The sequence below is a fragment of the Stenella coeruleoalba genome (genome assembly GCF_951394435.1).
Source record: "Stenella coeruleoalba genome assembly, chromosome: 7".
Classification (NCBI taxonomy): domain Eukaryota; kingdom Metazoa; phylum Chordata; class Mammalia; order Artiodactyla; family Delphinidae; genus Stenella; species Stenella coeruleoalba.
The window spans coordinates 15,836,313-15,897,260 of NC_137153.1; the positions used below are offsets into that span (position 1 = coordinate 15,836,313).

Genomic DNA, 60,948 nt, shown 5'->3' on the forward strand with positions numbered 1-60,948 from the left:
GCCACCAAAGTGTGACCCTCCTATGAGCAAACTCTTGTGCAAGCAAATGAGATCCTCCTGAAGACCAGAAGGAGCGAGCCAGTCACAGGGCCTGTCCCCTCGGCGCTGGGCCAGGAGCCTCTCTGGGGGTGTTATTTTCGCTTCCCGTTTGCGAGTTCTCAGAGGGCACTTGTCTTGGTGACAATGGGGCGTGGAGGACCCTGGGAAGCTCCATCTGACCAGGAGGGGAGGGTGGGAGTGGGCGCCTCTCACTGACTGCCCAGGTGGGAGCACCCTCAGCGGTGGTCAGGCCGCGGCAGGAACATGGGCTCGCTGAGCCCCATCCCTCCTCCACACCTGTGACAGGGCCACCGGGCCCGGTTGTCAGGGGCGACATCTGCAATCTCAGCCTTGACGGCTGGGAGCCACAGCACTGTGTCCTGCACTGAGCCCCGGTCCCCTCTAGGAAGCGTCTCCGCCCACACTTCTAGGTGACAAGAGTGGCAAAGGCCTCCCCTGCGGGGGCCACCTTGCCTCATTCTTGGAGCAGGTCCCAGGAGTACACAGAAAAGCCACCTTCACCCCTTGGAAGTCAAACAGAAGCCAATCCTTCCTGTGCCAGCAGCCCCAAACCTTCCTGAAATCTGATGAAAGCTATAAACGATCTTTGCTCAAGACCTGTCCATTCCACAAAAGCTTGCATGCAAGTTCAAGGAGGTCATAGGCTCCATGAAACTCAGCAGGGGTCCATGATCTCCAAGACTTAGGTCGCCAGCTGCAGCAACAGGTGCAGAGACACACCTGCTGTGGGGAGAGGGTCTCCATCCAGGGCCCTGCACCCCTCCTTTTTCCCTGCCACCAAGCACACGGCAGGACCACCGGATCCCTGGGCGTCTTCTGCCAGGCTTGGGACTCAGGAGAGCCCAGGAGGCAGGTTAGTCTCTACTCGGCCCTGCTCAGCAAAGCCCAGATACAGACAAGGCGCAGATCTGTACTTTGGCACTGAGATATTATGCCTCTCAGGCAGCCATGTGCTGGAGCCAGCTCACGCTGGTTTGTAAGGGCCAATTGTTAAATTTGGGGGGTATTTGTGAGCTGTTTGTTAAGTACATTGTTATTCAAAATTAAAATGTACAAAATTAAAATTACATAAAATATAATTAAAAACGGAGGTAATACACACTCAAACCTCATCACTTCCTAGATACTTTACTCTTGTCTCTGCTCCTGAAGGTACTTATATCAGTAGTATCTGTAGGGTGGACACAGTATAACTGTGTGCTACCTCGCCTCTTTCCAGCCTCCCAGCTTTGCGTTCAGCCAAGTCATGCTGGCGGCTTGAAATCAGCTACGGCGAAAGTGTTTACACCACAGGAATAGGCAAGGGCTATACATCTGGGCTTGATCTGTTACGCTGATTTTCCCAACTTAAGACAGTGATGGAGAAAATGTTGATAATGTTGATTTCATTTAAAACTATTTGTAGCTGTGAATAGCACCCCCCAAAATGGGGAAAATTTTTAAAGTAATAAAAAACTATTTTCCAATTTAGTAAAGAAGGGGGTCACCACACAGTTCCGACACGTCTTTGTGGTTTCAGTCTGATCTTACTTCTTGGCATAAATGAAAATATCAGTGAAGTTCATGTGCATCGATGGCAACCATAGCTTGACTTTGGATACAAGGTTTGGCAAAAGTCCACAAAAGCATTCTGTGGAGAATCAGTGGGCTATATGGTATTTATAAGAAAGGGTATTGTATATATTAATGTTTGTAAATTTTGCATCACACATCCTTCATACCAGTAAAACTGATGATTAACTTATACGTGTGAATGTGTATGTTTGCTTCCCGGAAAGCTGGTGGTTCAGCATGTGACAGTACATCCCTGCTGTCAGTCCCGAAGACTCCTATCTTAACCTGACACATCCCTGACAGGTGCCAGGGAGTCTGCCAGACTGACCGACAGACAGACAGACAGACGGACACCACAAAATAGAAATGGCTCTCATTAGGAAAAGGAGACTTCAGCCTTTCCCATAAAGCCGCCCAAATAAAATCATAAAATGGCTCATTACTTTTGGTCCTATCTTCAAATGGAATACTTTTTTATTTTTTAATATCTATTTATTTTATTTGGCTGTGCCAGGTCTTAGTTGCGGCACGTGGGATCTTCGTTGCTGTGTTCAGGATCTTCGTTGCAGCATGTGGGATCCTTGGTTGTGGCATGTAGACTCTTAATTGCGGCATGCATGTGGGATCTAGTTCCCGACCAGGGATTAAACCCGGGCCCCCTGCATTGGGAGCACGGAGTCTTAACCACTGGACCACCAGGCAAGTCCCCAAGTGCAATACTTTTTTTAAAAAAATGAATTTATTTTTGAAAAGTCCCATTCACTTTAGAAATGGTAGGAATAAAAAGAATCTTACCATGAAATAATTTTATATAATCTCTGTAACAATAGAGGCTAGAATAACTGTAAAAACAGACAGTTGAAACAGGCTATTTGTCTAACTATAATAGGCTCACAGCTGGATATCTCACAATAGGTTGGTCTATGCTTTGTACACAGAAAGGGAGCTAATTCTTATTGAGTACCCTCACCACGCAGCAGGCTCTTTCCAGAACACTGTCCTGTTTTTGTTTACTTATTTATTTATTTCCTGATGTTTCCAAAAAGATTTGGGGCCACTTATAAAAATAAATATGAAATAACAGGAGAGAAAAGTAGACAAAGAAATCAGACCAAAGGGTAAGTTAGGGCAGGAAAACAAATTTGACAGTAAGGCAGGTACACAGAAATACAGACCCTGAGATGGGGCTCCCCAGCTGCTAATATGGTTAGATGGAAATTCGGCTCTAAGTGTCCTGGAGTCTGAAGCAGCGGGTGGGAAATGACCCGTTGGAAGAGCTGGTGTCTCCCGGGTCTGGAGTCTGAGAGGAATTCTCCCGAGGCTCCTTTTAGGGGGGTGCTGAGTGCCGTGGTGGGCGGCGGTCTCAGCGTTGCAGCAATGATGCCACAGTGAAGGGCCTGCCTTGTTTCTTACAGGAGCCTTTAGTATGAGCCAAGCACAGTGTGTCCTTGCCAAGCTGGGTGCACGGGCCTGATTCAGGAACGTGGTTCCCTGAACAGCCCAGGCACTGAGATCCAGACACACAGCTCTCGGCCCAATAAGCTCGACACAGGGGGAGCACCCAAGGCACCTAGGTTCGTGTTTCTCAATCTTATTAAACCCATTTCCTCTTTTGAGAAACCAAATCACACTCTCCCTTTTCAAGATTTCAAGATAAATGTTGTGCGTACAAATAAATCTAAGAAGTTACAAACGTGAAATGTGCCTTTTCAAATTACAAGGACTCCTCTTACACGGAGAATTGATTCTTCCATGAAGCACTGAATAGAATCTAGATGGAAATATTGTCTCCTCCTCAGCTTCAATTCACCAAAGAATTAGGGCTTTGGAGTTTAATTCTTATAACACTGTGATGTGCTATTATCAACAAATAAAGAAATGAGACTTCAGGGTATAAGTCCCCTACTGAGATAGGTGAGGCTGCCAGTATAGTGTGAGGTCAAACAGTTGTTATTTCAGGAAGACATTTGGTGACATGCCTGAGGTGCAACAGCCAGGAAGTGGCAGGACTGAACCTTGAACTTGGGCCCTCCATTCCACAAGCCCAGGCATCCAACCTCTCAGCTGTAGGACCCCTCGGCCACGGCTGCTTTGTCTCCCTCCTATGCCCAAGTCCCTTCCCCTGCCTTGTACATACAGCACACTGAGATAAAATTAAATTATCCTTCCTAACCATCGGACTTGGTGAGTCCAAATATTTTGGGGTGGACAGATCCTTTTGGGAATCTCATGAAAGCCATAAATGCTCTTTGTAGAAGAATTCACGCATCCACAAAGTTCAGGGAGCTCACAGGTCCCGTGAAACTTAAGAGGGGTCTGTGGTCTCGAGGTCAGAACTCCTGACTTAATCCATTAAACACAGAGCATCTCATATCCGTGCAGACATGTGAATATATTCGACCATCCCCTGCAGCTGAGCGATCCTGAGAGGGTGAGCCTCTTTAAATTCTGTACCCTCGGAGCCCCACTTGCCTCACCCTGGTCCTGGCGCAGCAGCCCAGGTAACAAGGTGTGCAAAGAGGTCAGCAGAGAGTGGCCTTGACAAGGCACCCGAGATAATCTCTTTCTACCCCCATGGTTTTAGGAAGCATCAGGCCTTTGGTGAGGGGGCATGCACAAGCCACACAGTGGCCCATGGGGAGCTGAGGGGCCATGGCGGAGCCTCCATGCTCCAATCATCTTGTTCAATTTAGTTCTCTCTTCTGTACCTGGAGCTGGGTGCGACTGTTTCCCCTTTACAGAGAGCTAGGTCATTTGCTCAACCCTCCCAGATCCCCCATAAGTGGCAGAGCCAGGTTCCAGTGCAGGATTGGCTGACCCCAAGGTCCAGCACCTTCCTCTGGTCCACTCTGCCTTGCAGGAGCAGAACATGCTGAAGACCTAGTGACACCCATCTCCTTCTGCAAGGGCCCCCATTAAAGCCCCGGTGTGGCCATGGTCCCGGAGTCCACTGTGACTAAGGGTGATCGTGAAATCTCACATGCTTTTCCCCCTTCCAGCTTTCTTCCTCATGTCTTAAGTTTATTTGCCTTCAAGAACGTGTCCTTGTTTCTGTCCCTCAAGAACCACTCCACAGGGAATCCACCCTGTGCTGGGCACGTTCTGGGTGCTGGGACTCAGAGGGAAGGGAGGAAGGGCCTGGTCCCTGTCCTGGAGGAGCCCAGGTCCAGAGGGGCAGCACACCAGCAAGCAAATAGCCCTAAGCATGTGCTGGAGGCCATGGGGACACAGGGATGGGTCTGGGCACTGGTGACAGAAGAGAAGACATTGGTCTTCTGATCCTGAGAATCAGGACAAGCGGGACTTGCCTGGATGAGGGGTGGGGGGCCCAGCAGGAGTGTGGACCTGTGGAGGAGGTCCAGGAGCAGGGAGGGAGCAGGGGACATGACAGGGAAGGTAATCTCCGCTCTTTAATTTTGGTCTTCATCTAAGTGATGTGATTTTCATCTAAACGCTCTCACCCCACAGCTTCATAATTCTTTCTTCTTTCTCATCTGCTTCCGCAGCGTTTCTCTAATCCGGCTGAGATATTACCTTCAAACAAGGGCACACCTGCTCTGCCGGGCCTGTGGGGTGTGCGTGCGTGCGTGTGTTTGTGTGTGTGTGTGTGTGTGTGTGTGTTGGGAAGGTCAGGCTTCTCTGTCTCCCTGGTACCTTTCCAAACACCTGCCCCTTACAAGCAAGGATGCTGCCCCTAGTGGTCTCATCTGGATACTGCAGATTCTAGGGCAGTGCGGGAGCTGGCTCTTCGAGAGTCCCAGTTCCGCTCTGTATCCCTCTGGAGATGCTCCGCTCACGGGAGAGCGTCGGCCAGCACAGCTCACTGCTGCTTGGCTGACCACAGATTCTGTGGGGATGGCTGAGCTCAGGATGGCAGAGTTCAGCGGGTATTCCATGCTGGGTCTGGGCCCTCCCTGGCCTCCATGCTCGGCCTCCTACTTCCTCACTGGTGAGGGGCCAGTTGTGGGTAGCTGGGCATGTGCTGGGGGCCCAGGAGCCTGAACCAGCGCAGTGAGCTCTGCTAGGAGAAAGAGGTGGGGTGTCGGCCCTAAGTCCCCTGACACAGAGTGAGGGCTCAAAAAATGTGTGCTGCATGAAAAAATAAATGAATCATGAGAAATACCATGAAGAGAGGGAAATAAGGAGCTTTCTGGGAATAAGGTGGGGAGCTCCAAGGCGATAGAGACTTCTATCCAAGAGGAGAGAGACTTCCCATACATCCTTCACCCAGCTTCCCCTAATGTTGGCTTCTTTCCTAACCATGGTACATCTGACAGAACTAAGAAAGGCACAATGATAGTCATTAGACTCCAGACTTTATTTAGACTTCACCTAGTTTTCACTGATGACTTTGAGGTTGTTGTTGGTCCGGAATCCAATCCAGCCCGGATATGAATTCTGGATTTAGTTGTCATGTCTCCTGCCTCTCCTCTGATGTGTGACGGTTTCCCCATCTTTACTCATTTGTCATGACCTTGACAATCTAGAAGGTCAAATAGTCTGTAGACTGTCCCTCAATTTGGGTTTGTCTGACGTTTTCTTATGAATAGACTGGGATTATGGGTTTGGGGGAAGAATAGCACACAGGTGAAGTACTTTCCTCCTTGCAGACAAAGTTACGCAATAAATACAATATGACTTATCCCTGGAGATGTTAACTTTGTGGCCAGGATTCTCCACTATAGTGTTACTGTTTTTCGCTTTCCATACACTCTACTAAGTCCAATTCTCACTTAAGCTGAGGGGAATCAAGCTCCCTTCCAGGAGGGAGGACTATCAACATATATTATATGGAATTCTCTATAACTACGGAAACGCGGTGATAACTCTTTAGTTCATTGGTAATGTGGGCAGTTGAGGCTAAACACAGCGGTGAACACAGTTAGGAAATGACTAGAAAAGTTGTCAAAATCCTAGAATGTTTAAAATCCTTTCAAAATATGTTGTCAACCGTTCTTTCCTTTTCACAGTTGGCCAAATAGATCTCTTAGCCCAAAAGGCCATCGTTAAACCTATTCCATCACCCTACCCCCACATGTCTGAAAAATGGAAAACCTTATTTAAAAAAAAAAAACCCAAAATGAAACAAAAGCAACAGCCAGTTGTTGACCTTGAGCCAGACGCTCCCATGCGTCACCGCTGGCCTCCATCAGCTCTGCACTGTGGTACCTTTACTCTCGCTTATAGGGAGGCTCTTGCCTGGAGCCCACAGCTGCCGTGAGTGCCCACGTATCTCGCCACCACCCGGCCCAGCCTCCTCCTCTCTTTCCTCTGTGGCACATTTACCACCTTTTCCAGCTTAGAAAGCCTGAGAAACAGAATCTACCCTGGATGGATGAACTTTTATAAATCAAACATCTCTCTAAAACAGAAATGAACAAACAACAGGGCAATCTGTTCATAGCTGCGGCTCGGATCCTAAGAATGTCTTCTCTCTCCGCCCATAACCCCCATAGCAATGTTCCTGCCCGGTCTCCCACCCACAGGCCTCCGGGCACTGTTGGCACTGTTTGAGGAAATGAGACGGTCGGGAAGGCAGAAGATGCATCTTACCTTGGCAATGCTCAGCGGCCGCTCACCATAGCTCTTCAGATCCCCGCGCCTTGTGGGGCAGTGTCCTTCCAGCTACAGCCAGCAGCTCGGAAGCAATCCCAAAACAGGAGTCCATCCCAGGTGTCTCAATCTGTTCAGTAGCTCGTAGCTTCCTGCTGACGATGGCAATCACCCGGCCGAGGTGGCAGGCTCCCCGGTCTGTGGTCACAGCTGCCCCCAAGGAGCCCCGCCCCTCCCGCCAAGCCCTTCAAAAGCTTCCGTGGGCTCACTGGGTCCAGGAAAAGCCTGTGAGGAAGGACCACAAGCAGCTGGTCTTTCTCTGGGCCTGGGCCGCATCGGTAACAATGTCCCTCGGCCACTGGGAAATTTTCTCATGGGGTTTTGATTGAACAACACAGATGTTGTTTTTCCTGCAGCAAAGCCTGGCAGAGTTAGTAACCTCCAAGCTAACTCGGCAAGGTACTTCGCTCTGCTTTGCAGTGTTTGTCTTCAAGGCAAGAAGGAGCCTGGGCTCTGCTGCCTTGTGCCGTCTGGGTGGGCAGGGTGGCCATTCTCCCAGGCTTGCTGTTTTTTTCTTGTCTTCCAGATAGTCCTGACAATACCTAGCTCATGGGATACTAAGAGCACAAACGACAGAATGAGTGAGAGGCGGCACAGAATCAGCTAATTCCCTCGTTTCTAGCACCCTAGCCAGTCCTTGATTTTGATCTCAGAGCCTCTTCAATTGTGCTATTTCACTCAGCTGTGAAAACTCAGAGGAACCGAGAATGATGCAGGTGATGGGGAAGGGCCCTAACACCCAGAGTGGTGAGGTGCTGTCCTGTACCACATTGGCGGAGGGACCGATGGGACCAAGAAGGTTGCTGAGATGACCTCTGGAGACTTTGCTGGTCCAGCCAGACATGGTGAGCCACTGGACACCTGCTTTCTGACGCACAGACAAAAGGGAGCCAATGGGTGGTTTCCTCTCCTGCCTTTATGTCTGGGAACCTCAGTGAGGGTGCGGCAGGGATAGAATTTAGACAGGTCTTCTTCTACTCCTGCCCTGGGACCACAGTCCAGAATTTCAGCTTCCTTATGGAGTTTCTCTCCTTGGATTTTAGGACAAAGACAGTAATTCTCTGCGAGTTCCCGGTAGGAAAGAGCTTTTTGACAGATGTTCATGGCATCAGCAGCAGAAACATGGAGTTCGTGGGTTCTAAGGCTCCTTGGAAACAGTCTGCTTCATTTCTTCCAAAAGGTTTTTTGTGAGAATAAATGGATTAATGTATAAAAAGTCTCTATTACAGTACTTAGCACGTAGTGAGCTCCAAATAACTGGTAGCTGATGTGACTATGCCTAATCTAAGTCCCAAATCTGATCCTTTAAAAAAAACTTCTTTGTCTTCTTCTATCCTTGAGAGCAAAGGGCCCAGAACAGGGCCCAGAACCAGCTGTGCTCACTGAATCACAGGTGTTATTATTTTTGTATTCACTTCCTGACACCCGAGAGTTGGACCTAAACATTTAAACACAAGTTCAAGGACTCCCAAGCTTATGCTTTAAAAGTTACTGTTTGAGATGAAATGATTCAGTCTTGTTATTTCAATTCAGTTAACACAACAGACTTTGGTGATCGTTCGCTCTAAGCACACACCAGAGGCTAGGGATACAGATATAATAGGCACGGCTCTCCTCTGAGGGACTCAGTCTAAGGAGCCTGGGAAGGGGTCTGGTAGACAGACAAGTATCATGGGATGTGGTAAGTGCAGCCATAAACGCCTCAACAAGGCACATTATTAGAACAGAGGCAGGAACAATAACTCCATCAGGGATTATTGGGGGATGTTACCAAGGGGACGGCCTTGAACATGGTTTATCACTAAGGATCCTGCAAATTCTCAGAGGCAGACACCTGGGTTGAGTCTTTTACTAACCAAGGGTCCAGTGACGCTGCCTGAATTACATCTAATTTTTTTTTTTTAATCTGTGGGTTTTGAAGAACTTTTATAGACTTGGACCCAAGGATACAGAGAGTACAGCAGGGAGCAGGAAATCTACCTTTCTAAAGAGAAAATCCATTTCCTCAAACTCAGACTGATCTATTCAAGGTGAGGGTGAGAGGGGATGTGAGAAGTTTGCAGGGCAGGGAGTTCAGGTAAGCTGGTTTTTACATGATCTGGGAAAAAAAAAACCCTTCACCTTTCTGTCCACCCCCAACAGACAGGGGTCGGAAAAAAACCCGAAAATGTATTCCAGCAGCCACTCAGAAAAGAACAAGGAAATGACCTTGCTCTTGAGTTTCAGTTGTTTAAGCAGAAGTGAAAGTTACTTTCTGCTACTTTCATCCTGACAGAGTCACAGAATCCATGCAAAAGGCAGGGGGAGGTAGGGGGCAAGGCAGGGCAGAAGGTGGGCAGCAGTGAGATGTGTTAGGTGAGGCTAGGGGTGTCCTTAGCAGAAACATTTGTTAGAGCACCCTGGAGAGGGCTCCCCGGGCTGCGCTGAGATTAAACCCCAGCTGTGAAACCCCCAGCTCGGTGTTCAGCCTGGCTGGCTCCCCCATTTATTTTTGCACATTTAAAGTGATTTATGCAAAATTCGGAGCTATCCTTCTATGTGTTTGCACCAGCCTTCTGACATCAGTACATTTCTGAAAAAATCAAAAGCTGTGGGCAATAGAATATTTGAAAGGAAGAAACATTGAAATAATCCAGTCCAAGATTCCCTTAGGAATGGTGGTATGAGAAGCTGGTCAATTCCCCCCTGAAAAAAACAAGTATAAAAACCAGATAAAGTTGTTAAAACCAACCATTTAAAGGCACTGGAACATGACCAAAGGCAGAACAACAAATTGAGAAGTGTTTAATCTTGAAAAACTGCTCTTGCGTCACAAATTGAGAAGCGTTTAATCTTGAAAAACTGCTCTTGCGTCAGAATGGCCATGAGTCTGTGGTCTTCTTGCGTGGAGTTTCTATCCCTCGCTCCCACGCCTTAGATTGGGTGATGAGAACCACAGCTCTACTCGTGGGAATGATGGACTTGTTTGAGGGCTGTTAGTGAAAACCAACAGCCAGGTGGAGGTGACAGATCTGATCTGGAACAGGGAGGTGAAAACCTGCCATTTATGGGTTAAAAGGTCATGGAATCCGTTCAAGACCAAAGTGAAAAACTGCAGCTTTTCTGGCTTGAGAATATAACTTCTGTCCAGAGTGGCCTGCAGATCACCCAGGAATGTAATGGGGGTAAATCCTGGAAGTAAGTTAAGAGAGCCCCCAAAGGGCTGAAATAATAAACTCCCCACGTGTCCCTCACTGACTCCTAAAATACACACAAGGGCTTCCCTGGTGGCGCAGTGGTTGAGAGTCCGCCTGCCGGTGCAGGGGACACGCATTCGTGCCCCGGTCAGGGAGGACCCCACATGCCATGGAGCGGCTGCACCCGTGAGCCATGGCCACTGAGCCTGCGCGTCCGGAGCCTGTGCTCCACAACAGGAGAGGCCGCAACAGTGAGAGGCCCGTGTACCGCAAAAAAAAAAAAAAAAAACACACGAGTCACAGAGACCAGAAAGAGTCCAGCAAAAAATGAAAACCAAAGGAAACCTAAGGACTTACTGTAGATTTGAATTTGTTCCTCCAGCCATACACAGCTTGGGCAGCGGAAGGTAGAAGGCTCACATGTTCAAGGTTGCTGAGCGTAACCTCTCTCCAAATTAAATAGTGCACAAAAAGGGAATACCCTTAGGGAGCCAGACTAAAAAACAAAGTAAATTACTAAAAGTAAAAACTACACGGTGATATCAATGGCTGCACACCATGGAGGAGACCACCTTTGCAATTCAAGTGCAGAAAAGTTAATAAAAGCAAAACACACCTTTCAGCCAAAAGAAACAGAATTCAGATATAAAACAATTTACGGCAATGTCCAATTTTCAGCTAGAAATTACTAGACACACAAAGAAACAAGAAACTCTGACCAGAAAAAAAGCAACATTATGATGCCACATGGACCCAGATGCTGGATTTAGCAGAAAAAAAACTTCAAAGCAGCTCCTATAGTTATGTTCTAGAAATTAAAATAAAATATACTCAAAGAATTAAAGGAATTTATGTTAAGAATGTGTCAACAATAAGGGAATCTCAACAGAAAAATGTAAGTTGTAAAGAAGAATCAAGGGCTTCCCTGTTGGCGCAGTGGTTGAGAGTCCGCCTGCCGAGCAGGGTATACGTTCGTGCCCCGGTCCGGGAAGATCCCACTTGCAGCGGAGCGGCTGGGCCCGTGAGCCATGGCCGCTGAGCCTGCGCGTCCGGAGCCTGTGCTCCGCAACGGGAGAGGCCACAACAGTGAGAGGCCCGCGTACCGCAGAAAAAAAAAGAAGAATCAAGTGGAATTTCTAGAGTTGAAAACTACAAAAACTGAGGTTGAAAATTTAGTAGAGAGGCTCAACAACAGATTTGAGATGGCAGAAGAAAGATGCTGTGAATTTGCAGATAGAGCAATAAAAGTTATGGAATCAAAAAAAAAAAAAAAAAGAGAGAGAGCAAAAAGAGTTAAGAAAAATGAACAGAGACTTAGAGACCTGACAACCGATGTAAAATGTTCAAATATAAATGAAATAGGAGTCCCAAAAAAGAGGAAAGAAGAAAAGACACAGAAAAACTATTTGAAGAAAAAATAGTTGAAAATTCCTCAGTGTTAGTGAATGACATTAACTTAAAGGGTCAATGCTATGGTCTGAATAGCATTTTGGGTGTTCCCCCAAAATGCATGTGTTGAAACCTGATGCCCAATGTGCCCAACCTAGTTAGGAAGTGGAGCATTTGGGAAATGATTAGGCCACGAGAGTGGAACCTCATGTAAATTGGATAGAAAAAAATTCCCCCACTTTTATTTATCTGGAAAAGAATAAGAATTAGTGCCCTTATAAAAGAAGCCTGAGAGAGCTGTCTCCTCTCTTCCACCACGGGGGGCTCGAGCAAAACGATGGCCATCAATGAAGCGGGTTCTCACCAGACACCAAATCTGCCGGCACTGTGATCTTGGGCTAGCCAGCCTTCAGAACAGTGGGAACTAAATTTCTGTTGTTTAGAAGCCACCCAGTTTATGATATTTTGTTATAGCAGCCCAAACACACTAGCACAATCAGAAAACGGGATGCACCCAGCATAACATAGACACAAAGAGAACCATACCGAGACATCACAGTTATACACTGACAACCAAAGAAAAGAGATGATCTTGCAAGCAGCAAAAGAAAAAAATGATCCATCATATTTACGGCAACAACACAATTAATGGTTGACTTCTCATCAGAAACAAAGGTGGCTGGAAGGCAGTGAAATGCCGTTTTTTTAAAAAAACCATCTTTATTGGAGTATAATTGCTTTACAATGGTGTGTTAGTTTCTGCCTTATAACAAAGTGAATCAGCTATACATATACATATGTCCCCATATCTCTTCCCTCTTGCATCTCCCTCCCTCCCACCCTCCCTATCCCACCCCTCTACGTGGTCATAAAGCACCGAGCTGATCTCCCTGTGCTCTGCGGCTGCTTCCCACTAGCTAGCTATTTTACATTTGGTAGTGTATATATGTCCATGCCACTCTCTCACTTTGTCCCAGCTTACCCTTCTCCCTCCCCGTGCCCTCAAGTCCATTCTCTACATCTGTGTCTTTATTCCTGACCTGCCCCTAGGTTCTTCAGAACCATTTTTTTTTTTTAGATTCCATATATATGTGTTAGCATACGGTATTTGTTTTTCTCTTTCTGACTTACTTCACTCTGTATGACAGACTCTAGGTCCATCTACCTCACTACAAATAACTCATTTTCGTTTCTTTTTATGGCTGAGTAATATTCCATTGTATATATGTGCCACATCTTCTTTATCCATTCATCTGTTGATGGACACTTAGGTTGCTTCCACGTCCTGGCTATTGTAAATAGAGCTGCAATGAACATGGTGGTACATGACTCTTTGAATTATGGTTTTCTCAGGGTATATGCCCAGTAGTGGGATTGCTGTCATATGGTAGTTCTATTTTTAGTTTTTAAGGAACGTCCATACTTTTCTCCATAGTGGCTGTATCAATTTACATTCCCACAAACAGTGCAAGAGGGTTCCCTTTTCTCCACACCCTCTCCAGTATTTATTGTTTGTAGATTTGTTGATGATGGCCATTCTGACCAGTGTGATGTGATACCTCATTGTAGTTTTGAATTGCATTTCTCTAATGATTAGTGATGTTGAGCATTCTTTCATGTGTTTGTTGGCAGTCTGTTTATCTTCTTTGGAGAAATGTCTATTTAGGTCTTCTGCCCATTTTTGGATTGGGTTGTTTGTTTTTTGATATTGAGCTGCATGAGCTGCTTGTAAATTTTGGAGATTAATCCTGTCAGTTGCTTCGTTTGCAAATATCTTCTCCCATTCTGAGGGTTGTCTTTTTGTCTTGTTTATGGTTTCCTTTGCTGTGCAAAACCTTTTAAGTTTCATTAGGTCCCATTTGTTTATTTTTGTTTTTATTTCCATGAAATGACATATTTAAAGTGCTAAAAGAACTGTCACCTAAGAATTTGCTATCCAATAAAACTATCTTTAAAAAAAATGGAGGTGAAAGAAATACTTTTCCTGATAAATAAAACAGAGAATTTGTTTCTATCTGACTAATACTACGGAAAAAACTAAAGGAAGTCGTTATAACTGAAAGAAAATGATACCAGATGGTAACCAGTTGACAAAAGGAAATGAAAAGCACTGACAATGGCAACCATGTAAGTAAATTTAAGAATATATAATAATAAAAAAAGAATATATAATGATATATTATCTTTTCTTAACTTAAAAAAAACATATGATTGCTCAAAGCAGAAATTATAACATCATACTGTGGGTTTGTAGCACATATAAGTATACATGCCAATAACAGCACAGAAGAGGGGGTAGTGAGAAACGGAGCTACATTGTACAGAGTTTCTTTTTTTTAAAATTTTATTTATTTTTTGGCTGCGTTGGGTCTTTGTTGCTGCGCACGGGCTTTCTCTAGTTGAGGCGAACGGGAACTACTCTTCGTTGTGGTGTGCGGGCTTCTCATTGCGGTGGCTTCTCTTGTTGCAGAGCACGGGTTCTAGGTGCGCGGGCTTCAGTAGTTGTGGCGCGTCGGCTTAGCTGTTCTGCGGCATATGGGATCTTCCCAGACCAGGGATTGAACCCATGTCCCCTGCACTGGCAAGTGGGTTCTTAACCACTGCACCACCAGGGAAGTCCCCAGAGTTTCTTTTTGTCACCAAGAAATCAGTATTAATTTAAAGTAGATTGTGATAAATTGAAGAGGCATACTGTAATCACTAGAGCAAACATTAAGGAAAGAAATTGAAGAAAGTTATAAAAGTAAAGAGGAGAAGTGATCTCAGCAAGTTAGCACACTAGGAAGTCCCAATGCTTGTCCTTCACACACACACACACACACGCACACACGCACACTAATAAAGAACTACAAGCAGATGAAATAGCATAGCACTGGCAGAGCTCTGAATGAAAGAAAGAACTTGCAGCCACTCAGTGGAGCACAAAACCCAAGGATGACTGCATAGAAAATCGTAGGAGGCATCTTCCTGGGATCACCCCATCCCCCAGTCTGGCACAGCTCAGTGGCAAGAGGGATGCCCTCAGCAGGACCTTCCCACATGGGGGAAGGGAGATCAGGAGGACCACAGCAGCCCTTGTCACCACTGAGACACCAAAAGCTTTCACCACTGAGGACTTCCAGAGAGTTTGCTGACACTGACCCCAGCAAACGGAGATGCTTGGAATCCACACTACTGTGTCTCCCTGGAGAAGAAGCCACTGTTGTCCTCCCTGCCTTGAAAGGAGCTGCCATTGCATCCCCCCCAAGGGCCAGAGCTGCCATGTCCCCACACCATCCTCCCCTCTCCAAAACAGTTGTACCCATGGCCAAGACCCTAGCTCAGAAGCCACTCTGTATACACTTGACATTGGCACCACCAGCACCACAGCAAGTTCACTGTGCCCTGAACCTCAGAGCCATAGTCACTCCATGTGCGCCTGCATCTTGGACACCGGTATCGTTGTCACAGCAAGCATGCCTGCACCCTGGATCTGGAGGCCACAGCCGCTCTGCACGTGCCAGACCTGGTCCTACAACCACGGCACACATGACTGCACCTCAGACTCCAGTGCCACCATGGTAGTGAACATGCCTTCATGCCAAACGCAGCACCGAGAGGGATCTTCTTGACCACAACATCCTCCTGCGGGGAATAAAGAGAACCAGAGCATCCCAGCAGCCTTCTCCAAAGAGGACCCCAGCCAACTCTCACCACCACCAAAAACACCCACTGACTGTTCAGCATGAGGGATAAAATCAAGTATACCACTGCATCATAGAATTTCAGAACAATGAAGTAAAGAGAATACCCATCCACAGGCCTCCGGAGAGAAAAACAGGGGACAGAGGACCAGTGACCTCAAAGTAATCATGGACGCTGGAAAATAATGGAACAATATCTCCAAAATTCTAAGGAAAAGTTATCTCCAACTTAGAATTCTGTCTTAAGCCAAACTATTAATTAGGAGAGTAGAATAAAGACATTTTGGGGCAGGCAAGGTCTCAAAACATCGGTTCCACGTTGCCTTTCTCAGGAAGGGACTCGGAGATGTGCACCACCAAAACGAAAAAAGAAATCAAGGAAGAAAAAGACTTGAGATCCAAGAAAGAGAACAGCCAAGATGAGAGAGGTGAAGGAGATTCCCAAGAAAATAATGAAGAGAAATCTCAAGAAAATAACTGTGATGCAGGCTTAGGAACAACCCATGCATTTTGGAGTAGGTCAGAGGGCTCTAGGGGATTTCTTCGAGAAGGTGATATTATCATATTGCCCAATATGTTCGAATGTATTAAGAAGAGACTTACACAACTAGGGACAACTAGCTTGGAGGGTTGAATTAATGATAAACATATAGATAATTAAGCAAATGAAAAATTAAGTCAATTATATCCAGGGAAAGTTTATTATCGTGTTTGAAAAAAAAAGTGTAGTATACTATATGGCTCAGCTGCGAGTAGAATTTATGTAATCATAATACAGACACTGAATACTTATAAAAATTACATGGCTCTACTGGAGAGATGGTGAGATAAGGAGGGTGTGCTGGAGAGATTGAGAAGAGCTAAATTTGCTTCATAATAAGAAATCAAAAGGTCATGTCTGAAACCGAAAAAAATCAAGAAGTAGCAATCTAAACCTGCTACTGATATTTGGCGAAATGGGGGTAAATGTCACAAGCATCTGTTGAAATTTCTGAAAGTATGGAGTCTGGAGAGCAGAAGAGAGCCGGCAGCTGGCAGAGGCAAAGGAGCCTCTCTGAGTCTTCAAACTACATACATGTATGACCCTGAGAGACACTAAAAACTAGATTTAAAAAAAAAAAAAAGGAGAAAGAGAGAGAGAACAGGATGACACAGGTTATGGGGCGGGGGGTAGGGGGCAGGGCAAAGCTTCTGTACTCACAGGTGGACTATTGCCCAGAAGCAAAGGGAGATTCTGGGACAGCAACCCTGAAAAAAATCTTGAGGCAGCAGGGAAATGTGATCTTTAGCAGTTATCCAGAAGTTCACCAAATTGCACTTATCCCTAATCCTTGGGAACTCCAATAGGAAAAGGACTTGTGTTTTTGTTTTATTTTTTTATTTATTTATTTTAACATCTTTATTGGAGTGTAACTGCTTTACAATGGTGTGTCCATTTCTGCTTTATAACAAAGTGAATCAGGAAAAGGACTTGTTTTTTCAGAAATAGCTCCGTTCAAAACTGGAGAGGGTACAGGGCCCATCATTAAGGTTTTGAAAGTCATAACCCCTGGGCCCTAGAGGAGGTGTCTGCAGACAAAAGGACTGGAAAGCACACAGCAATGGCTTGCCGAACTTTTTTTTTTTAATTGTGACCTGCAATTTACATTACAACCCAGTACACACATGTAAATAACTCAATCCAAAGTTTCACCCCAAATTACCTATTCTTACCTTCCATTTATTCTACTGTGTTCTATTCCTAACCCTTCCCCTTTCTTCTGTGTGCTTTGTTTTATTTCATTTTTTAAATGCTGGTTTTGACCTACTAAATGTCCAGCAGGCATCCTCTCCATCCCTTTTCCCCAGTCACAGTGGATCCTACGTGCTCCGTTTCCACGAGATCTGGCATCTGCCCGCTCACGACCACCTCAGTGCTCTCACCCCGCACAAGACATCACTGGCCTGGACAGTGGTGTTCTCTGGACACTCCTCCAACCCCGGTTCTCTCCCTGAGTCACCCTGTTTTATTTTTTGGATGGTACTTATCCGTAAGTAAAGTTACCGTGTTGATCGGTTTATCTGATGGCTATTGCCCGTCTGTCTCCTGCGCTGACTAGAATACAGGTCAGCCCCACAAGAAAAGGCCTTACCGTTCTCGTCTGTCACTCCGTCCCCAGGGTCTCCAGCAGTCCTCAGCACACCGAAGGTGCTCGGTCATAGCTGGTGAATGACTGAAGAATCCTCACCTGGGTCCTACCGTCCCCATTTTCCAGGGTTCACAGAAGGAAAGAGATCTGCTCGGGCTGCCAGCTGGCGCGCAGGAACACGAGGACTGGATCCCAGGGCTCCTGACCCACAGGCCAGTCCGCTTTCCTCTCCAATGTGCTGCCTCCTGGAAAACTCTTCCCAGACCTCCAACCCACAAGCCCGCTAATGACCGGCTTGAGCTGAGAGCAGCTGTTCTGGGAGCTTCAAACCCTGAAGGCTGAGCTGCCGCAAATCAGACTTTCTCCGTAGTTTAAAGAGAGATCGGCAACGTCTGCAGCTTGGCAACTCTGGGCCCTCCCTGGACCCCTGAGAGGCCGCCCCGGCCTGCTGTGGCCACCCCTGATGGGACACGGCCGAGTCAGTGGAAGGGCTTTTGGGGCTGAGTGCCCAGGACGGTCCTGGGCCCCATGCAGGACAGTAGCAGAAGCTGAGACCAAGCCTGGTGACTCAGTGGAACCCAGAGCAGAAGTTCGAAGGCCCAGAGCACGCAGGGAGAAGGCACAGGCTGCCTGGGTCTTTGGGGCCTCAGCTCTCCTCTCAGGCTCCCAAGAGGGGGGTCACCACTGCTCAGCCCTCAGTACCCTCCATTTAACTCATTTCTTTCCCCAGACTCCGGTCCTGCCTCAGCCCTGCCCCACATTCCAGCTTAAAACAGTCTCCCAAACAGGACACACTGGAGTTTCTAGCCTACTTGGGGGCCTACAGCCAGAGCGGCCTAAGTTCACGCTCCCCTGCTTCAGCATTGGGAGGGACCACCTCCACACACAGGACTGAATTCCAGGCCCGGAAAGGTACGGGGTAGGGGACCGCTTGCATGGCTCTGCCCCTACTCGGGTCACACACGTTCCAGGTACCCAGGTGCAAACACCTCAGCCCCCTGGACCTTGAGGGAAGGTGGGGCAAGTTGTGGAATTTTCCCAAGTCATAAATGGAAAACATTTTAATGTCCCGAGCTCAGCCGTCAGGTTCCCATGCAGGCTGTGGGGCACTTAGAGAAGTGCTCACTCTCTCCTCGGCCTCTTCATCTGCAGAAAGGACAGAGCAAAGTTGACCCTTTGCTGATTTCCTGCAAAAGGAGACGGTATCATCTACTACCCTCTTTTAGCTCCTGAGAAAAGAGGGTTGATCACACAGGCCCTTTAATGACAGGGGAGAGAGAGCCCCTGCTGTCTTTCTGTAAGTCAGTGTCAGGGAGGCTAGTGGTGGCCAGACCACGTCCCAGGTGAACCAAGGGAGCCACGTCGACTCGTGCCTAGGACGGGAGAGGACAGACGACCCAGCTCTCAAACTACCCACCCCATCACCAGCAGCCCATCCGGGACACTCTGGCATCCCTGGCTTAGTTTGTTTCCTTCCATTTCTTCTTTGGCAGAGGAAACTAGACACAAGGTGGTACATTCAGACCACAGAACCATCCTGAATATTTTCCTTCTCTTCTCTTTTCCTCCTTTCTTCTCCCCCCTCCTCCCTTTTCTTTTCCTCTCCCTCTCTCTCTCTCTCTCTCTCTCTCTCTCTCTCTCTCTCCCCCCTCCCCCTCCCCCTTCTCATAAGCCTCTGGCACCATCACAACAACCATTTTCAAGGAGGGCTGATTCTGTTTGCTAAACATTTTGATCCTATCATGAAACATTAACCTGAAAGTGACTCACAGGGGGTTCTGCAGAAGTAATTTCTCTGTGTGTTCACCATCTGTCACCCGTCCCTTGGTCTCCCACATCCTTGAGAGCATCAGCAGGCCCATCTCAGGGTGCTTCTCCCTGTCTGCTGCCAGTTCTGTCCTTGGACCAGAAACAGTCCTAGTCATGAGATGGTAGTCAGGGTGGTGGCAGGCGACCCTGCTAAGCGCTGGCTGCGTCCCCGCCAGGAAGCGCCCTGAGTCTGTGCCTGAGGACTGCGGCTGAACCACGGGGTATGTGGCTCTGCTCCGTGCTCTGTCCTATTTTCCTAGTGTCAGGTTCCAAACAGCTACTTCACGTTCAAGGAAGACAAACAAGGCAGCTAAGGCACTCGGGAATCCTGCCGGCTTGATCGTTTCATGTTTACTCACGCTGCGGTTTAGGCTAGAAAGAGCCACACGCACGACCCTTCTCAGATGGGGCACAATCGGAGGATCAGTCGGCGCACAGACATGGTAAAAAAAAAACATCGTTTACTGGGTTCCTACTCTGTTCCAAACTTCTGTCAGGCGTTTTATAGGCATTGCTTCTAATCCTCACAACGACCCGTAGTGGGAGGCACTGTCATGTGTAGGTGAGGAAACTGAGGCTCAGAAGGGTTAGATATTTGCCCAAAGCCGCCCAGCAGCAAGTGGCAGAGCCAGGATCAGTCCCAAGGTCCCCGAAGCCCGAACTGGGCACTCAGTACACTTCGTCCCCTCCTGGCTGGTCAGGATGGGGTGGGAGAAAGTGTGTATCCCATTTGCTTCAACTTCTATGGGGCAGTCAGTTTGAGTCGATCTGGGGAGAGCAGTTAAGCATAAGGGAGATTAAGGAGGTCTGTCCTTGCGGTACAATTCTTGGAAAGGGGTGAACATGAAGACCCACAGACTGGTTTCCCCCAGAATCCCTCCCCAGTGATGGATAACAAGCATGCCGTGATCTTTTTTGACTTGGCCCTGTTTCTGCCTCTAAAGCCCATGCTTATGGTCTAGGTTTTCTTAGTGATAGAAAGATCAACTTTATCCCTGTATGTGACAACTTCTCCTGACACCCATCCTTGGCCTCTGTATCATTAGAGATTGGCTGGTGGATATGAAAAGAATAAAGTCATCGGCCGCTAGGAGCGCTGCTGAGCTCGTGAAGCAACTGGGAGTCGGCGGCCGTGCTTCCATCAGTCGGGAGCACCTCACCCCACCCCACCCGCCAGATTAAAGCAAGGCAGAGAACAAGCAGGCGCTACCCAAGATATGGGGGTACAGCCTCATCTGTGAGTGTCTCACCTGCTGGCTCTCACCCCAGCCTCATTGCAAACCCACAGGACTCTTTCTCTCTGTCTAGCTGGCCTTGACCTCTTGCTGACCCAGACTTGAAGTATCTGCCAGGCCCTCCCATTTTGCAGCTTCTGGTCCTGCCTTCTGCCCAGCATGATACATTCTATTCGGTGAGTGGGGAGCATCATGGAATCCTGGGTCAGAAGGTGCCAGAGCTTGAACCTCTCGTTCCAGTGATTTGACAAAGATCTAATTAGTAACAGAGCCAGGACTGGAGCCTGGATCTCCCGGTTCCTATCCAAGACTCTTTCCATCTTTCAAAGGAGGTGAGATGATGCTTAAAGGCTCTCCTCTGACCATCAGGGCTGCTTCACCGCCATCATTAGTGGCATCATTTCTTCTTTCCTTCCAGAGTTGGGAGTGCCAGGGAGGCCTCATTCCAGCTGTCACTCAAATGTGCTGGTGCTGGGCCTGGAAATACTCTGCAGCATCTTCTAGATGGTGAGTCTTACAAACGTCCATAAGATAAAAGTGCAAACTCTGCAGGACAAGCCACGGTGGAGAGGAGAGTGACCGGGTGACAAGAGTTCACACTTGCGTGCAGTGTCCTGGGCTTCTTAAACAAACCAGCAAGCCGGGCCTGTAATCAGGCCCACCCTCAGTGTTTGAGAGGTCCAAAGCCAACACGTAAATGGAGGCCCACGCGCCATGTGTCCAAATATTTGAGAGCTGTAAACCAAGCTAACGAACTGTTAGACAATGTTTGTTCTTTCCTCTTGCCTGGACAAACATATCTTTATAACAACCTCAAAGGCAGGTTTCAATTCCAAATCCTTGGACTCCTGCAACGCCAGGGGCAGGGAGGTGAGGTCTCAGCCCCACCCGTGGCCTTCCCTCTTTCCTTTCTGACCTGAGGGCCCTTGCGCTTATGCAGGAGAAGCCCCATCCTGAGGGTCCAACCTTCACCCACACTCCAGAGACCAGGAAAGAGGCCTGCACGGGCCCAGATGCTGGCCATTCGGGCAGGAAGTTCCTGGATCCTGGATGCCTAGAGCACAGAATAAGGAAGGAACGGATTTGGAGTGGGCACGTTCTCTGGCCTCATGGCCCCCTTACCTGGAGGAGACCCAGAGCAGGGCTCTCTAAAGCGTGGGGTCCAAGGCAGGCCCTCTTGCCCATGTATAAGGCTAGTACTACTAAAATGAGTTCCATTGTACAGATGAAGTAACTATAACTAAAATTTGAGTGATACCATACAGGCGCACGCCAGTCACAGAAGAGCTAGGACTTCAACCTGAGCCTGCCGGCCTACAGATCCCCTGCTGTGCCCCTTCCCCCAACACCCCGCGGTCCAGCATCCCCTGGGAAACGCAGTGAGCCACTCCCTGCCAGACTAGTAAGATGGAAACCATCTCTTTATTGGTCTCCTTTCCTCCTGTCTTGTCCCATCATCCATCCAGGTTTTCTAAGACACAAAAGCCGTGACACTCATCCTTCTTAACCCCCTGCCTTCAGAGTCATGTTCAAAGACCTCACCTTGGCCCGTCACACCTCTCTTGCATCCTCTCAGCCACGGTCAAGCCCCTTCTGGCCTGAACACACTCTTGCAAACGCTCTTCGTCTCCTGCCACGCTCCTTGTCAGGCCTTCCCGCTGCCTCTCCTAGCCAGCTCCCTCATCTTCCTCAGCTGAGCTTAGACGGCATCTGACGCCTGCCCAACTCCAGTTCTAAGGTAGACGCTCTTTGTTAATTACTTCCTACACCAATAAACGGCAGGCACCGCACCCGATACTTAGCACCGGCTGGTACGGAGTGAGCCGCCCATAAATGCTCATTGACCGCCCCACCACCCCGGGCTCCCTACAGAATGGCAAGCTGGCCCCCCACCTCCCTTCAGTGCTTCTGCCTGAGTCAACCTCTTCTGAGAGATAAGGGCAGCAAAGAGCCATTATCCTTGCCAACATCAATGCCTCCAAATGACAAACACTTCCTGGATCCTCTTAAAATGCTGGACCCATGATGGAAATGTCCCTCCCAAAGGCAGATGGTAGAAACTAGAGGACTCTGGCCGGGGACCGCGAGTTCTAATTGGGGACGGTGTCCGCACCCTCCGTGTCTTCCGGAAATAGAGCCAAACAGAAATCTCTTCTTTCCTTCCTTCTCTCATCCAATGAACAGGGACCAAATTCTCATCACCAGGAGGGATACCCAGGAGCCTTAGACAAAGGAGTTTGTCCGTGAGTAGCTTAAAAAGGCTGCTGGGAACAGGTAGGACTAACTTAGACAGTGCTTCGGGCTGTGGGAGCTGAAGACAGCAGAGACCCATCCCAGGTGCGCATTCTTTGCATTCCCGGGGGGAAAGGCGAGTCCTTACAGTGGTCTGCCAGGTCCATGGGATCTGCCAGCACCCCTGCTCTGTCACCATCCTGGCATCATCTCCCACAACTCTCGTCACCCACCCCTCACCCCCGCACTGCACTCCCGCATGAGGCACCCCTGCGCAGGCACGTGTGTCCACAAGGTGCCTCTGCATTGGCTGTGCCCTCTGCCTGGAACACCCTTCCTCCCCTCCCCTCCTGACCAACTCCCTCATCTCCGGCAAATCTCTGCTCACAAGTCACCTTATACACGAGGTCATCCCCGGCCGTTGCACGTGGATCGAGCGCATTGTGGTTACTGAGGCTGCCCTGTCCATTGCTTGGAGGGACTACGGGGTCAGTGCGCTGCAGAACAAAGGGCTCTAGATTCGGGGTCAGACCAGCTGGGTGACTTTGAGCAAGCCCCCTAACCTCTCCAAGTTCGGTGTCCTCACAGGTAAGGTAGGGAGAATAGTTCTTGAGTGACCTATTTCACAGGACTTCTGTAGGATCAAAAGATGCCTCACTCATCTTGCCTCTTGAAAACTAACTTGGATCCCTAGGATTGATCCAAAAGGCAACTTTAGAATCAGTGTGCTGTCACCAAGTCCAGACGTACTCTCCCAGGCTTGGCCCAATGTTCCCTGATCCAAAGGGCCACCGGAGGGGAAGAGCTCCCAGGTGGCCCGGCTGCTCTGGGCTCCAGCCCAACCTCACAGCACCTCATATAAAAGACAGCTCCATTCAGAGCAGGAGACATCAGGTATGTACCCCAAACACGGGGCCATCTTCTCTTTGTCATAGTGTCTCTTGACATTGCTAATTACAAAAACTATTCGCTGCAGAAAATGTAAAAAATTAATGCCAGTCTGTAGAAGAAATGTAAAGTCCTCTGTTATCGCACCATCGAGAGAAAAACCACAGCTAATATTTGCATATACCCTCCCAATCTTTTTTCTACACATATAAGAGAATTAGATATTATTAGAATTAAAGCTTTCATCATGTCTTGTTTACTTTGACACTGGATGTTCCAGTCTTATTTATTTAGCATGAGATCATTAGCATTTTCCTACGTCATCAAATTTGTTTTGAGAATGTTATTTGGATGGCTACATGCTATCCTGTGCCAGAGCGCGAACTATAACTCAGTTGACCCCGTCCTGTGGTTAGGCGGTAGACGCGAGACTGTTCCAGCAGAGGTCGGGCTCTACTTCCTCTTTTTCCCCGTCTCTGCCTTGCTGACTCTCCTGGATGAGGATCCAGGCCTGTATGTACCAGGCAGAATGGGAAGCAGGGGGCAGAGACCCTGCCTGCCCTGGACAGGCTGCCTGTCTGTGTGAAGACAGAAGACAATGTACTCACAAGAAGCAGGAGCTCCATGCCGAATGAGGGGCTGGGAGGGTGAAGATGGGAGACAGCATTTCCAGATGGGGTGGGACGGCTCCACTAAGGAGAGCATTTGCCACATGCTGGGGCCGGAATACACTGGTGAGCAGTGGTGCAAACGCTGAGTATTCTGCCAAGGACAGCCAGCCCAGGAGGATGCCGAGTTCCTGAGCGGGACCATGCCTTCTGCCTGCAGACATGATTCCTGCCCCTCAAAGCCTACAGCCTCAGAGGGAGACAGATACTAATCAAATAGGCTCACAAATAAAGATAAAATGACAACTGGCCCAGGAAGGAGAGGATCACCTAGGTTCCCTCAGGAGGCGGAAGTGCGGCCCGCCCCCTGCCGGAGGAGCAGGTGTGAAGAGCATCGGTCTGGAGAGCAGAGCGTCAAGCTAGGCCAGGCCCAAGAGGTAGGCAGAGCCAGGCCACACGGCCCGGTGGCCATGCTGTATTTTGTTTTTTGCGGTACGCGGGCCTCTCACTGTTGTGGCCTCTCCCGTTGCGGAGCACAGGCTCCGGACGCACAGGCTCAGCGGCCATGGCTCACGGGCCCAGCCGCTCCGTGGCATGTGGGATCCTCCCGGACTGGGGCACGAACCCGTCCGTCCTGCATCGGTAGGCGGACTCTCAACCACTGCGCCACCAGGCAAGCCCCGTGCTGGGTTTTGACCCTGGAAGGGATGGGAGCTGTTGGGGGTCTGTAAACAGAGAGAAGCCAGGATCGGCTTTCCATTCTGCGTCGGCTCCAGCTATGGAGGAAAAGCTGGCTCAGGGGAAGAGGTCGGGGGCCAAGGGCGGGTGCAGGGCCGTGAGCAAGGGGCTGGTGCTGGAGCTGGGCCGAGCTGACGTGAGCCAGGGCAGCGGCACAGGGGACGGGAGGAAGTGGAAGAATTGGGTCCGTATTTAGGAGCTAGAGTCAAGAGGTTGGGTCAATGCTGTGACTCCCCAGAAAGCCCCTGTTCGGGCACACTTGCTGCTTTAGCCCCACCAGCCCGTTCGCATGAAGAGGTGCCCCCATTAGTGGGATGTCTCCTTAGACAAAGTCCTTAGCGGATGTCCTAGAGAAGAGGGAAGGAAGGAAGTGGGACCGGGCCCAGATGGGAAGTTGCAGTGAAGGACAAGGGGACAGCACAAGTGCCTCAGGCACAGTGGGGGCCGAGTCCCACAGAAAACAAGGCCAGCCACCTTAGGTCAAGTCACTTTGCAGTGTGTACACCTACCCTGGAAATAACGACAAGTGCCCTGCACCCCCAGTGCTGTTGTGAGCATGGCAGATGAGATAACTTTGAAGGACCCTGCAAACCCCAAGAGTCTGGGAAAAGAACTCGGCCATGTCTAGGCTGCCGCAAGAGTAAGGCAAACTTCCAGTAGTCAGCCCTGGGGGACAGAGGTCCCAGGAGGAAGCAGAACACTCCCTCACCCCCTCCCTCCCCTACCCCCATCTGAACTGGAGTCCCCTGTCTGCCGTCAGAACTGATCCCAAAGGCCAAGCTGTGGTTAGTGGAGGAAACACATGGTCTGGGGCAGGCCCCCCTGGGCTACTCCCGTCTGGTCTGGGAGACAGATCTGGAAGAACGTCTGGTTCTACTTCTCCTCTCTGAGCCTCAGTTTCCTCATCTGTAAGCTGGGGATGCCCACATCTGCCCCACCGAGTGGCTGTGACAGTGTTGTGACACGTGCTAGGCACTCAGTATGGGCCTTGCTGCTGGCAGCTGGAACTCAAGCCGCTGGTGGGTGGAGTGTAGGCTCCCAGCCTGCCGATACCGCTGGAAGGGGGTTCTCCTGCCCCTCCACGCAGGCAAACTGCTGACAGTGGCGAAGCCACGTGGCCACGCTTGGAGGAAAACTGCCTTGGTTTCGGTTTTCTGTGTTTTCGCTTTGTTTTGTTTTTTGTTTTTTTAAAGCCTATTTGGGTTTGGTTTCGTCTAGGGTTTGGCCATCGCGTGTGCTTTGCTTCTACTTGCGGCAGGGCGGCTGCTCGGTTCGGGTCCTGGCCGGGAACGAGCCGCTGGAAGGGCTTTAGGACCCGGCGCGCGCCTTCTGGCCTGGCGCCTCCCCGTCCCCGGAGCCGCGGGCGGAGAGACTTGAATGAGAGGCTGGAGGGGATCGCGACTGAAAGGCTCGCGGTGGAATAGCTCCGCCGTCGCCAGGCAACCGCCCTGACGCAACGCAAAAAAAAAAAAAAGAAAAAAAATCCCTTAAAAAAAGAATAGTGCTGAGAATTCCCAGGAGCGAGAGAGAAAGGGAGGCAGAAGCCGGCTCAGCCTCGAAGCGGGGGCCTTGGGCTGCGGACGAGCGGGAGCCCGCGTCGAAAGGAGGAGGCGGGGACCTCGGTGACACCCCTGGAATGGGCCTCGGAGCGCCCCGGAAGGTGGGTTTGCAGCAGGGCGGGGACGCTCCCAGGTCTGGGGGCCGGACTGGGGATGATGTGTCTGTGGCCGGCGGCACTGCCAGGGGAGTGCACTTGCCAGTCGGGGCGCCGCAGGTCCTCAGAGCTGGCAGTGGCGGGGAGCAGCCCAGTCCGGGGCTGGGGGAGCACGGACCCCAATGCGCCCTGGAGCGGGCACCGCCCCCCACACACACCAGCCCGCAGGAGATGAGGTCCTGCCTCACCCGTTCCTGGGGGCTCGCTCCCCTCAGGGGGAGCGGGACAGCTCGGCTGGACTCCATCTCCCATATTCCTGGCTGGCCCCTTCCAGGAATAAGATCTGGGTGGAGATGTGAGGTTTGAGGTCTGAAAGGGAGGAGCCCCACTCAGTCTCTCCGGGTCTACTCCCAGACCGCTGGTCGCCTCCAAGCCCACCTGGTCCCCTCTGCCTACTTCAGGCTCAGCGATGTGGTTATTCCTGCCCCCAAGGACGCAATCCCTAACTCAGGAGAAGTGACCCAGGGCACTTGGGCCCGAGGGTGCTCTGAAAGGCTGAGGCCAGTGCGATCAGAGGGAGCTGTACAGCCAGAAGGGCCCCTGGGAATGAGAGGGTCAGCCCTGCGGCTGGGCACCCAGGTCACTGGGAGAAGGCGGGAAGGTCTGTGGCCCGAGGCCAGGGGGCAGGTGTCTCTGTGCACCAAGTCGGGTTGTCTGTTCTGCTTTTTAAAAAATCCCTTATTGCTGTTTTTCATTCCCTGCCCCTCTGGAGAAGATCTGGAAGGTGAGTTGCTTCCAGGTCGGTGGATCACGGCCACTGTCTTAAACCCGCAGGCGCGTTCTCCCAGATTAAGTTTCCACCAGCTCCCAGCGGTTCCTGGTGAATCCCAGGTGGAATGAGCCCAGGTCCCACCAATAGGGCAATCCCCAAAGTGCCCGAGGGAGGCGTGGCTCTAAGCAGCTTCCTTTCCGATGCCCCAGAGACAGTCTTGCTGATGGAGAGTGGAGAGCTGGGCAACGTCCAGGGAGAGCAGAGGTGGCCTGACCGCATCTGCAGGGTGGGAGCTTCTGCTAGCGGAGTTTTAAGGGGCCTGGCAGAGCAGCTACAAGCTGTACTGAGTGCATAAGGGTGACGGCTCTTCTTTCCTAAGTGCACTTGCCAGCCGGGCGCTGCTTGAGAACCCTTCACACCCGCTGGGCGTTTGACCCTCACGATCACCCTTCGCGGGAACATTATACCCCCATTTTGCCAATGGGTCTCCGAGAGATTCGGTAACTTGGTGCGGCTCGTGGGGCTGGTGAAAAGAGCAGAGAGGTTCAGCTAACGTGCTGACTCCTAAGACAGTGCTCTCAAAGGAAGGCTGCTTTTGGACATCTGATCAGAGAGGCCAGAGAGGGGGAAGAAACCAGTCAGACCCAGACCAAAAGAGAGCTGCAGGGCGGGGCTTGTCCTGTGACCTGGGAACGTCCCTGGCACCTCAAGGGCCCTGTGGAGCCAGGAAAGCAGCCAGGCTCTGCATTCGACCTGGCTGGCTTCAAACTGCTCCCCTGAAGCCGGGAGAGAGAAGGGTCCTCCCTCACCCCCCTTTTCCTCCTTGCCCCCTTGAAGACCCCCAACTTCTCATGCACTCGCTCCTGTCTTGTCCTCCCAGTTACATGCATGGATTTCCACTAAATTAACAGTCCCACCTCCGTGTCTACCCGCTTGGTCTCCTTCCAATATGGACGCTGGCCGGGAAGTAAATTAAGGCAGTGCCTAACTATTGCTGAGAGACTTCCACCGAGCCCCAGGCCGACGAGGAAGAAACTGCTTGTCGGGCTGTTCACTCACACACGCAGGCGGCTTTCTTTAGGTAAATTTTGCCCATGGATAACTCCCTCAGCCCTACAGGAGCGTCTGGAATTCCCAGCACCCTCTGGGAGCTGCGCTCTCCCCAGCAATCGCTCTTTGCCTGCCTGGGGCATAGAGCTATTTGCAAAGGTGGAAGATGAATGATAATGGAAACAGCTTGCTCCCTGGTTTGTAGACTAGGCGGGACAGAGTTCTCACTCACAAATCGGAGACCCTCTAGGATTAACCAGGATGGCTCTTAATATGCGCATGTACCCTGGGATTTGGACTGGGGCGAGGAGAAAGGAAGGAAAGGCAAATTCTGAAGAAGACCTCGAAGCGGCGAGCATGGGCTACATGGAGGGCAGTGGGCATGCGGACCCGGAAGGATCTGGAGGTGGGCAAGGGGTTTAGAAGGAGCTTTGCCATCAGCCTGTAGAGTTTGAGCCGCCACAGGGGGTCAAGTTGCCGACAAGAGTTAGGAAGACTGCAAATGTCAGTTTCTACGTGGCTAGGACAGCTGCCCCGGTGCATGAAAGCCCGGTGCTTCCACACTCTGCCCCCCAGCCCCTCCACGCTTGTCTCTGGAGAGGTGTGGGAGCGGAAGGAGACAAGATGACAGAGAAATGGAGGGGAGAAGTTACAAGTGTGCGCTGCCTCACTCCTGGCTCCTTTCCTCCTGAATGCTACCCGACAGTCCCCGCCCCCCCATCCCCCCAGCTATGCTCGCCCATGAAAAACTTCTTAAGGGAGGGAACGCAGAGCACAGCAGCTGGTCTCCCTGTGGGCACACCCATCCAGGAAGGTAGGGGGGCAGTGAGCTCCCCAGCATCAGGGGTCGCTTCACTCCTGGCCCCTGCCCAGCAGCCTTTGCAGAGCCCTGGGGAGGGACGGGATTCAGCTTCTCCCGGGGCACAGACTGAGCTCCCGCTTCTTCAAGGCCATCTCTCCAGTATGGCCAGACATTCCCCTCAGGTATCCTGATCCAGATGTGGGAGCTGGTCATGGGTTCCCAGAGACTATGTCATAGGGCTCGTCCCTTGGGACCTGGAAGGCCCAGCCCAGAGCCGATTTCCAGGTACATAATGGGCCCAGACGGTGACCTCCACGGAGGCCGCAGCTCAGGGCCCACTGAAGGCTGAGCTGTTTCCTCATTCCAGGAAGCCAGCAGGGCCTGAGTGTGAGGCAGGCACTTCAGCCCCAGAAGGCCAGCTGAGGCGGTCCAGGGTGATGATTATGCAGGAAGGTTCTAAATCAGGATCCTTGAGCGGGAGGCCGCTTCGCGCCCTGGTCGCCCCTGTCCATCATCAAGTCAAAGTGACACTACCTCCCTCGTCCTGGGAGCATTTCCATGCGCCTCACCCTGGGGCACCGCCTTACCGTACACTGTCCTACTAGTTTGGTCCAAATTCTCAGGTTCTGTTGTGTTGTTGTTTGTTTACTTGTTTGATGACAGACACCGAAACTTTGAGGAAGGTGAGAGCAAACCTCCCTATCAGGCCGGTTGGAAATAAGCCTCAGACTGGATTCTGCCACACACCTAGACATTTTTTGAACACTGTTTATTTGCCAACGGGTCCAGCAGAGTTCAGACGGCCTGTTCTGTGGGCTCAGTGAGGTCACAGCCATCTGCCTCTCTAGGAGCCCCGACCATACCTCCCCCTGAGGTCTCACCAGATGCTTTCACTCTGCTCCTTCAAGAGTCAAGAGTGTCTCAAAATTCGTTTGGCCCGCATGTCTTGAATACCTCTGTTTTCACCTAGGAGAATGCGCTTCTAACGTTTACCCTGCGAGTTCTCAAATGTCTCGTGCTGAGCGGTAAGAAAGACAGCCAGTCGCTTCCCAGAGCCCCCTCTGCAGAGGGGGGACCCTACACCAGGCTGCCAATGCCAGCCGGGGTTGGAGTGTCCCTCGTTGAATGCGGCTGGTTGTAGCTGGCCCGGTGATACCACACAGAACATCTCATGTCTGTGAAGGGTTTTAAGATCAATCATGGACATCCCACCAAGGAAGCAGGACAATGGCCCTGTCCTCAAGGAGGTGCAGTGTCTGATCAGAGCTGCCGACGAGAAAAGACCACTCGTGCAGCCCAGAGTCCTGGGCAGGCAACAGCGTGCTGTCCTGCGCGTTCTGGAGTGCACAGAAACGTGTGGGCTAACGTTAGTGGTTCTGCAGCCAGGAGAGGTCCAGCCAAGCACTGTTGTGGGCGGGAGGTGACCGTCCTGTTAGAGGCATAACTAAGAATTCACATACACTCTATCTCATCGGATCCTTCCAAGGCTTTGCAGTTGATTCCACTATGATCCCAAGGTCATAGAATTAGTAAGTGTCCGGGCTGGGCTATCAACCCACGTCCACCAACACACAGCCCTGTCCCATCCCTATAACCTGCTGCATCTCTCTGTCCGGCTCCCGATTCCTGCCCTCTGTGAAGTGTGAACTCAGGCAGCTCAGCAGCCCAGCTACGTTCAGCTCAACTGACCTGAGAAGGGAGCAGGGGCACACACCCTACTTTCTGTTCTCCCTGGGCCCCGGAGGGGGCGCAGGGCTGCACTTTGGATGAGCTGCAGACAGAGCTGGAACGGCCCCTCACTCCCACATCCTTACGACGGGCCCTGCCCAAACACAGGGCAACTCTGAGGGCCCTCCAACCCCCTGAGAGGTCAGCACGCCCAAACAGACTATGCAGGTGAGGTGCCCTACGTAAGCGAGTGAAACTTCTTAGGAGTCCTTGCCAAACCACTGGGCTCTGGGACTTTCGACGCAGAGTAAAACAGAAAGCCAGTCGTCCCAACACTCTCCCATTTGAGCCGGAGCTGGTTGTTTCTGCACATTTGAAGCTGGAGCCCGTTATTCTGTGGACTCGGACAGTCCTAACTCTGCCTTGGATGGGGGCTGAGACAAATGCCAATTAGGAGACACTTTGGTGGGGCGGACGTACCCCACGGGGGAGGATGTGTAGCCCCAGCGTCTTTAGCTGTGAAATGGTGCCTGAGTTTTGCTCAGCTGTGAAATGTTCCCTGTTCTTAGAGCCAGAGCACCCGCCCGAACTGCCTTCTACTTTGATCTCTGCAAATTGCTTTAAAGGCCACTCTGTGTCTGCTTTCTCCCCCCTAATCCCCGTTGCCATGGCCTTTGGCCAGAAGAGTCCTGCGGTCACATGCAGCAGTTGGCTGGGCGGCGACAGGCTGCCTCACCCCTCCTGAGCATCTCTGCCTCGTCAGGGTTCTCACGGAGGAGAATCTGCGCTTCGGACTCTGCATTTCCCATGGCTAATCCCCCCACTCCCCCCGTGGGACCCTCCGATTCTCAGGCACCTTTCTCCCGGCCTGTCGGGGTGGAGCAGCCCTTTCCCAGGGCCTCGCGGCCTTGGAAGGGACACGGCGGCGACGCCGGGTGACCCGGCAGGCCCCCCGCTCCTTTCAGTGAGGCAGTAAATTAGATCTGTGGCTCCTGGGAGCCAGGGCCTCTTCCCGACCCACAGGGACGCACAACTCTTCCTTGGCGGTTTTCTCAGCCACCTCTTTCACTGGGCAAAAAACGATAGGGAAGTTCCGCCTATCCCCAGCCTCGCGGCAGGAGGCCTGTGTGCTGTTCTCCGCGGCAGGGGGCAGGGCCCATCAATTATTCAGCGTGGACCGAGCACTTTATGCAGAGGCCTTAACAAGTATTTTTATAGACTCTTGTCTCACGAGGTCCCAGAGAGACAGAGCAAGGTTTCTAGACAATGGAAGCTGCACTGGGAGTCCAAAGACGCGGGTCTGAGCCCAGCCAGCTCCCTGAACAGAGCTGTGTGACCCCAGGCAAGTCTTGAAACGTCTCTGGTTTGTGATTTCTCTGGGGTCTAACTCTCAGGAAGGCCACTGCAGCCCAGGCCATCGAAAGTGGGGAAAACGTTTGTAGGCTGCAGTGTGATTTCCTAATGTTTGTGATTGCGCCTGTGATTCCAGGTGTGGACGCGGGAGCGCTGAGTGAGAAGCTGAGCCGTGGCCATTAGCACAGGACGTTGCAAACCGAACTTCACTGGGAGGAACGCCTGAGAGAACACTGGTGAGTGGGTCCCTGTGCCCCCTGCCGGTGCGATTTCATGACGAGGTGACAACCCCACCGGGTGCTGTGGTCTAGGCTCTGTGCTTATTGGTGAGGAAGGAAGTGTCAAGGCCGTTCCACCCGAACCATGCATTTGGCAGGGGAGAAGCAGAGCCCTGAGGGGAAGTGAGTGGCCGCAGGCACTGGGGCTAGGGGTGGGCATGGGGTCCCTGGAGCTGACGCCCCGGTCAGGAACTCCTGTTTCCCATCCGGGTTGGACCTGTCCAAAACGGTGGCCCCATTCCCCTTCCCTAGCAGCGGTGCTGGGACTCCTGGAGCAGGCAGTGAGGGAGTGAGGATTGCAGCCCACCGGGCCTCTCACCCCCGGTATAGAGGACTGTAGAATAAGGTGGTGTTTGAATTAGGCTCAGAGACTCATCAAATTCAAACCTGAGGCTACGCGGAAAGGCCAAAACATCAAGTTGAGACCAGTCTCCCAAACCCACCCCGGCCCCCCAACTCAGACTCGCTAGAAACATTCTGACCTTGAAGCTGCAGGAGGTCTTCTACTGGGCAGGAAACCATCTGGAGGTGTGAATTTGTTCACTAGCTCACAGCACTGCCGTCCTCAGCATTTATTGAACGTCTGCTGTTTGCAGAGCCCTGTGCTGAGGACACAAAAGAGAAAGGAATGCCCTTCCCATCGAGGAGCTAGACAGTGGTCAGGGAGCCAGACACTCCCACGGTTCAAGGTCATACAGGCCAGGGTGCCGTGCGTGTGACAGAGGCCAATGCCGGAAGCCGTCAGAGAATGGCCTGGAAGGTGGGGTATCCTGGAGCGTTTTGGCCAGCCCTCAGCTGAGCTTCAGAGCAGAGCTGTAGACCCAGTGAGAAGGGAGTTCCCTGAAGGGGCTGTGATGGACAAAGGGATAAAACCGACTGCCCAGAAAGTCCTCCTTCTTTCATTCATCCAATCACTCATTCACTCATCCAACAAGTTTATTGAGCACCTACTATGTGCCAGGCACTGTTCTGAGTGCTAGGATCACAGCAGTGAACAAGAGAAAGTCACTGCCCTCAGGGGACTTACATTCAACGTGCAGCATCCTAGTTCTGTGAGTGAGGAGAGCTATGAAGAAAAAGGAAGCAGGGACATCTCAGTGGGCTGGTCAGAGCTGGTCTCTGTGGAGGTGATGTGTGAACGGGCGCGTGAGATCAGGCGGAAGTCAGTTGATGGCGCAAGGCATGAGGGCAGGAGCACAGCCTCAGGCTCTTAGAGGAAATGGCTGGAGTCTCACAATGGTTTGTGGCAGGAGGAGTGACCCAGGCAGCAAACGGGTGGCTTCCAGGAAGTGGAAAGCGGAGGGCTCTCCTGGTGGCAGCTCGCAGCCCCTGTGGGCGTGCCTCCCCCTGAGGGGTACATCACCGGTGCATGGGAAGAACCCAGGTACCACTCCACTTCCCTCACTAGCATCCCAGAGCACACACGCAACAATGAAGCACCCCCCCAACACACACCCACACACACACACCCCGTCCCAGCTCAGTTTGCCTCCGCCATGCACGCACAGTTTGTACCCAGGGTCCTGTCTCTGCATCTTGTCTTCCCCCCCATCTCTGGCACTCCCAACACCAGCTCTGACCAAGACCTGGAATAAAGATGAGCTGGGAAAGATGATCTGTGAAGGGCCAGACCAGCGGGTGTCCCCTCCTGCTCCGGTCACCATGGCAACCTCAGAGGAGGCGAGAAAACACGTTCTCTGGCAGCTCCTGGAAGCACCCTGGTGACCATGGGCCACAGGACTGTGTCCCCAGCCTCTCAACCCTGGCCGTTAGGGCTCCCTGAGTCTACAAAGCACAGACGGGATTTCACAGCCTCCATCGGCCACCGGAGGTCAGTCCTGAGGCCCAGCCCTGTGCGCTCAGTTTAAGATAAACATCAGGGTTTTATGATTAAACCTAAAAAAGCCTGCCTCGTCCCAGCTGCACTTCCTTGTCCCAGACCTACCGACCTGTCGCCCACCTGGAAAGAAAAGGGACTCGCTGCTTTAGGAAAGGAAAGAAAAAGGTTCAGGTGTGAGCCATGGCCTGAGCCACGCTGAAAGCTTATAAAACGCAGTGGAAAAAAAAAAAAAAAAATGCAGTGCAGATGCTGGAGCCCTTTCCCCCGACTCTGTCCTCAGCCCGGTGGTGGCTGACAGGGTGGACGCTGCAACACCTCATTTCAAAAGAGGGGCCGGCTGAGACCCAGACAGGCGAGGCGAGGTGACTCCCCAAGTCTCAGAGCTCCCGCTGGAGAGGGGCTCCGGTCCCAGAGGACAGACCCGCAGCCCGGGAAGCAGGGGTCCCCTTTGTCCTCAGCCCTGGCAGCCCCTGACCCGCTCTCAGGTCACGGCCTGTGGGTAGAAGGTGGGGATGTGTGGCCCTGCTGAGAGCTGGCAGGCAGGTCTGGCCCGGCTAAAGCCAGAGTGGGTGCCGTCCCTCCCTTCCTGCAGCTCCTGCTCCCAAGACGCTGGGCGGCCCCTGAGCCCTGGGCCCGAGTCCGTCCAATGAGCGTTTTAGGCCTGGTGACACATGTAACACGCCCACAGGGCGGCTCTCTTTGGGGGACTGATGGGTTGGGCTCATCAGTCAGGGGCCTGAGGCCCACAGAGGTAGAAGGTGGATAAGCAGAGGCAGCAGCAAGCAGAGCCAGCAGGCCTGCCGTCACACCCCCGCCCCCGTGAGCGGCCCCGCTGCTGGGTCTGTGTCCTGCGGGGACACTTCTGCAGTGAAGAATCGGCTACACGGTGGCTGGGGCCCTCACGGGATCTGAATTTCCTCAGCAAGGCAGGTCTGGCAGGCATGGGGTGTCTTAAGGGTCCGTTCCTGCCTTTACCAACCCCGCCCACAACCCCTGTGTGTTACCCACCGCTCTGCGGCTGGGGGCCAGGGCCGGCCTGCACGCGTGTGCAAGAGAGTCTGCGCTGCGTGTATCACCAAGCCTAAACCCAGAGCGTGTCAGCTTATGCACGAGGACCCACGGGCGGCACTTCTGCTGGAAGGAGCAGCATACGTGTCAGTTTATCCCTGTGGAAAACTGTTACTACATCCTCATCAAGCACTGCCTGTAGTAGATCGTAAATTAAGAAACATATGAGGGGCTTCCCCGGTGGTCCAGTGGTAAAAAATCCGCCTTCCAATGCAGGGGACGCGGGTTCCATCTCTGGTCCGGCAACTGAGATCCCACCTGCCGTGGGGCAACTAAGCCCACGCGCCACAACTACTGACCCCACGCGCCACAACTAGGGAGAGAAAACCCCCATGCCACAACTAGAGAGAAGCCCACGCGCCGCAACGAAAATCACGCGTGCTGCAATTAAGACCCAATTCAGCCAAAACTAAATAAATAAAAAAATTTTTTTAAAAAAAGACAAGAAACATATCAACTATGAATGCGGATGGACTCTTGGTAAAAGCTTCTTTGAGTCCACAATGGTCATCCGCTCTCTGGTTCTCAGCTGGAGGTGGCACCCTCTAAGGGACACGTGGAAATGGGGGGAGGGAGCCTCTCTTGGTATTCAGGTTGTTTTATGACACTGCTTAGCTGTCAGTCCTATGCTTTGCCTCCCCCTCATTTCAGTCAGCGCTCCTGGTTATAAGCAACAGAAAGCAGTGTTATTGTAAGGTGTACACAGAATTGGCAGGAGGTAGAGACCCAAGAGAGAAAACAGGCAGAATCGGGGCAGCTCAGAAAACCGAGAGGCGAGAGGGCCCATAGTGATCTGTCTGAGACCCACTCATCGGGGCACTAGGTTTTTATTCACACAAACACCCCCTCCCGGAACACTTCTGACACCAGATGTGTGAGTTTCCCACCCCAAACAACCCTCCAGTTCTCTGCAGACACCAACTGGGTGTTCTACGATTTAACTCAATTTTGACACTATCCACCTAAGGGTAGCATCAGACCCCACAAGTTAAGGGCTCAGTCCCACAAGACTGTCCCCCACTTCACACACCAATTGCAAGTCCCAGGTTGTCACCTGAACTTCTGACCAACTGGCTGTAAACCAGGAATTGCCCACAACCCCTTCCTCAGATTCAGTCATCTGCTTAAATAGCTCACAAAACTCAGGGAAGAATTTAGTACTTGTATTTACCATCCAAGTGAAGAGGTCCATAGGGGGAGGGGTGCAGAGCTCCCATGCCCCCTCCAGGCGTGCCATCCCCCCAGTACCTCGGCGTGCTCACCAACCTGGGAGCTCTCAGAACCCCTTCAGTTGGGGTTTTATGGAGGCCTCATTGCAGAGCCATGATTGATTAAATCATTGGTGGGTGGTGATTAGGTCAACCTCCAGCCCCTCTCTCCTCCCCAGAGGTCAGGGATGGGGCTGAAAGTTCCAACCCTCTCATCGCGGGTTGGTTCCCCTGGCAACCAGCCCCCATCCTGAGTGGTTTCCAACAGTCACCTCATTAACATAAACTCAGGTGTAGTAGAAGGCGGCTTCTTGTTAATAACAGATGACCCTCTTTGCACCTGAATGCCCTGGAGCTGTTTCAAGAAGTGGGAACAAAACTGAGATACTCTAACAAAAAATACTCTTATTGCTTTCATCATGTAGAAAATTACAAGAGTTTTAAGAGCTCTGTGTCAGGAACCAGGGATGGAGACCAAATACACATTTCTTATTATATTACAACATTACCCTCCCACAGTCCTTCAGTAAGGATGGTTTGGCTAAGATGACGCCACATCCCCTGCACTTGACATCTTCCTCCAAGGTTCAACGTCCCTCCGTCCTGGCCTCACATGCCCCAGACTCAGAATCCTGGACCTGAGCAACTGATTGGCCAAGCTCAAGCCTCATGCTCAACTGTCAACATCCACTGAGTCATTTTATGTCCTTTGTCCAACACACGCTTATGTTGGTTCCAAGTGTCAGGAACCCGCTTCAAAGTAGGAGAATATATCAAGGCTCTATAATCAAGGTCAGGTGGAACTGCTTCCCACAGGGCCCACTTGAGGGCCTCAAGCTACCTCATCTGCTTGGCTTCGCTTGCTAGGCAGACCCTCTCCCTGTGGTGAGCAGTGGGGCCACGGCCGGCTTCTGGGTGGTTCTGACACAGCCACCCAGGGGGGCTCTGACGGGCCAGTTTGAGTCATGTGGCCACCCTGAGGCGAGAGCTGTGACTTCCTTCCAGGAAACAGAAATGCTCTTTCCAGGGGAGGGAGGGGACACTGGGCAGAAGTCCCCTCACCTCACGATGCTGGGCCTGACAGCCTGTATCCAGGCGCCCGAGGTCAGGGCAGGTCTTGCGAGGACAGGTGGGGGAGCCCAGATCCCCTCTGCTTCTCTGAGCCCATCCAGATGCGGGGGGAGAGGTGTCCGTGCTCTTTGCTTGTTCATTCACGAACATTTAAAGAGAGCAGCTTGGCCCTAAGGGCTGGGGGTTCCAGGGTGCAGAGCCTGGTCCTTGCCCTCCTGAAGCTCAGAGCCCGACAGAGGAGACCATGCAGAAAGTTCCTGGTAGAAATGCTGTGGCCCGAGAGGGCCGCTGAGCCCAGCGTTATGAGCCAGCCTGGAGCCGGACTGCAGGGTTCCGAATCCCACCTTCTCACTTAGTTCTGTGACCCCGGGCAAGCTACTCAACCTCTCTGTGCCTCAGTCTGCTCATCTGGGTCACGGAGACAAGAATAATATTGCCTCATGGGGGTATTGTGAGGATTGAATGTGTTCCTGCACATTAGCTCTTAGAACAATGCCTGGAATGACCTGCTCTGAGTAAGCGTCAGCTAATGTTGGGATGACATAATTGTTTGCCCGATGTGGTCTCGTTGTATCCCCGGGGGCACACACAGCTTGGGCAAGTCAAGAAAAACTTGAAGGGGAAAATCCCTGAGAACTGAGGCAGAGAAGGGAGGGAAGGGCATTCTAGGCCGAGGGGACAGCTTGTGCAAAGTCACGGGGGCCGTGACAGGGCCTGGTACTCGGTGTTGGAAGGATTGCGTATCATGGAGAAGAAATGAGAACCCCGTAGTGGAAGGAGCAGGCCCGAGCCTGGGGATCCACACAGGGAGAGAGTGGCTTCGAGTTTCTTAGGAAAACGTAGGGCAAGAGGGAGGGAGGGAGGGAGTGTCCCTTGAGAGAGGGACGGAGAGACAGAGAGAGTGAGAGAATGGGTCAGCGCATCCTTCCCTGCCCGCAGAGCCCATCTAGGAAGTGGGTTTGGAAGTTGTCCAAGTGGACAGACTAGGTCATGATGAGATGGGGTGTTGGCCGAATGACTGGGCTGCGCCCACCTGGCTCCCCCAGCAGCTGGGGGAATTAGCTCACGGCTGGCACGGCAATCTTCGTGGCAGCAACCGTGCGCCCAGAGCGAGCCAGGAGCGTGTTTGAACAGCAGTCCTTGTGTGCTGCGTGGGTCCCGAGCGCTGGCACGTTGCTGCTGCAGGAAGGCTGCCGTGCCCCCGGGGGTTGTCTTCTGCTTCAGGAATTTCGTGTTCCCCTGCAGCCCGGTGGCCTGCCTGGCGGGGCATGCCTGGGCCTGGTCAGATTACCACCTGGCCCTGTTTTTCCAGATGCCTCAGGCCCCAGGTCTGGCAGCCTCCTGTGGCTTCCCTCCTCGGGCTCTCTGCCTTTGCCACGTCCCCAGTGAGTGTCACTTTGTCTAGGGCTTACTGTAGACCAGGCACTGTTAAGGACTCGATATTTGTCACCTTATGTAATATTCAAAATGACCTGTGAGGTTGATGTTATTACCCTGGGGCTGTGGCTTCATGAGCCAGGGACCTGGGCAGCCCACAGGGCCCTTGAAAATCTTTTTTTTTTTAATTAATTGATTAATTTATTTGTGGCTGCATTGGGCCTTCGTTGCTGTGTGCGGGCTTTCTCTAGTTGCGGCGAGCGGGGGCTGCTCTTCTTTGCGGTGCGCGGGCTTCTCATTGCAGTGGCTTCTCTTGTTGCGGAGCACGGGCTCTAGGCGCACGAGCTTCAGTAGTTGTGGCTCGCGGGCTCAGTAGTTGTGGCACACGGCTCAGTAGTTGTGGCGCACAGGCTTAGTTGCTCCGTGGCATGTGGGATCTTCCCGGACCAGGGCTCAAACCCGTGTCCCCTGCACTGGCAGGTGGATTCTTAACTACTGCGCCACCAGGGAAGCCGGAAAATCTTTTTAGTTAGTACTTTTTAATGAGGCGCCCTGATTGCATTTTGCACCAACCCTAGCAAATTACATAGCTGGTCCTGGTTCTTCCCACTTGTCAGGAGAAGACACAGAAGCACAGAGTGGTCATGAAGCCACATGACCAAGATCACAGAACTGGGACCCTGGGGGACTGACCCCAAGGCCTATGCCCTCTGGAGTAGAAAGAGGCTGACCCGAGTCCCTCAACCTTCCCAGCCTCGATTTTGCCATTCTCAAAATGGGGTGACCCCTCCTGCTTCTCAGGGCAGCTCTGAGGCTGGAGAGAGAGGACGTGCACACTCGCTAAAGCTCAGCTGATCAAGGGTCAGCACGGCTGATTCTCAGCGCACTGGCGTTCCCGCCAGTGTTTCCAAGCCATCCTGACGCCTTTGTGCCGGTCTTCTCTGAACTGATTTAGAAACCACTAATTAAAATAAGCTCCCCCACCCCCCACCCCCTGCCCAGGAGGCAGCTACAAGAAGGCAGTCGTAACTGTCCCCTCCACACCGCCCCCTACCCCGCGGCACCGAAGGAAGACCCTTCCTAACAGGTCCTCCCTCTGCAGGCAGGGTGCAGGTGGCGGAAAGGGGGAGGGAGACAGACGTCCCAGCAGCTTCTTCTGCTCACAGATCTCAGGGCTCATCTGCAACTGGATCCTCTCCAAAAAGCTTCGCTGGAACTAACCAGCGCTCCTGGTCAGTGGAGCACGCCCTGTAGGTTCACACCACCCCGGCACACTCCAAACAGACTCTGGCACCTCAGCAAAGAGGCAGACGGCGCCTGGGAGGGGCCCCAGACTGCGGCTAATAGGTCTTTAGATTTGGAGAGATTCTTAAGAAGCCTGTGTGACGGTGAGGCTGCACAGAAGACCCCCATGAGAACACCCCAGATTTGCAGGGCATGCTAAGCCTGCAGCAGGTACATGCAAACCTTAGTTGTGCCACTCCCCCAAACCTAGGAGGTTGGTATTATCACCCCCATTTTACAGGTGAGGAAACTGAGGCTCAGCTAGCCTGGCAGCACCTACGGCCAGACCATCTGATCCCAAGTCTAGTGTTTCTGTCTCAAGACCAGCGGTTCTCAACCCTGGTCATCTCAGGTCACTTGGGGAGCTTTAAAATATGCTGATGCCTAAGTCCAGCCACGGACTTACTGAATCAGGACCCCTGGGATGGCCATGGGACTTGTGTTTGTGGAGGTTCCTCAGGGGATTCTCATGTGTGTGGCTGGAGGCAAGAGCTAGGTTTCCCTGCCGTTGGTTGGGGTGGAAGATTTCTTCTCATTCCCGGGCCCAGGCTCAGAGCATCCCTCTGATCAGATGCCACTGCAGGAAGGGGTTGCAGGAACCATCCGGAAAGACAGCAAGCTCAGCTCTTCTTGAGTAGCTCCAAGCCTCAGTGGGAGAGGAGCCCACAGTCTCCCTGGTGGCCCAGCCTGCCCACCATTGCCCCATGCTTGGTCCCCGTCACCCCAGACAAGCAATCACAACTCTTAGTTTCAGCTTTTCTCCTCAGGCACACACAAGTCAATGAAAATCTCTTCCTTCCCCGCCTCTTCCACACCAAGGGCGGCATCCTCTCCAGGCTGCGAATATATATTTTGTTTCATGTACGCTTTATCTTGGACATTGTTCCAGACCGATTCAGTCTTTTTCACGGCGGCACGCCCTCAGCACAGATTTTTAAAGCTCACCCTGAAAGCCAAGGGCTCCTCTCCTTGGCCCAAGTCAAATGGCTCCTACTCTGATGGCCCATCTCCACCTGCCAGACACCGTGGGATATGGAGGCTGGGAGCCCGGGGCCTGATTCTGGCTCAGAGCTACTCCTCTGCCTTGTGACTCCAAATCATGGGGCAGGGGCCTGGCTCACACCTCCTCCCTGGGGGTGGGAAGGCCAAAGCGGATCAGAAGACTGCAGCCCCAAGACTGCAGCCCCGGCAGGGGAGGCGCTGCCGTGTGGGCCTTTTAGGTGAATGTGAGAACCGTCTTTCTAGAAGGTGAGTCACAGCCTCGCTCCGTTTAACAATCTCCCTCAGCTGCTGCAGGTTTACTTTCTTCCTCCTCTGACGAGCTGAGAGATAAGGTGCTGTTCTTGGGGAAGGAAGCTGAGAGTGTGCAGGAGGACTTGCCCCAGAGGGCTGGAGCCTAGGACGGGGTTGTGGTGGACGGGGCGGGGCGGGGCGGGGTCAGGGGGTGCCTGGACCCAAGGCTCACCCGCGTCTGCATGGGGACGCCCTCCGCCCCTCCAGACAGCCTGCGCTCAGAGAGGCCTGAGACCGGCTCTGTCCTTGCCAATCAGCAGGAGCTCTTGGGTGAGTCATTTAACCTCTGAGACTCAGGCTCCTCTGCGTAAAACGGGGACAAAAAGAAGTAATTACAGACCTGCAGTGAGGAGTAAGTGAGATAATAGAGGTGGAAACATTTCATACATGGTGAGACACTGTACAAAGTCAACGCTTTTATGATGAACTTGTTTGCATGGACTTAGGGCGTTGAAGTAGCCTCTCTTCCAGTCCTGAACTAGCAGTCAGCAGCCCCGTGTCTGAGCCTCTCTGAGCCTCAGTGTCGCCTTCTGAGGCCGCCTCAAGGGGAGGGGTCAGCACTGACATCGTTCCAATCCTTCCTGCAGGCCTCACACCAGCCAGCAGCTTCTCACCGCCTGCCCTTCCCTGTGAGGAGAGGGCTCTGTCCCGCATCCGCTCCGGTCTTCAATCTGCCTTCACCTCCAGCACTGATAGATCTTCTTGGCAAAGCTGCCTCCAAAGATTCCTGCTAACGCTTGTCTGTTCCTGCATCTTGCAAAACATGGCGCCCACGGCATCTTAAACCCAGATTGTCTGCAGCTGCTCCGGTGGACACTGCAGCTTCGCCCTCCTCCCTCTGGACTCCGGGAGCTGCGCCCGTCCTAGCGATGCCCTCGAGACCCTCGGCCCCAGCTGGGTGAGACCCTTCCAGAGCAGGACCCGACCTTGCCACCCACCAAGACTCCCACGGTGCCCTCCACCACCTCCCATGTCTGGCTGCCCAGGCAGGTTCTAGAATGTCTGTGCCCCAGAGCCGAGGAGAAGACGCAGCCAGTGGGGAAGAAGGGCCGGCAGGCGCAGCCCCGCCTCCCGATGACCACCTCCGGAGCCTGAAAGCCCTCACGGAGAAACTGAGGCTGGAGACCCGCAGGCCCTCCTACCTGGAATGGCAGGCCAGGCTGGAGGAGCAGACGTGGCCCTTCCCGAGGCCGGTGGCCGGGCAGCGGGCCTGTGTGGAAGAGGGGCCCCCAGGCCCCCCAGAAGCGCCCAGGCGGCATCCTCAACCTCATGGGATGGCCAGCCAGGATGATGGGGCCCCGTGCACGGGCAGGCTGGAGGGCTTCGAGAGCATCGATGAAGCTATAGCCTGGCTCAGGAAGGAACTGGTGAGTAAGAGGCTGTCCCTCCAGGAAGCCCCAGAAAAGATGCCATTCTCTCTCTGTCTCTGTCTCTGTCTCCACCCCTCTGTCTCTCTGTCTCTCCCCCATCTCTGCCCCTCCCAACGGCACATTTTCCTGTTTAGTCAAAGCTGGGCCTCATTACTGTGTGGGTATATGTGGTCCATGTGCCCATCAGCCCCCAACCACAGGTGCTTGTGCAGAGCCTGAGCCCATGTTTTTTATTTTTAGTTTGTTGGCCACGCCTTGCAGCATGTGGGATCTTAGTACCCCGACCAGGGATGGAAGCCTCACTCCCTGCATTGGAAGTGTGGAGTCTTAACCACTGGACTGCCGGGGCAGTCCCCCTGAGCCTGTGTTTTGAAGGTGTCCCCAGCGCCACTCCTGGCATCAGAGTCCCATACACTCCTTCCTGGACTGTGACTGCCCCTCTTCCTCTCTGAATTCCTGTCACCCTGCCACCTGCCCAAGCTGCTGGCCGCTCCTGTGGCCCTTCATTCAGCAGCCACCCCCTGCCCCACGGCGCCGCTCTGGGCAGCGGGGCCGCGTGAGGCAAGCACAGGGCAGCGCGGGCGCTGCTGTAAGCAGCTCGGGCTCAGCCCAGCAGCGCTCTGCCCACACTGACGGGTGTACAGGGAGCTGCCCAGGGGCAGCGTGGCTGATCAGGCCTGGCGGGGGTGAAGGCTTTGGGCTGAGGCTCGGGGGCTGAGTAGGAAACTGCCCAGACGTGACAGCTGGGAGGGCATCCAGGTGGAATAAGTGTGAGCATTGGGCGTGCGTTGGGAGCCGGGGGGCCAGCAGCTCGACCTTTTTTCTGCCCACGGGCACGGCAGGCTCCCATCAGGGGCGTCGCTCAGCACATGAGAAGGGGGTTGGTGTGCAGAGCTGTGCGCCCGTCGCCCGGGGGAGAATCACTGGTCCTGGGCATGGTGGTGTCTCAGCAGAGCCAGGTGTGACGCTAATCGTGTGCTTTCAACTCCTGCCCCACCCAGCCCGTCACCTGCGGCCCAGGTCACAGCTGCCCAGCCGGGCCACTCTGGCCACAGGTGAGCCAGCAACCGAGGGCCAACCGCCTTCCAGAGCCTCCAGTAGCTCCTGGTCCCGCAGGGTAGGCAGAGGCCTGCCTGGTTTGCTGGGCAGAATCCTGAAAAATAAATCCCCTTTGGGGCCTGGAATTCCTTGTGAGTTAAGGTAAAGAACTGGGGCCAGGAGGGCTCAAGGACTCAAGCATCTGATTAATCAGACATCTTTTTCGGTTTTAATCTTTGATGTTGAGACTGTTTCTCAAAACACGTCTCCACTGGTAACTGGAGTGTTAGTTGCTTGCAGAGAAGACGCGGCCGCTGGGGATTCGCGCTGCGTCTCCAGACTCCCCAGCGCCACTGGGTGCTCTCAGGGCGTGTAAGAGGCGAGGACGGATGGACACGAAGCTGCTCTTTAAATCCTTGAGGCTGCACTGCTTTGATTTGTTTTCATAAAGAGGAACAAAAAAATAGTCCCATCAGTCAAGGATTCAATTAGCTGGCATTGGGTTCATTTGAGGTTTGATGGCTTCTGGGAGTGGAGACTTTTACTTCTAAGTAGGTTAGCATCCCGCACGGGTCCCCGTTGGGGGTGGAAATCAGAGAAGGAATTTCCTGGATGTGAACCAGTAGGGCATTCTCTCAAGTTGTCCCCCACGTCCGCCGGAGGAGAGCCGCCCCTCAACCCTGGCTGTATGTTACACTTACCTGGGAAGCCTTGAAACCCCCAAATCCTAGACCACACCCCAGACCAGTCAAACCAACATCTGGGGGTGGGCCCGGGCATCAGTAGTTTTTCAAGCTATTCTCAAAGTGCAGCCTGGGTTGAGAACCACTGCCATAGACCTACAGGCCGTGCTCATTTTTCTTGCCAAGCCCATTGCAAGCCAAGCAGCGCGAAGTGCCCCGGCCGGAGTGCACTGGCTGAGGGGAGGAAGGTGGATCAGGCCAAGGGCACCCGGGGGTGACGTATGGAGTCATACTCCACAGGCAGGGAGAGGAGCGTTAATCGTCAGGACTAACGTGGGTGCCTAAGGCTGTTGTAAATAAGTACAGTGAACATCGGCATTATTAATAATGCTTCATATTTGCGTATTTTCCCCCTTTCCATGCCACTTCTCTGTGCTGCCGAAGGTGGGTAATAAGCATAATAATAATAATAATATCAAGATTTGTTACCAACTGAGTGACTACCGTGTGCCAGGTGTTTCACATGCATGACTTAGCTCTTCTGAGTGTCACATCACCTTCCTGTTGCCCCATTTTACAGAAGAGGAAACTGAGGCTCAGAGGGGAATGTAGCAAAAAGTGAGAGGGTAGAAATTTGACCAGTGGCCTGTCTGGTTGCCTCGCCCAGGCTCTTCTTAGCCACTGTACTACATAGTGTCTTCCAAAGGCAGTTGATTTTGTGCCATGACTTCACAAAGATGTTGGCAGTCGATAGGTGAGGCAGAGGGAGAAACAAAATTGAGAGTCCAGCCCTCACGCTGTGGTCTCTTTTGTTCCTACAGCAGACCTGTGCAGTTGCTGTTATGTCTCCATTATACAGATGAGTAAACTGAGGCTCGTAGAGTCAGACGACCTGCCTAGAATTATATGACTAATAACTGGTGAACTCAGCCTTCACCAGTGAGAGTACAGCTTTGGGGAGAAAGGCAGGGGGTGAGAGGTGTCCCTCCCACAGGGCCCCATCGGGCAGGCCTCCTCCAGCTGCAGGTAGAGAAACTCTCAGAGCAAAGACTCTCCAACTCTAATGGGAAGATTCTGATCTTGTTAAAATGAAGATTCTGATCTTACAGGTCTGGGATGGGGTCCATGATTCCAAATTTCCAACAAGCGCCAAGGTAGTGCTTGCTGTACTGCTGGTCCACGGACCACACTTTGAGAATCAAGGACTGAAAGGCAGGCAAGACTGGGGTCAGAGAACCAAGAAGGGTCCTCAGAGGGAGCCCCCAAGGGTCCCCAAGCCTGTGCCCTAAACCCTGTCCCTGCTGTAACTGTCCTCTGGGCTTGGGCTCAGCCAGTGGGCTCCGGGGATGAAGCCACATCGTCCCACACCGAATGGTCCAAGAGCTGAATTAGTTCAGAAGACTTTAAGTCTGAGGTCAGAGCAGCCCAAATGCAGACCAGCAGGCAGGCCAACTGAAATGTGCAGTTCTGCCCGCTTCTGAGATTAAACAGTAACAAAGGCGACCTATAAAATCCTTTGACTGACTTGAAAACAGAGTCGAACATTTGATCAACACGCCCACGCTCCTGTTTTGACTCTCAGTCGAAACATTAAACTTCAGGTCATTGTTTTCCCTAATTCATCATCTGTTAACTCACTGAAGGTGTCATTACAAATTAACCTGTTTTTTAAAAATAGTGATTTCAAAAGTGGTTTCAAATAACCTTTGTTTTATTTTAAGCCCAGAGTCAAGTTTTCTCTATACCGGGGCAGGCGCTCTCTACCAATTTATCAGACCCGTGTGCAAATTTGTCTTTTCTCTTGGTGTGGCCAAGGAAACGTGAAACATCTGTAATTCAGTCAACTGTGTAGCTGTTTGCCCCACATGATGCCGTACTCAACTGGCTGGGAGTTCGGGGTCAGTCGTGGGTTTGTGCCCTGAACGGGTCTCTGACCATCAAGGGCTTATAGCGGAGCCGTTGATGAAACCAGCGAGGTTCTTCTTGACAGCGCTGACCCTCCTAGAGGCAGGCGATGTCGGGTCTGGAAGGATGGGCGGTCCAACCCTATCTCCTAGGAGGTTAGCTCAAAGGCAGAGAGCGACTGCCTGAATCTCGGCTTACTTCCAAGGCCAGAGAGGGTCCTAGCAGCTCCCTCGGGGTCCACCCTTCCTCTCAGCTTTCACTGCAGGGAAAGTGCAGTCACTCCTGACACCCCCAGGGACCTGCACGTAGAGGGTTTTCCTTCAGAGTAACATGTTGGGGGTACAAGGAAGGTGGGAATCCTTAAGCCCTGTTGGCAGTGCTCCTTCAGCCAGGAAGGCTTGACCTTCAGCTCCCTGTGTATTCAGGAAAGGTGTCACCATCCGGCCACGGCAGGCAGGGCTGCCGCCTCTGTGCTCGGCAGCTTCGGGCCGCCTGACTCCCCAGGCTGAGACCCAGCATCGTTTACTGGGGAGACCGACTCAGAGCCTAGCGAAGTGGCCCTCTGCAGCTCTGCTTGATCCAGGCTGCTCCCGCTGCCCGATGCCACAGCCTCCAGCTTTCCACCTTCAGGGTAGCCTCACTAGGTCCAAGGGGCCTGGAGTGGGGCTGGGGCAATGCTTCAGGAAGGGGTGAGCTAGAAAGGATGTGGCCCTGAAGCTGTGGGTCTCAGCCCTCTTGCTGAGCCTGAAATTCAGAACACGTCACAAACCTCTGATTGCGTTGGGCCCCAGAGCTTGCAGCCCAAGAGAAAGAGGGACACTCCCTTCTGCCTCTCTCTTTAGTCCTGCTAAAACGCTCCCCTTGCCAACATGAAGGATAAAGAAAAGGGAGAAATCGTCTACTTGGCCTGTGCGGTGCCAAAACCAAAACCAAAACAGAACATTCCAGCTCCCTAAGGCGTTGTCTTTGCGGCGAGAATCCCTGGCGTCAACAGGTATTTTTCTTTTAGCCTCATGCAGGTGTTTGATCCCCACAGACAGAGCCCCCCGCCAAAAAGGTGTTTATGGTTGTTAGAAAAAGGGAAAGGAAATCTGACAAGTTTTAATTATTCTAAGGCCTGCCATGGCAGGAGGCCCGTAGCCCTGGACCCAGCTGGCCTCTCCGGGTTAACCCTCTCTTGCCTGTGCCGCCCGCTTGACAAGCACGTGACTGGTGTGTCCGGGCACAGCCCTCTGAGGCCAGTGTTATCCACTGCTGCTGAATGACAGTTCGAGCTCACTGAGCATCTTCTGATGGGGATGGAGGTGAGAGGCGTGAGGGTGATAGCCACGTTAACCCCGCCCATCTGGGGGAGCATTTTATGGTCCTCAAGGCACGTTTACATACAGTATCTGAGTGAGACGGCTTGGAGGTATTTGCTATTCCCGTTTTACAGATGAGAAAACTGAGGCTCAGAAAGATGATGAGCCCGAGAGTCAGAGAGGTTAAGTGACTTGCCCAGGGTCACATGTAAGGGTGTGGCTAAGCCAAGACACAGACCTGCATCTCCTGGCTCTGGACCCAGATCTCTTTCCTTTGTACTGGGTACAGGTGCTCACATCAGATGTTCAAATCAGTGGGCCCATGAGTTGTCAAAAAGCCTGCATTTGAAACTCTGCTGATTTCAGAATGGGGGGACTTCCCTGGTAGTCCAGTGGTTAAGACTCCTACCCTCCAATGCAGGGGGCACAAGTTCAATCCCTGGTCGGGGATCTAAGATCATGGCACGGCTGAAAAAAAAAAAAAATCAGGCCTTGATTTTAGAACGGGACATGTGTAAGGGGTCACAGAGAGTTATTAGCAACGCCTCATAACAACCCTATGCCAGGAATGGGGGCAGCCTTGCCCGGTCCATAATGAGGATAATACCTTGCTCAGAGCTAGCCAGGGGGCTGCTGGCTGAGCTGGGGTTTGATGCACTAGAGTTTCTAGCCCAGGTGTCACTTTGCCCGAGGCTAGGTCTCCTCTGCATAGCAGGGGCTTTCCACCCATCCACTCCTGCCAGGGGAAGCCTATCTCGTTAATCTAGCCAGATACTGCCCTTTAGCAGTTACTAAAGAATTGCTAAACAAAGGGGCCTACAAAGGAAATACTCCAAAACATCAATGACCTTTATTTCTGGGAGCTGATGTTATCCTTTGGACTTTTCTGTAGTTTCTGAAATTTCTAAAATAGAAATATATATGATTAGGGAGAAAAAAAAGATTATAAAAGTAAAAGACAAAAGACGGGAAAGAACTAAGGTCCTCTTCTTGCCAGTGTAATTGGCACACATGCCTCCCCTCATAGCTTCCAGGTTAAATAAGGCATCGGATCTCCTAGAAAAAGATAAAAAATGGGATCTGCCATTGCTAGACATCCCCCACTCGGCATTAGGTGGGACCAGTGGGATGAAGGTGGCTCCGAATCAGGAGATCCTGCCTGCTTTCCATCTCTTGGCCACCTTGCAATGCAGAGAAGAGGATGGGAGAGGGCAGGGCCAGAGGCCTGATGGCCGCACTTAACCAGAAGAACAGCGCGAGGTGGTCCTGGGGCTGTAAGAGGCAGGCGGGCGTCCTTCGATCCAACTTGTTCGTTCAGTACGAGCTGTGTTGACCAAATGCCTGGGCTTAGGTGCTGGTGCCGGTGGGGACAGGGCCCTTGTCTTTATGGCGCCCCCCCTTTGTGGATGAGACAAACATGTAAACAGTGACACCGTGAGACAAGAGCTATGCTAGAGGAACAGTAAATGTAGTCCCCAAATGCTTTGGGGTGTGAGGCCCATGTGGAGCGGTCACCGAGGGCCAGGTACGGTGGACTTTGAAATTAACCAAAGGAAGTACACATCCCTAACTTCCTTAGCAACCAGATCCACGTCTCCAAGGCTTGACATTAGCCTTCTCCTTATTCCCATTCCCATTGTCCTGTGATAATTAAAACCCAGCTCCTCGGAGGGGCACCCTCCCAGCTGTGGTAACCACCCTCCAGGCTAGTGTGTAGTAACCGCTGGATCAGGCTCCCAGCCCTCTGTGGAAATTCAGATGCCGTAAGGCTGGGACTTCACATGTGCCTGCAGGTGATTCTAATGTGACAGGGCCCGTAACTGGTCACAGGTGGAGTCGGCAAAGCATGCAGTTTGTAACTAGATTAGACGTCCAGTCAAGTTCTACGTCATCCTGGCTGTGTGAGTTTAGGAAACCCCGTTAGCCTGGCCCTCGGTTTTGTCATTGTAAAGCGGAGATTATACATCCTACCCGGCAGGGGGTTGTGACGGGACAGCGAGGCGGGCACAGAGGGCAGAGGGCACCTGCTGGGCTCCCGAGGTGGGCAGGCACTATGCACGCACATCCATGTGCCTCTTCTATGCTGGCACTAACACCACCCCCATTTTATGGGTGAGGAAACTGAGGTAAAGTGACTCGCCTGTGGTCAACCAGCAGAGCAGGGATTGGAGCCCAGATCTGCCGGCCTCAGAACCCCTGCTGCCCAGCCAGGGGCTCCCGAGGTCAGAAGAGGTGAAGGCGCATCGTGCTTCACGAGGCTTTGGGCCGTCAACACCTCAGACGTAGTTCGTGAGTTGAGCAGTCAACTCGCTGTCTCAACTCCTGGAACTCTGGGCCGTCGTTCTCCAATGCTTCCCGATTCTACACTCTTTCAGGCACTCTCCTGCCTCTGAGAAGGACACTCGTTATCCTGACACAGAGGGTGGCACACAGGGTCTCGGGACTGTTCACGGCCGAGGTGCCCCTGGGCTGGACTGTCTGTTTCCGAGGGGTGTGTTATTTTACAGGCTCTGGACCCACCCTTGCCCCAGGGCTCCTCCAGGGGCTGAAAAGCCGGCACTGCCCCGAGGTGTTGGCCGCGTCCCCAGGCTCAGGCGTGAGCCAGACTCAGCCAGCAAGCTGACAAAAGCCAGGGAAAGGCCACCGAGGCTCCCTCCAGGTGGCTAAGCCCTCGGCAGCCGGGAGATGGTTTCCAGAGCTGCACCGAGGGTCTGGCACTCGGGGGGCACCGCTCCCGACCGCTGGCAGGGCCAGGCCAGGCCCCAAGGTGCCCAGGAGCCAGGGAGGGGCCCGGGTGGCAGGCGGCCCTGGCTTCTCTACCTCCCACGTGGCTCCCCGCAGGCCGGGCTCCCCACCCCACCCCCGGCACAGGGACTGAGGAGGACAAAGCCTCCTCCTGCCAGAGCAACTGCTTCGCGCAGTGCTGGTTACAACTATGGACGGAGCCATCGGTGCTCAAGCAGGAAGGAACCCAAGGGGTGGTGAGCCTTCATTTTTCAGCCAGAGACGGAGATGGGTGGAGAGGTCCTGCGAGTGTCCACTAGCAGCTGCTGCTCGGGGGCTCCCCCTGCCCTCTCTAGCCTCTCCCACGCTCGGCCGGCGGCCCCACGTCGGTGCTGGACACACTGCATGGCGCTTAGCAGTTCCCACGTTTTCCTGAGCACCCAGGGTGTACTCGGACTCACCCCCTAACTCTGGCACGTGAAGGGGAGCCAGGTCACGGACGCCCCACGGGCACAGCAGACACCCTCCTGAGATGGGCTCTGAGTCCAGCCCAGCACTGAGGCTGCTGTGAGGCCCCTCCCGGGGTGAAGCCCAAACCATTATTCCCTCTAAGGAGGCAGGTTCCAGGGTAACGGAGCGTGAAATGACTTGGGAGAGCTAATGGCCTTGCTCACACTTGCAGAGAACAGATTTGCTTCACTTCCTTTGGAAGGCACAGGTGGGAATCTATATATAGAAACTGCAGGTGCAGGGGCACCTTAATCACTCATAGGAGACCTAGTTCCACAGGGCTCGCTTCCTGACTCTTGGGCAGTGAGGGTTCCTGGCTGGTTCCTGGGCTCACTTGGTGTCAGACGTGAAACTCCCAGCCCATCCGTTTCCAAGCCGGGGAGCCCAGAGCCCAAGAAAAGTCTAGAAGTCCCCACACAGGTGCTCCAGGGGTCTTCTGGGGGCTCCCTAAGGATGCCAGGCACCTCAGCCCTGTTCCATCACATTTGACAAGGGCCCTGGCTAGAGCTGATCTCCACGCAACCCCTTAATGAAGTGCTACTCCTGCCTGTGCTGGTGGGCGCTCCCTGCAGGTGGAAGTTCAGAAGGCAACCCAAGGAGCTCACGGCAGAGCAGGAAGTGCGGGGGCGGGGGGGTCTCGTCTCTGTCTACTCTCTCGTCTAGAGACACCCTAGCAGGAGAGGCGGGGGGCCAGCCCTCCCTGCAGTCTTGCTTGGGGCTCAGGGGGAATAGCTGTGCTGTGGGCCCCACTCCAGCAGCCTGGCACAGGGGAGCACCATCCTGGGGCTAGCCGTTGCCCAGCAAGGCCCCCACTTGCTGTCCAGGGCAGTGGCAGGGAAGTTGGGGAAGTTCCCAGCCCACCCTGCGGGCCTGAACCCATCGTGTCCAAGCTGAGGACACCCCTGACTGGGAGATGCCTCCACGGCAAATGCTGAGGTGCTTCGGTGTTCCTGGCTCTGTGACTCTGGACAGACCACTTGGTGAGAAGATGCCAGTACTGCCCTATCAGCCCAGCCGGCCGTACTTGGTATTGATAACAATGGGAAGGGCGACACAGGTGTCAGGTGTGAGCAATCACCCCCAAAGTGTGTGGGAAGCATGGGCTGGTGACTAGTTCTGCTCCAGGCAGTTGGGGAACGAAGGAGAATCACGCTGTCCTCCAGAACTCCTAAACCTAGTAGGAGAGATAAGAATGTCTTATGGGAAATAAGAAAAAATAACTGACGGCTTAGCTCTATGAAGAATGGATAAAGTGGAACTAATATTTGTGGAACCCCGTGTCCTGGACCAAGTGTCTTATATATGTTTTATTTATTTAATTCTCAGAACAGGCAGGCATTATTATTGCACCCATTTCACAGATGAGGAAATTGAGGCTCAGGCAGCTTGAGCAACTTGCCGAGAGGGGCACCTCCAGTGAGTGGTGGTGAAGGACTTTGGACCCACAAGCCGATGCTCTGTTCATTCTACTCGAGGCCTCTCCCCAGGCCTGGAGGGCAGCCTGGGTGGGAAAGTCAGGGATGGTGTCCTAGGATTGTCCCACCTGTGTAAAATCAAGACCTGGCTCTAGGAGAATTGAATTCATTCATTCATTCATTCGATCAATGCCTTTTTTTTTTTTAACTTAAAAAATATATTACTTTATTCCAACTTGTGTTTCCACCTCAGCCATGCCTTTTGAGCACCAGGCCTAATCTCTCCTGCGTGTTTTACTGTCTGGTGAGGAGACAGGCAATGCTGTGTGTAGGTGTTGCCGTAAGAGGTACCTACGGTTGGGGTGTCACCCAGCCTGCAGGGTTGGGGGGCAAGGGCTGAGCTGGGCACGTGGATGATGGCGTGGGAAGGAGTGGTTCTGGGGGAGGGGACACAGACCCAGCGTGGCTGCCACAAGGCACCAGGGGCTCAGAATGGGAGTTCAAGGCTGGAGAGAGCAAGGGAGCCAGGAGGGCCGGTTGTACCTTTGAAAGGTTTGAAGAAGGGGAGAAACCTGGCTGCTGGCCTCTTGGCTGCAGGGCTGAGTGCAGAGAGTGGGAGGGGGGCAGGGAGGCGTGAAAGGATGCTGAGGTGCAGGCTGACAAGTGAATGTGGGTGTGCTCATCTGGGCCTGTCTTTCCCGTCTCTCCCCTCTCACAAATTCCTTTCTTGGGTGTACGGCTTCTAGGGCTCCCTCATGTCCAGGATGCAACCTTATGAGGTGGGGGGAGGTGACGAGCATCCTCTTTCCACAAAGGGGTCACATCTCCTGCCCCGGGCCACTCGTCTCCTAATAGGCTGGACTGGGGACTGTCTTCATCCATTCAGGCCGCTGCAGCAAACCATCTCCAACGGGGTGGCTGATAAACGACTGACATTCAATTATCACAGCTCCGGAGGCTAGAAGTCTGGGGTCAGGGTCCCAGCATGGTCAGGGGAGGGTCGTCTTCCGAGTTAAAGACTTCTCGCTGGGTCCTCACATGATGGAAAGGGACGAGGGGACTCTCTGGGGGTCTCTTTTTTTTTTTTTTTTTTTTAATGCGGTACGCGGGCCTCTCACTGTTGCAGCCTCTCCTGTTGCGGAGCACAGGCTCCAGACGCGCAGGCTCAGCGGCCATGGCTCACAGGCCTAGCAGCTCCGCGGCATGTGGGATCTTCCCAGACCGGGGCATGAACCCGTGTCCCCTGCATTGGCAGGCGGACTCTCAACCACTGCGCCACCAGGGAAGCCCCCTGGGGTCTCTTCATAAGAATAGTAATCCTATCGTGAGGGCTCTACCCGCATGGCCGCATCACCTCCCAAAGGCCCACCTCCTAATACCAGCACATTGGGCTTTAGGGTTTCAACATATGAATTTGAGGGGGACACAAAGATTCAGACCAAAGCAGAACCCAGAGCCTCTGGGGGCAGCCCTGGGGGCCTTCAGAAGGCACCACACTGTCCTTCCCAAAGGTCAGCCTCCCCTGTGCAGGCGGCAGCTTGGCCTAGGACCTTCCAAGTTTGCAAACCGAAGACTTTATCATATAGTATGTAGAGCTTGACTCTTGCCATTGGCGGCGGAGAGTCCCTGCTGGGGCCTGAAGCACCCCCTGCTCTCTGTCCTGGCTCTGGGGCTCTGCTCCGACTTTCCCTCCCAGCAGACAATGGCTCCAGGGGCATCAGGAGAACCCAGATTCAGCCTGTCCCTGCCCCAGCGCCAAGATTGGGGCTGCAGAGCAAGCGGAGGCCGAAAAACATGTTCCAGCCTCTGCCTGAGTCAACGGCATCCCCTGGAAATCAATTCACAAACCCAGTTTGGTTTCTAGGACGTATTTGAAAAAAAAAATTAAATTTTCCCAGCATCTGAGGTTGTCATCCAGCAGCACACCTCAGTGACAACCCTCACGGTCTTTCCTCACAGCACGTCTCTGGCTCTTTCTCAGAGGCCAAACCCAAGATCAAATAACGAATCATGGTTTATCCAGGCTTCTATTTCTACACAATGCTGATTAAAACAATAACTGGACGTTTAGTTGAGTTAAGTCATGAGACAGGTTATGAAAACTCTTTCCATGGTTCAAGATGAAGTCTCATAGAGAAGGGAGCATGTTCCGAGAAAACGGCCTGGATTTTATACCCAGTTTCTCTTCAGCATCGATCAGAGGCTCATTGTGGCTGTTGGGCTGGGATAGCTTAGATTCCAGCCTCAGAAATCGGGATTGAACAAAATGCCCTTGATCACCTTGGGATTTTTGTTTTCCTGTCTGCCTGGATACTGTCCATTCCAAGAGCTGTAAGAAGCAAATAGATCATAAGTAATGCACCATATAAACAACAATATTGGCCAAAGAAAAGTAAGAATTTCACCATGTAGGACCTTTCTCTCCAGGCCTAGGTGCAGAATGTTGAAATTGGGAAGGGCCCAATAAAGTTTTGAGCCTTTATTAAAAAGACTTAGATGCTGGCCCTAAAACCTGGCCCTGGTGACTCAGCTATCAACATGAGTTTAATGCTCTCCCTGGCAAAGGCTCAGCTGTGGGATATGCCGATTTCAATCCCCCCTCCCAGGGTGGCCTGTTTCCTCTGCAGGGTAAAGTTACTTGTAGGATTCTCAGAGGCGCTGCCTGTAACTCCAGCAATCCTCTAATTGCGGTATAGTATTTGGTGAAAGGGTGTGTTGCCACGGGGTGAGAAAATACACACACCACGGGGGTGGCAGCTGACCCGTGGCCCTGTTGCAATAGCTTGGCTGTAGCCAACGTGTTTGATTCTCTGAGTCAGATAAGAATGGCTCTTAGGAGAGGCTGGTTGTTTCTAAGGTGGAAGGTGAAACCCCAAGGGAGGGAAGAAGTAACTAAAGGTGGTCATCAAGCTGCTCTGCAAGAGGAAGAGGGAGATTTCTTGGGTTTTGCTTGAAGGGATAAGGAGGCGTGAGGGGCGGTGAGGCTCTGAGAGTGGGGAGGGGCTAGAAAGGGGGCATCAGGGAGGGTGGCGGTCGGGAAACTCAGGACAGAAGAATCTAAGTGTGTAGGTGGTGTCTCTTTATCCGAGTGATGTCTCTTTATCCGAGTCCCATGGATCACTAGTGATTTCCTGGAGAATTAAAAGAGGGGCTGACTCCTGCCTCTGGACTGGCTGGAATAAAAATATTTACTGGCTGCAGTAAAATGGTGCAGAGAACAGTATGGCGGGTCCTCAAAAAATTCAACATAGTATTAGCATAGGATCCAGCAATTCCACTTCTGGGTATACTTCCAAAAGAAGTGAAAGCAGGGACTTGAACACGTACTGTGCACCTGTGCTCATAGCAGCATTATTCACGAGAGCCAAGAGGTGGAAGCAGACCAGACATCCATCCATGGATGAAAGGATAAGCCAAAGGCGATGTATACGTTCCGTGGAATGTAATTCAGGCTTAGAAAGGAAATTCCAACATGTGCTACAACGTGGATGAACCTTGAGGCCATTATGCTGAGAGAAATATGGCAGTCACAAAACGGTAAATACTGTACTGATTCCACTTACACAAGGTAATTGGATAGTCAAATTCACAGAGACAGAAAGTAGAATAGTGATTGCCAGGGGCTGGGGGGAGGGAAAATGGGGAGTTATTATTTAATGGAGACAGAGCTCCAATTTTGCAAGATGAAAAGAGTTCTGCAGATGGTTGGTGGTGACAGCTGCACAGCAATGGAAAAGTACTTAATGCCACTGAACTGTACGCTTCAAAATGGTTAAGAGGGTAAAATTTTATGTTCTGTGTACTTTGACACAATTGAAAAAATCCTGGGGGGAAAAAAGCCTCTTAGCCCTGTACGTTTTGCTTAGGTTTCTTCGGGGGCTGAGAAAACTCATTTCTATATGGATTTGGCTTGACTACAGTGGAGTTACCTCTTAAGCGGGGACTCAGTTTAGGGTTTAAGTGTGGAGTCCCCCTTGGAAAATTCCTGTGTGGCCCACAGAGTAGGTGGGAAGGGGGCCAACGCTGCTGCTTTTCCTTGTAGCCCTGGAACAAACACTGTGTCTTTGAGCATCAGGTGCAACGTGGATTTACATTCATGAGTCATAACGAAATACGTCTTGCAAGCCAGTCCTAGGGTGGGCTGCTCACGCTGTGGTGGGCCCTCAGGACCAAGCTTAGTGAGGAAACAGAATGATCAGCCTCTTCTGGTGTTGGGCTCCAACAAGTGGAGGGACATGCATCACCTTCCCCACAGGAAGCCGTTTCCTTCCCCTCATGCAGAGGCGAACGCCTCCAAGCTCAATGGGCGTGTGAGGTGTCTCCACCGAGGTGGCCTTTGTCCAGCCCAAGGACAGACAGATGCCTTACTATCAAACCACCCCCCACACACCTTTCAGCTGACTCTGATGGGTTTTCAACACTAAATTGTTCTCTGACCTTGGACCAGACCTACTGGCCATAGAAAAATGGCCCCTTCCCCCCACCAGGCCTCCCTGCTGACCACATCTCACAGGTACTTCCAGACACCTGCTCAAAACTGAAATTCTCCAACTTAAAAGGATCTTTTCAGATTGAAGATGCAATCCCTGAGGCCAATGCCTTGGTTCAGATCCGAGCCGTAGGGTTCCTAGCTTTCAAAGAGAACCATCTTCAAATTACAGGATACCCCAAAGAGAAGTGGTTCAAGGCAAACTCACAGAAGACCATATTAAATAAAGCAGTGGTGTGAGCCGGCACTGGCTTTCAGACGAATTGGACCCCCATCTCCTACAGAAGGGCTTAGGCAGCACCTAGCCCAGTTCTAGGCATGGCTGGAGGCTCCAAATAAGTGAATGAATGACCAGCTGCCCTCTGGTGAGCCCGCCAGCGTTGATTTGGCACTATTCTAGATCAATACAATTTCTGATTGGCAATACATTTGGGTTGTGATGCCCAAGGATTGAGAAGTAAACTAATGAACAGGACGCTATGAATTTTAACCCCGTTTTCCATTAAACACTTTGCTGATCCCCGGGCAAGTCTTTCTATCTTGGTTTTTCTCACTTATAAACTCTGTATAAGAGAGATCTGTAGAAGTACATCAAAACATGGAAGAGAGAAAACAGAGCAATGAAATGCTTACTGGTGAAGTCGCTAATTTTTCTACCCCGAAATGCACTTGGTTCCAAGGCCGAATTCTTAAATGTTTAAAATGCATTTAAGACAGACATTCTTAAGAATGCAGACATTCTTAAATGTTTAAAAAACAATGTGACGGCATACCCACCACCCAACATAAGATACAAAACATCATCAATAGAGTTGAAGCCCCTGAATACCTTCCCCAAGTTCAGTCACTGCTTCCTGCCCAAAGGCAACCGTGCTCCTGAATCTGGACAAACGTGATAACCACTGCGCTACAGAAATGACGCCTGAATTTGGTGTTTATCATTCCTGTGCAATTCTTTATACCCTTACTCCATTTATATATATATATATCTGTAAACAGAGAGACAGCTGGAAATACCTTTAAGCCAGGACTGACACGCATGTCTTCCAGAAGGATTTTGACACAGTATCTAGCTTAGCACAAAGGATTGTTTGCCAAGCACATCCTTATTTGTCACCTCACTCTCTGTGTCTTTTCACCTCCCTGAGCTGGGAACGGGCTACTCTCTCTAGGTGGACCCCAAATGGTGATGCAAGCCCTTCATTAGGTCTCCTGTTAACGGGCCTGGGCCCGTCCGGGACTATGGAGCTGAAGCACCGACCCCCCACCCCTCTCCCCGGCCCAGCTCGGCGCTGATGCCTCCCCCATCTTCCCTTGCAGACGGAGATGCGGCTTCAGGACCAGCAGCTGGCCCGGCAGCTCATGCGCCTGCGCAGTGACATCCACAAGCTGAAGATCGAGCAGACCTGCGACCTCCACCGGCGGATGCTCAACGACGCCACCTACGAGCTGGAGGAGCGGGACGAGCTGTCCGACCTCTTCTGCGACGCCCCGCTCGCCTCCTCCTTCAGTCTCTCCGCGCCACTCAAGCTCATTGGGGTCACCAAGATGAACATCAACTCCCGCAGGTTTTCTCTGTGCTGAGAAGCCCTAAACGGGGCGGTGGAGCCGGAATGAGGGTTTGGGAGGTGGACGGTGGGGGGCGGCGGGGGGCGGGGCGTGGGAAGGAAGCTGAGGCCCAGCTACCCGAGCGGGTCTCCCCGGAGGCAGGGCGTCCCCGGGACCTGTGACACGTGCTCTCAGGGCCCAGCTGTGGAGCTCAGTGTCCCCATGCCTGGCCCTGGTTTAATACCCAAAGAGTCCTGCAGAAGGGCTGCCGCATCCGCTGTTCAGTGAGACCTGGGTCCCCAGGGCACACGTCTCATCCTCCCCTTAGTGACCCACATTCCTGTTTCCGGAATCACTGGTGCTATGACCTGGGAACCCAAAGGGGGACCAAAGCTGTGATTCTTGCAGAAGGCTTCCCCAGGTGCACCGACCCCCAGGGGGAGGTGATTAGATGTTAGCCGCGCCCATGTCACTGTTGCTGTCCTCTAAGTACTGGCTCAAATTCACCCTAAGTGGGTGACTCAGCAGCCTCGACAGGGACCCACCAGCAAAGGAAGACCAAAAGGAGTAACACGTGGAGCTCGGGGAAGCAGGCGCCAGAGCCGCAGCCAGTGCCCCGGATGAGGTCTCCGACCTCGGCCCTACAAGTGCGGGGTACACTGCTTCCAGTGTGTGTGGTCCCACCAGTGTAGCTGGGGGGGAGCAGGCACACCCGCCCTCTGCTGCCCGTTCTGGCCACGCACACCAGTCCCAACCTCCAAAGAGCCCCTTTGCTGCCACGCTACAACCCTGGGGAGCACCTAGGAGTGGATTTCCCCGGGGAGGGGGGGGGCAGCAGAGGCCTCCTGGTGTATTCCGACGGTGTCACCTCCGTCACCTTCGTGCCCTCCCCAGAAGCTCGCCCTGAGCCTCCACTGAGATTCTGTGCCTGACTTAAACAACTAATTTTAATTGAATCAGACTGTTACTAACCTGTGGCTAACTTGTCAATAACTGTTTGATTTTTGTCCAAATGGCGAAGCCAGTGGGTAGGTCAAGTACAGAGGTTCAGGGTTTGATTTTAGAAGATTCTCCCTCAAGACAAGTGGGAGGATCGGCAAGGTAAGGACTGAGACCTCAGCAAGTTAGGAAGTTACCCCAGTAGAACGCCCCGTGCGGGGGGGTGGGGGGGTGGGCTGACCTTTGACCCATCTAGCCGAGCCCTCTGCGTCATAAGGGAGTGAGGCCGGGGAGGGGAGTGGTCTCCCTCGGGCTCCGCGGCTCTTTAAAGGCTGTAGAATATTGATGTGTTAATAATAATCATTGTTAATTACGCTACACAGATCACGTATCCATGAACTTGAACTCCAAAGACGGTACTAATGCTTTGCCAAACCCACGGACTGCCAACTGCCACTCTCCACTCACTCAGCGCCGTCACCGCCCCCGCCCCCCCCCCCCCCCCCCCCCCCCCCGCGCCGAGTTACCAGTCCTACTGCGTCCGGGTTCCACTGTCGATGTGAGGCGTCCTGTTGCTCTGTCTTTCATGCTTCGTCTTCCTGTAGAATTTCAATGGGGCCCAGGCATGCTCACACACACACACCGTGACCCACACTGGGGAGCGGTTGCTTTTCTCTTGTGGGCCAGGAGTGGGAGTTTGTGGATGGTCGGTCCCTAGTTAGAAAAGAATTTGGTGTTTTCTTGTGGCTTCCAAGAGCCGGAGGGTTTACGCTTCCTTCAAAGACGGTATTACCACGTAGCCAAGATCTGTTTTTCCTTCGGCTCTGAGCAGTGGCAGAAGTCTGAGGCGCAGAGCGTTTGTCCATGAAGAAGCCCTCGGTGGAAGGCTAGGCCTCCTCAGGCCGGCTCCTCCTCAGGAAGGAAGGAGGGAGGTTTTCTCTAGTTAGTTGATGCCTCTCCTCAGGGGTTCTGTCTGAGCGCTGCCAAGTCCTACAGAGGCGTGCCCACCAGCCGTCCTCCAGAAGAACCCTTGAGGTCTTGAGGTGGCCGGCCAGCCTGCACACACGCTCACTCTTCAGAGACGTGCACATACACACGCTTGAACCCACACAGGCAAGCGCATTCCACAACTGAAAAGAGGGCCAAACTGATTAGTTTTCTTTCTAGGAACCAGTCATTACAGTAACTAAAAAA

General features: G+C 52.5%; 1 protein-coding gene across 1 annotated transcript; it reads left to right on the forward strand.

The window, feature by feature from the left end:
* The first annotated feature begins 26,541 nt into the window (after positions 1-26,541).
* Positions 26,542-60,225, forward strand: FAM167A (family with sequence similarity 167 member A). Its single transcript, XM_079926951.1, has 4 exons — positions 26,542-26,774; positions 32,550-32,649; positions 42,420-43,199; positions 58,588-60,225. Exons 3-4 carry the CDS (start codon positions 42,831-42,833, stop codon positions 58,849-58,851), a joined length of 633 nt encoding a protein of 210 aa, XP_079783077.1. The 5' UTR covers positions 26,542-26,774; positions 32,550-32,649; positions 42,420-42,830; the 3' UTR covers positions 58,852-60,225.
* Positions 60,226-60,948: the final 723 nt, after the last annotated feature.

What these genes read in the sequence shown, in the direction of transcription:
- FAM167A (XM_079926951.1), top strand. Translation starts at nt 42,831, where the DNA reads ATGTCTGTGCCCCAGAGCCGAGGAGAAGACGCAGCCAGTGGGGAAGAA. An exon ending in CCTGGCTCAGGAAGGAACTG is followed by an intron (nt 43,200 to 58,587) that starts GTGAGTAAGAGG and finishes CTTCCCTTGCAG; the next exon opens with ACGGAGATGCGGCTTCAGGA.